The sequence below is a fragment of the Trichechus manatus genome, unplaced genomic scaffold (genome assembly GCF_000243295.1).
Source record: "Trichechus manatus latirostris isolate Lorelei unplaced genomic scaffold, TriManLat1.0 scaffold00069, whole genome shotgun sequence".
NCBI lineage: Eukaryota > Metazoa > Chordata > Mammalia > Sirenia > Trichechidae > Trichechus > Trichechus manatus.
In genome coordinates, this window is record NW_004444005.1 from 4,869,969 (window position 1) to 4,940,821 (window position 70,853).

Sequence of the window (70,853 nt, forward strand, 5' to 3'; positions counted from 1 at the left end):
TTTTGGTGAGCAGCCTGAGCTCTTAACCACTGTACCACCAGGGCTCTGGATACGTCTGTCTGTTACTAAGTGGAAAAGCCCTTTTTTAGGAGATTCAGGGTTACAATGTTTCCATTTGTACCAAAACAGAGTGTCAGCCATGAAACAGATACATAAAGTGACCGTTTAGAAACTTTGAACAAAATCTAACAATTCTCCGCCCTCAGGCAGCCCAAACTATTAAAAAATAACACCCCTGAGCATTTTGTAAGGTTATATCTGAAAGTACTTTCTAAAACTGTGATGAAAATGTAAACTCTTGGGAAAACTTCCTTGAGACCCTGCCATTCAGAAGGATGAGGAGGTACTGGGCACCAACAGTGAGTCCATTCTGAATCGCAAGTCTTATCTTACCCTTTTCAAGCTCCTGGATCAGATAAACGGAAAAGCATCCTGTGATTGTAAAACAAGACTTAAAAAAAAAAGTCCTTATATGCAACTACTTCTCTTTGATCTGCACTTCCTTGATACAAAGTAAAATTAGATGCTGAGGCGAATATTTAAAAACAGCAGCGTCAAAATTTGCATTCTTCAGAAAAGTGACATTGCTCTCACTGGTTCACTTTATAGCAAATAAGTGTTATAAACTTGAACTTATAAATTTACACCAATAAAATACTGATATTGATTACATGTAAGATTCCATCCCCCAAACATCTGTCAGTTTGTCGTACTGTGGTGGCTTGCGTGTTGCTCTGATGCTGGAAGCTATGCCACCAGTATTGTAAATACCAGGAGAGTCACCCATGGTGGACAGGTTTCAGTGGAGCTTCCAGACTAAGACAGACTAGGAAGAAAGACCTGGCGATCTACTTCTGAAAAAATTAGCCAGTGAAAACCTTATGAATAGCAGTGGAACATTGTCTGATAAAAGTGCCAGAAGATGAGCTCCTCAGGTTGGAAGACACTCAGACTATGACTGCGGAAGAGCTGCCTCCTTAAAGTAGAGTTGACCTTAATGATGTGGATGGAGTCAAGCTTTCGGGACCTTCGTTTGCCGATATGGCAAGACTCAAAATGAGAAGAAACAGCTGCAAATGTCCATTAATAATAGGAACGTGGGATGTATGAAATATAAATCTAAGAAAACTGGACGTTGTCAAAAATGAAATGGAATGTATAAACATCAACACCCTAGGTATTAGTGAGCTGAAATGGCCATTTTTAATCAGACAATCATATGGTATACTAAGTCAGGAACGACCAATTGAAGAGGAATGGCATTGCATTCATCTTCAAAAAGAACATTTCAAGATCTAACCTGAAGTCTGAAGAATTGATGCCTTTGAATTGTGGTCTTGGCGAAGAATACTGTATGTACCAAGGACTGCCAAAAGAACAAACAAATCTGTCTTGGAAGAAGTACAACCAGAATGCTCCTTAGAAGCAAGGATGGCAAGACTATGTCTCACGTACTTTGCACATGTTATCAGGAGGGATCAGTTCCTGGAGAAGGACAACATGCTTGGTAAAGTAGAGGGTCAGTGAAAAAGAGGAAGACACTCAACGAGATGGATTGACACAGTGGCTGCTATAATGGGCTCAATCATAGTAACGATTGTGAGGACGGTGCAGGACCGGGCAGTGTTTCGTTCTGTTATACACAGGGTCACGAAGAGTGGGAACCAACTTGACAACACCTAACAACAACAAGACCCTGAAGTGCAGTGCTGTCAGTGATAGGATAGTATTCATAAGCCTACAAGGAAGACCAGTTAATACTACTACTGTTCAGATTTACACACCAACCACTGAGGCCAAAGATGAGGAAAATGAAGATTTTTACCAACCTTTGCATTCTGAAATAGATCAAACATGCAATCAAGATGCATTGATAATTACTAGTGACTGGAATGTGAAAGTTGGAAACGAAAAAGGATTGGTAGTTGGAAAATATGGCCTTGGTGATAGAAACGATGCCAGAGATCATGATAGAATTTTGCAAGACCAATGACTTCTTCATTGCAAATACCTTTTTCAACAACATAAACGGTGACTGTACACGTGGAACTCATCAGACTTAATACACAAGAATCAAATTGACTACGTGTGGAAAGAGATGACGGGAAAGCTCAATATCATCAGTCAGAACAAGGCCAGGGGCCAACTGTAGAAAAGACTGCGGGTTGTTCATATGCAAGTTTAAGTTGAAGCTGAAGAAAATTAGAACAAGTCCACGAGAGCCAAAGTATGACCTTGACTACATTCCACCTGAATTTGGAGATCATCTCAAGAATAGATTTGACTCATTAAACACGAATGACCAAAGACCAAACAAGTTGTGGAATGACATCAAGGACATCATACATGAAGAAAGCAAGAGGTCATTAAAAAGATAGGAAAGAAAAAAAAAGACCCATATGGATGTCAGAAGAGACTCTGAAACTTGCTCTTGAATGTAGAGCAGCTAAAGTGAACAGAAGAAATGATGAAGTAAAAGAGCTGAAAAGAAGATTTCAAAGGGTGGCTCGGCATTTCTCAAGCTGAAAGAACTGAAGAGAAAATTCAAGCCTCAAGTTGCAACACTGAAGGATTCTAAAGGGAAAATATTAAATGACACCAGAAGCATCAAAAGAAGATGGAAGGAATACAGAGTCACTGTATCAAAAAGAATTGGTTGACGTTCAGCCATTTCAGGAGGTAGCATATGACCAAGAACCTATGGTACTGAAGGAAGAAGTCCAAGCTGCACTGAAGGCATTGGTGAAAAACAAGGCTCCAGGAATCTCCAACTGAGATGTTTCGACAAACAGATGCAGTACTGGAAGTGCTCATTAGTCTATGCAAAGAAATTTGCAAGACAGCTACCTGGCCAACTGACTGGAAGAGATCCATATTTGTGGATCCAAGAGAATGCGGAAATTATTGAACAGTATCATTACTATCACACACAAGTAAAATTTTGTGGAAAATCACTCAAAAGCAGTTGCAGCAGTACATCAACAGAAAACAGGCAGAAGTTCAAGCCGGATTAAGAAGAGGGTGTAGAATGACAGACATCATTGCTGATGTCAGATGGATCTTAGGTGAAAGCAGAGAATACCAGAAAGACGTTTACCTGTGTCTCATTGAGTAGGCAAAGGCATTCAACTGTGTGGATAACATTACGAAGAATGGGAATTCCAGAACACTTAATTGTGCTCTTGAGGAACCTGTACATAGACCAAGAGGCAGTTGTTCAAATAGAACAAGGGGATACTGCTGGTTTAAAGTCAGGAAAGGTGTGCTTCGGGGCTGTATCCTTTCATAATACTTATTCAATCTATATGCTGAGCAAATACTCCGAGAGGCTAGACAGTATGAAGAAGAACACCGCATCAGCTACTATGTCAATGCATCTCATTGAAGGTCTCTCTGGAGTGACTGGTCCCTCTTGATGACATGTCCAAAGTAAGCAAGACAAAGTCTCGCCATCCTCGCTTTTTTTTTTAAATTTTTTAAAACTGTACTTTAGATGAAGGTTTATAGAACAAACAAGTTTCTCAAACCATTAAACAATTGATATACATATTGTTTTGTGACATGAGTTTCCAGTCCCACGACATGTCAACGCTCTCCCCTTCTCGACCTTGGGTTTCTCTATTACCGGCTTTCCTGTCCCCTCCTGCCTTCTAGTCCTTGCCCCCGGGCTGTTGTGCCCCATTAGTCTCATTTTGTTTTATGGGGCTGTCTAATCTCTGGCTGAAGGGTGAACCTCAGGAGTGACTTCATTACTGAGCTAAAAGTGTGTCCGGGGGCCATACTCTCAGGGTTTCTCCAATCTCTGTCAGGCCAGTAAGTCTGGTCTTTTTGTATGAGTTAGAATTTTGTTCGACATTCCTCTCCAGCTCTGTCCAGAACCCTCTGTTGCGATCCCGGTCAGAGCAGTCAGTGGTGGTAGCTGGGCACCATCTAGTTGTGCTGAACTCAGTCTGGTGGAGGCCATGGTGGTTGTGGTCCGTTAGTCCTTCGGACTAATCTTTCCCTTGTGTCATTGGTTTTCTTCATTCTCCCTTGTTCCAGACAGAGTTGAGACCAGTGTAGGACCTTCGATGGCCGCTCACCATCCTCGCTTCTAAATAACATTCTGGCTGTGCTTCTTCCAAGACAGATTTGTTTGTTCTTCTGGAAGTCCACAGTATACTCAGTACCCTTCACCAACACCACAATTCGAATGTGTCAACTCTTCCGTCTTCCTTTTTCATTGTTCAGCTTTCCCATGCATATGAGGCGACTGAAAATACCACGGCTTGGGTCAAGCACATCTTAAATCATCAAAGTAACGTATCTGCCTTTTAACACTTTAAAGAGATTTATTTGCAGCAGATTTTCCCAATGCAATACGTAGTTTTATTTCTTGACTGCTGCTTCCATGGGCATTGATTGTTGATCCAAGAAGAATGAAATCCTTGAAAATTTTAATTTCTTCACCATTTATGTTGTTTATTGGTCCAGTTGTAAGGATTTCTGTTTTCTTTATATTGAGGTTCAATCCGTACTGCAAGGCTGTCGTCTTTTACTTCCATCAGAAAGTGCTTCAAGTCTTCAATTTTGGCAAGCAAGGGTGTGTCATCTCAGGTTGTTAATTAGCCTTCCTCTAATCCCGATGCGGCATTCTTCTCCATATAGTCCAGCTTCTCGGATTATTTGCTCAGCATACAGATTGCTCCCAGATTGAATAAGTAAGCGAACAGAATACAACCCTGCCCAGCAGAGAAGTAGAGAGTGCTATGGGAGGGATGGTTGGTGTCAGAATTAGTAAAGATGGCGGAGAAAGGAGGCATGTCTGACCTCTGCCTCATAGGAATCAGACTGGGGCTATTGATCTTGATTCTCCTTCCCCCTTGTGAAGTTAGAGGAGGTCAGGCAGTGCCTCCACGCCATTTTTACACCTCTCCTTCCAGGCCTGACACAAAGCTGAATAATTTGAATCCCCTCCACGTATGCCCGGTATAAGCCACATGGCTTTGGGCAAGTTACTTCACTTCTCAGCCTCAATATCCTCATCTGGACAAGGGAACAATGGCCTGTCCTGACTTCACAGGTGGCTGTTAATGAATTAAATGCAGTAATGTATGGAAAGGCACCGTGGGAGAAAGGACCTGGAGATCTGCTTTCATACTGTTGTTGTTGGGTGCCGCTGAGTCGGTTCCGACTCATAGCGACGCTATGTACAACGGAACAGAACACTGACCAGTCCTACGCCATCCTTATAATCGTTACTATGCTTGAGCCCATTGTCGCAGCCACTGTGTCAGTCTATCTCGTTGAGGGTCTTCCTCTTTTTCGCTGCCCCTTCTCCTTACCAAGCATGATGTCCTTCTCCAGGGACTGATCCCTCCTGACAACATGTCCAAAGTATGTGAGACATAGTCTCGCCATCCTTGCTTCTAAGGAGCATTCCAGTTGCACTTCTTCCAAGATAGATTTGTTCGTAAAGATTTCCGCCAAAACACCCTATGGAGCAGTTTTACTCTGCAACATGTGGAGTCAACATGAGTCAGAATCAACTAAAGGCAATGGGTTGTTTTTTTATTTTGTTTTTAATTTAAGAAGTTGTTGTTATGAGGGACAGAGTAGCGGGGTAGATGTCTGAGGACCATGCTTTCAGGGGACATCTAGGTCAATTGGCATAATGAAGCTTGTTAAGCAAATGTTCTGCATCCTACTTTGGTGAGTGGCGTCTGGGGTCTTAAAAGCTAGCAAGCGGCCATCTAAGATGCATCAATTGGTCCCAACCACCTGGAATAAAGGAGAATGAAGAACACCAAAGTCACAAGGAAAGTATTAGCCCAAGAGACAGAAAGGGCCACATAAACCAGAGACTTCATCAGCCTGAGACCAGAAGAACTACACGGTGCCCAGCTACCACCAATGACCGCCCTGACAGGGAACACAACAGAGAGTCCCTGATGGAGCAGGAGAAAGGTGGGGTGCAGAGCTCAAATTCTAGTAAGAAGACCAGACTTCATGATCTGAGACTGGAGGATCCCTGGAAAGCATGGCCCCTGGATTCTCTATCAGCCCAGAACTAAAACAATTTCCAAGGCCAATTCTTCAGACAGGGATTGGACTGGACTGTGGGACATAAAGTGATACTCGTGAGGAGTGTGCCTCTTGGCTCAAGTAGATACAAGAGAATAAACAGGCAGTTTCTGTCTGGAGGTGAGATGGGAAGGCAGAGAGGGTTAGGAGCTGGCTGAATGGACATAGGAAATCAGGGGTGGAACGGAGGAGTGTGCTGTCACAGTATGGGAAGAGCAATTAGGGTCACATCACAACGTATGTATAAATTTTTGTATGGGAGACTAACTTGAACTGTAAACTTCATTTAAACTACAACAATAAAAAAATGAAAAAAAAAAGAAGAAGAAGAAGTTGTTAGGTGCTGTGGAGTTGATTTTGACTCAGAGTAAAACTGCCCCATAGGGTTTCCTAGGCTATAATCTCTAGGAGCCCTGGTGGTGAAATTGGTTAAGCACTCAGTAGATGATCGAAAGGTCATCAGTTTGAACCTACCAACCGCTCTGTGGAAGAAAGATGTGGCAGTCTGTTTCTGTAAAGATTACAGGCTTGGAAACCCCATGGGGCAGTTCTGCTCTGTCCTATAGTGTCTCTATGAGTCAGAATTGACTTGATGACAGTGGTTTTGGTTTCTCTGGGTTTTAATCTTTATGGGAGCCAATCACCAGGTCTTTCTTCTGCAGAGCTGTTGGGTGGGTTCGAACCGCCAACCTGTTGGTTAGCAGCTGCACACTTAACCATTGCGCCACCAAGGCTCCTTTTTTTTTTAAATGTCTGGAAAACACCTAGCTCCATGCCCAGCACACAGTAGGCGCTTACTAGACAAACACTGATTGTAGGCAGGTAGCATCATGCAGCTGCTCACCGGAGACACCTCCTGGTCTGTGGGAGGAGTTAAGGGGGGAGGAGCAGGTACGGTGGCCGGCAGCCCCCAGCTCAGCTGATCCTGGCTCCTGCCTCCCTCGCCCTCACCCGCATTCCCAGACCAGACAGGAACCACCCCGAGGAGCTCTGCCTCCCAGAGCGGACCTGTTTCAGGGAGTTGGACTTTTGGCTCAGCTGAGCGCTAGCTCCCTGGTGTTACCACCCATAGAGGAATGCGGGGCCATCTCATCCTGCAAGTCCCACTCTGCTGCCCTGTTCCCTCTCCCACAGCCCTCTGCCCCTCTCAGGCTCCATCCCTGCCCCTACCTCATCTCCCTATCCCCCTTCTCCCTCTGCGGGTGCCTCCAACCAAGTCTGAGGCCCAGGGGCTGATTAACCAGTAAGCAAGGTACGCACGGGCTTAATTGTGTTTATTGACTAATGTGCAGTGCATTATTTCATGTGGGTTTCACCACGTCTCATCGAGTTCAGCCTGCCACGGTCACCTGCTTTCTCCTCTTGCTGGGTCCTGGGCAGCAGATGGCAGTCCCGGCCGAGGCTGTCAGCAGGGACGGCTAATGGCTGTGAATCGTCTGACTGGAGCTGTGTGCACCACCTGGCCCAGGCTCACAAGTGTGTGATAAAGGAGAGTTCCTTTCCTTCTTCAGGTGCATCAGTGAGGAGACTGGGCCGGGATGGGTGGTCAGAACATTAATATCTAGCATCAAAGTGCAGCCATTTGGCAGGAAGCGGGGGTGGGAGGGGAAATGGCAAGAGGAGGCTGTGTTGAGCATTTGGGACCACAGGACATCAGAGCCAAAGACTCCGAAGGGTGACCAGGCAAGTCCCACCCTCCTTCTGAAGGTGAGGACACCGAGGCCAGTGAAGTCCAGTGAGCTGCGTGCAGAGGTCTCCCAGCCAACATGGGAGATGAGTCTCAAACTCGGCCCCAAGGCTCCTTCTCTAGCACTTTCCTTGCAGCAGGGACCCACCCTCACTCTCCCTCGAATCCAATTCAGCAGACACAAGATTCCAGTAATACAGTTCCCTGCCTTCCAGGGACCCCTGCCAGGAGGGGGCCAAGGAGGCCAGCTGGGAACAGGGCTCAGAGAAGGGCCTAGCAGTGCGCTACGTGGTCCTGGGGGCTTCTGGAAGAGCCAGAGTTTGAGAAGGACCTCGCAGGTGAGAAGGACTTGGAAGGACAGGTGTGAGGGGCAGGCAGCGGGAGCAAAGGCCTGAAGTGGCTCACAGCCAGGTTCCTGAAGTCCACTTTGAACCAGTTCTGTCAGTTAACAACCCTGCTGAGAATTTACATTTCTAACAAGTTCCCAGGCAATGTTAATATTGCTGGTTAGGGGCCACTTCTGAGAACCACTAGTAGAAGCTGAAACCCAAACCCAAACCCGTTGCCATCGAGTCAATTTCGACCATAGTGACCCTGTATAACTGCCCCATAGGGTTTCCAATGAGCGGCTGGTGGATTTGAACTGCCGACTTTTGGTTAGCAGCTGAACTCTTAACCACTGTGCCACCAGGGCTCCACTAGTAGAACAGTGGTTCTCAAAATTTATTATATGTAAGAATCACCTGGGGATCTTGTTAAAATGCAGATTCTGATTCAGTATATCTGGGGTGAAAACACAGATTCTCAGCAAGGGCTCAAACTGGAACGAACTGGGTTTGAAGCCCTGGGGCCATGACAGGCCAAGGTCAGGGGCACCCATCCCCCCCCCTCAGGAAAGACATCCAGGTGACCCCCAAGGCTGAATCCAGCCTGGAGAAGGGCGCCCTTTTGTTGACCATCCTCTGGCCATCTGGTTCTGGCAGCTCCCAGTTGCCTGGGGTGCAGGGGACAGCAGGGCTGAGCGTGCCCTTCCTGTTGTGACAAATTAATTCTCTGTGCAACTGGTTCCAGCCGTGGCTGGGGTTTCAGATTGTGGCACGTGCTCTCATTAAGGCTGATGGAAGTATCATCTGGGCACCAAGAGCCCGCCCACCTGCCAAGCTGGCCTGGGTTAATGACATGTCAGGGCATTCCTTAGCTGTGCAGGAGGGAGAGCGGCCACCCAGAGCCAGGCCCTCCCCGAGACCAGGCTAGCCAGAGAGCCACCCACTCACTCGCTCACCCTGTTGATCAGTCAGCTGGGCACCAGGGGAGAGTCCAAGAGGATGAACTGGCCCTGGCTTGTGCCCCCCAATACACCAAACCTGTTGCCGTTGAGTCAATTCTGACTCATGCAACCCCATGTGTTACAGAATAGAGCTGCTCCATGGGGTTTTCTGGGTTGTAATCTTTACGGGAGCAGATTGCCAGGCTTTTCTTCCATGGCACCACTGGGTGGGTTTGAACCACCAGCCTTTAGGTTAGTAGACGAGCACAAACCGTTTGCACCACCCAGGGACCCCTGGCTTCTCCCAGCCCCCCACAGTAATCCTGGCTGCCACCTGACTGACCCCTTCTATGGCACCAGGTGGCATGCCCAGTGCTCTGTTCTCATGTGTCCTCACACCAAACCCTTCTTTGCACTTGAGGAAACTGAGGCTTGGAGAGGTCAAGTGACTTGCCCAAGGTCATACAGCTATTGTTTGGCTCCAAAGCCATGCTGTTTGGTCTACCCCACACCTTATAGAGGGAGACGGGTCTGGGGAGCACAGAGGTCTCGGCATGGGCCAGTCCCGCCAGGTGCAGGGGTCGCCCTGAGCACTGGCCTTGGAGCCAGGCCAATGGCGGAGGCTCCATTCCAGGCACTTGCTAATGCAGGTCCCCCCTGACCTGCCACTGTATCCTCCCAGCCCAGTGGTGCTCCTTCGAGACCCTCTCTCTTTCCAGAGGTCCTCTCAGACCGCCCCCTACCTCTCTGGAAATGCTTTCTCTAAAAAGCTCTCTCCTGTAACTGCTGCATTTTTTTTTTTTTAATGTACATGTGCCTCCCTTCCCAAGCAGATGACAAGGGGCCAGAGGGCAGGTGAGGGGCACATAGCTGGGCTACTGTTCCCAGGTTCCCTGCAGTGCCAGGCACTGGAACTTTTTGCAGATTTAATCCTTCCAACAACAGTGAGGGAGGATCACCCTCCTGGTTTACTCAGGAGAAAAGTGAGCTTCCCACAAGTGAATGCCATGCTCAAGGGGGTGAGGGGTGATGCTAGGATCTCAATCCAGCCCACTCCGACCTGGTCTTGGTGGCGCAAGGACCCCCACCCCATCTTAGGCCTGAGCAGTTCCCCACCCCTGCCACTCCCACCCACACCGGGCTGGAGGCTGTTTGCAGACTGAGTAACCGACTGGCAAGCTCTTTTGCAGCAGACACCATGCAAACATCACCAGCTCGCTCCAGCACCTTCATAATGTGAAAGCCACGCACACTTTCTGGGCATCTCCTGTATCTGCAGCCTTTGGGGTGGAAGAGGACGGTAGGCAGAGTGGGGACGTCCCCACATGGAAGAACACAGAGACAAGAGGGACAGAGCTCTAGACAGAAAAGTGGTCACTTCTTTGTGTATACTCCTTTTGCTTTCTTTCTTTCCTTTCACGGTTTTATTGTGGTAAAAATATATATAACAAACATTTGCCAATGCAACGTATTTTACATGTTCAATTCAGTGACTACATACATCACATTGCACAATCATCACGAGTATTCATTTGCAAATTATTCTGCAGCAATTAACAGAAATTTTGTCCCTAAGACTCCCCCTTCCCCTCCCTGCTGCCCTGGTAACCACCAATAAACTTTGGTCTCTATATGTTTGCCTTTTCTTGTCTTTTTATGTAAGTGAGATCATACAATATTTGTCCTCCCGTGATTATTTCATTTAGCGTAATGTCTTCAAGCTCCAACCATACTGTAGCATGTATCAAGACTTCACTTCTCTTACTGGCTGAATAGTATTCCATTGTCTGTACACACCACATTTTGTTTATCCATTCATCTGCTGATGGGTTGATGGGCATTTAGGTTGTTTCCACCTTTTGGCTATTGTGAATCGTGCTGCAGTGAACACTGGTGTCCAAGTCTCTGAGTCTCTGCTTTCAAGTCTTTTGGGTGTATACTTACGAGTGGAATTGCTGGGTCGTATGGTAGTTCTATTTTTAGTTTTGGAGTAACTGCCATACTATTTTCCACAATGACTGTACCATTTTGCATTCCTACCAGCAATGGATAAGTGTTCTGATTTCTCCCACATCCTTGCTAACATTTGTTATTTTCTGTTTTGTTATTGTTGTGTTTTTATCTTAAACTAGTGGGAGTGAAATGGTATCTCACTGTGGTTTTGATTTGCATCTCTCTGATGGCTAATGACACTGCGTTTGGTGACCTCTTTGGTGAAATGTCTGTTCATGTCTTTTGCCCATTTTATGATTGGATTGTCTTTTTGTTGTTGTCAAAGTTCATATATTTTGGTTATTAGATTCTAAGCAGATACATGGTTTCCAAAGATATTCTCCCAATAGGTAGCTTGTCTTTTCACTTTTTTGGTAAAGTCTTTTGATGAACAAAAGTTTTTAATTTTTATGAGGTCCCATTTATTTTGTCTCTAGCTGTTTGTGCTTTTGTTATTATATTAGATAATCCATTGTTTAAAGCTATGCCTGACACCGTTACCCCTGCTTGTTCTTTTAACAATTTTATCGTTTTAGTTTGCACATTTAGGTCCTTAATCCATTTAAAATTAGTTTTTGTGTATGGTGTGAGGCATGGATCCTGTTTCATTTTCCTGTACGTGGAAATCCAATTTTCCCAACATCATTTATTGAAGACACTCTTCTTTCCCCATTGAATGGACTTAGCATCCTTGTCAAAAATCAGTTAACCATAGATGTGTCGGGTGTATTTCTAGACTCTCAATTCTATTCCATTGGTCTATGTGCCCATTGTTATACTAGTACGAGGCTGTTTTGATGACTGCAGCTGTATTTAAAAAAAAAAAAAAAAACCAAACCCATTGCCATTGAGTCAATTCTGACTCACAGTGACCCTAAAATCAGGTAGTGTGAGTCCTCCTACTTTGTTCTTCTCTTTCAACACTGCTTTGGCTATTTGGAGCCTCTTGCCATTCCATATAAAGCTGAGGATTGGTTTTTCCATTTCTGTAAAGAAGGCTGTTGAAATTTTGATCAAGACTGCACTGAATCTGAAGATCGCTTTGGGTACTATTGATACCTTAATAATATTAAGTCTTCCAATCCATGAACATGGAATATCTTTCCATTTATTTATTTATTTAATGTAATTTATTGAACTGTTGGTGTTAGGTGCCATTGAGTCAATCTCATAAGTTTCTGTAATTTAATTTTTATAGAGTTTATTTTTTAGAGCAATTTCAGGTTTACAGAAAAATCATGCAGAAAGTACAGAGTTCCTGAATGCCCCGGCTCCCCTCTGCACAGTTTCTCTGATTATTAACATCTTGCATTTCTGAGGTACATTTGTTACAACTGATGAACCAATAAAAACCCGACCTGTTGCCGTTGAGTTGATTCTGACTCATAGTGACCCTACAGGACAGAGCAGAACTGCCTCATAGAGTTTCCAAGGAGTGCCTGGTGGATTCAGACTACTAACCTTTTGGTTAGCAGCCATAGCACTTAACCAGTACACCACCAGGGTTTCTGATGAACCAATACTGCTAAGTTATTATTAACTAAAATCCATCCTTTACATTAAGGTTCACCCTTTTGTGTTCTAGAGTCCTATGGGTTTTGACAAATGTATGTCACGTGTCCACCATTACAATATCATGCAGAATAATTTCACTGCCTGTAAAATGTCCTGTCCTCCACCTGTGATATCTTTTTAAACGAACGATCAGTTTTGTGTTCACATACTCTTGTGGCACAGAACTGTAAGAATAGGAGCACTTGTAAGAAATTTGGGTAAATATGGGTGGAGTTCTGTGAAGACTCTGTGGTCACCGGAACCATCAAATAACTATTCAAGCTGGTTAAAGTACATGTATATATATATGGCTCTAAGATATCCTTCTGACCTGGAACTGAAGCCATTCCCAGAAACCACCTTCCAGCCAAACAATGCACAAGCCCATAAAATCAACAATAATATCCAAGAGGAATGTGCTCCTTGGAACAATCAATTATATGAGATCAAAAGGGTAATATTTGCCCAAAGGCAAAGATGAGAAGGCAGGAAGGAGCAGAAAACCAGAATGAAAGGAAATGGGGAACCCAGAGCGGAAATGGGGAGAGTGCTGACACATTGTGGGGAATGAAATCAAGGCCATGAAACACTTTATGTACAAACTATCAAATGTGAATCTAATTTGCTCTGTAAACTTTCACCTAATGCACAATTAAGAAAAAAAAAAAAAAAGAACAACAAAAAGGAGGGGGTGAAGGATGGATGATGTAGTGGGAGAAACGAGAGGTGAACGTAAGTACGTGTGGAACACAAACCCATGTGTCCAGTGCTACCTCCGCCATCTGAAGTGCCAAGGGCTTCGGGGAAAGCTGTGATTTTACTAGGTCTTAGGAATGGGCAAGGGTTCACTGGTGGGGGTGAGAGGGGAAGAGCATTCCAGGTTATGGGAACAGCATGAGCCATGGTTCTGAGGCAGGACAGCGAGGGGCAGTTGTGGCGGTCACAGGATGGCTGGGCAGGGAAGTGCCTGATGGTTCACGTTTCAACTAGATCTTAGATCTGCACCTGGGAAAGTGAAGCCAGGCCAAGCCACAGGGCAGGCCAGGTACACGCCAGGGCCGATGCTCCGAAGATGTTCCCAAGCCTGGGGATGCCTGTTGTTGTTTGGTGCTGTCGAGTCAGTTCTGACTCGTTGCGACCCTACGTGCAACAGAATGAAACACTGCCGGGTCCTGCGCCATCCTCACAATTGTTGTTATGCTTGAGCCCACTGTTGCAGCCACTCTGTCAATCCATCTCGATGAGGGTCTTCCTCTTTTTCGCTGACCCTCTACTTTACCAAGCATGATGTCTTTCTCCAGGGACTGGTCCCTCCTGATAACATGTCCAAAGTATGTGCGACAAAGTCTCGCCATTCTTGCTTCTAAGGAGCACTCTGGCTGTTCTTCTTCCAAGACAGATTTGTTCGTTCTTCTGGCAGTCCCTGGTATATTCAATACTCTTCCCCAACACTGTAATTCAAAGGCATCAATTCTTCTTCCGTCTTCCTTATTCATTGTCTTTCACATACAGGGATGCCTAGGCAGCTGTAATCTGAAAATCTCCATTCATCTTCCCGTTTCCTTAATTTCTCAAAGCCTGTTTGTGTTCGGCTCATTTCCCTGTAAGGCACGAGACGCAAGCACCCTCTGGGCCGGAAGTGGGCGTCACATCACGGGGACACACACCCCAGTTTTTATGGCTGTGACTCAGCCTTCGCCCTGCCTCGGCACCCAGCTCCACCGGCACTACTCTTCTCTGCAGCCCAGCAGATGTCATCTGGAAGCTGCCTGCCCAGGGGACAGTGGGAATGGAGGAGGCGGGACTGAATTCAGGTATGTGTTCATCACTGCTGGTAACAGTGGGAGAGCTAGCAGGGCTGGGTCCAAGCCCATGCAAGCTTATCCACTACCTTCAAGTCACCACCCATACTCAGGAGACAAGGAAATATGTTCAGAGAGGGAAAGGGGCTGACCCGACATCACACAGCCAGGAAGTGGGCAGGGCTTCCTGCCAGGCACTCAATTCTAGAGCCTGGGCTCTGAAATCAGATGTTCACTGAGCATCTGCTATGCGCTGGACACTGCTCTGGGAACCAGGGAGGCAGTGAGGAGTGAGATGAACAACTCCCTGCCTTCAAGGGTAAATGAAGACTAAATCAATCAGCAGGTGAGCAGAAAATTCACTCCCAAGGCCATGGTCCTTGGCCCTGTCCCCTCCCTGCCAGCTGGTGCTTAGGGTGGTGCATGCAAGAGGCTCTCTTCCTCCCCAACCCTGATGCTCCAAGGATACAAATATCAGAAATGCCTCTCTCTCCTTTTCGAAAAGCACCAGACTAAACATCTAGGTCTCACCTTGTTATGGACTGAATGGTATCCTCCCAAAAGATACGCTGCAGTCCCAACCCCTGTGAACATGACCTTGTTTGGAAATAGTCTTTGAAGATGCTATTAGTTAACATGAGGTCATACCGGAATAGGGTGGGTCCTGCTCCTATGCAATTGGTATCCTTACAAAATAGACACAGAGATGAGGGAAGACAGCCTGTGAAGATGGAGGCAGAGACTGGCATGGTGCATCTACAAACCAAGGAAAACCAAGGATTACCAGGAACCACCAGAAGCTAGAAGAGGCAAGAAAGGATCTTTCCTACAATTGGTCTCTATTCACCTGGAGCAACAGAGGAAGAAGGAGAGTCAGGAATAGGAGGAGGATATGGAACGTGTGGCTGATTGCTTCCATGAACAACTGCCTCCTTTGCCATGAGACCAGAACTAGATGGTGCCCGGCTACCATTACCGAACATTTTCATCAAAGATTCCATAGAAGAATCCTGATCAAAGGGGGAAAATGCAGAAAAGAATTTCAAATTCTCATGGACTCCAGACTTTCTGGAGCCATGGAGGCTGGATGAACTTCTGAAACTACTGCCCTGAGATAATCTTTAAACTGTAAACCAAAAATATCCCTGAAGTCTTCTTTAAACCAAACAATAGCTTTAGTTTAACTAGTAAAGAATGTCTGCCTTGAGCACTATGTTTTTTTAAGATCTATCTATATGGGATCAAATTGACAACAGCAGCTCAAAAGACTGGATAGGAAACTTAGGGGCAGTGAGTTTATGTTAATGGGGGAGGAACAATTTGGAAAAAGAGGGTGAGAATGGTTGCACAACATGAAGACTGTCATCAATATCACTGAATTGTACATGTAGAAATTGTTAATCAGTGTATGTTCCGCTGTGTATATTCTCATCAACAACAAATATAAAAAATTTTAAAAAAAAGGAAAGACCTTCCCTGGAGCCTTCAGAGATAGCATGGTCCCACTGACGCGCTGAGTTCAGATTTACAGCCTCCAGACTGAGAGAATCCATTTCTGTTGTTTCAAGTAACCCACTTTATGGTACTTTGTTCCAGCAGCCCTAGGGAACGAAGACACCCCGGAAATCAGGACACTGCAGGACATGCCACCCAAACACTGGAACCAAGAGGTATGGGGGACCCCGGCAGGGAGCACCAGCATGTCAGCGTGCACCAGCTGCAGGCTCACTTCACCTTGATGGTCACTGCCAAGCACAGGAGCCACCCACAGCCCACAGCAGCAATTATCGTTACGGATGGCAATCATATTACTAAAAGGCCTCAGAAAACTCGGCTTTCTCTAGGGGACAGTGAGTTGAAGATAATGGTGATGGAATAATTTGGAAAAGGATAGTGAGAATAGCAGCACAACTGGAAGACTGTAATCCACGTCACTGAAATGTACATGTAGAAATTTTTGAAATGGTGTATCTTTGGCCATGTATATTTTCACCAAAAAAAATGGCCCACCAAGGTCGAGAACGGAGAGTGTTGACATGTCATGGGGGTGTTCACCAATGTCATAAAACAGTATGTGTACTGACTGTTTAATGAGAAACTATTTGTTCTGTAAACCTTCATCTAAAGTACAATAAAAATAAAAAAAAAAAAAAAAGGAAAACTCGGCTTTCTCCAAAGCATCTAACTTGGCAGGACACTTGGGTGAGAGAGCACCTAAAGAACTGAGGACACCCTGGGTCAGGTCCCGGAGCTGCAGAAGCTTCCAGAGCATGGCTGGGCAGGCTGAGGCATGGGTCTCCGGCATCATGCAGGGCCACCAGTCAAGGCCATGGAGACTGACTTTCTGGAGAGCTCTCTCTTCTCCTCGACCACCAAGGGGTCTCAGATACTGCTGTCCCTTGAGGCTGAGGTTCCGAAGATGATGCAGGGATGGGTCCAGTGGCAGTGAGCCACATTCAAAGCACCCACTGCCACCGTGGACTATGCAACCTTGCTGATCTGAGGGTCAAGTACACCAAGGAAGGAGCTGCTGCCATCCACGGGGCTACCACCTGGGGTCATGCTCCCAATGTCCCTGCAGCAGGGCTACTGGGAACAAGGCTGGCAGGCCCATTGGGCCCTGATGATGTGGCTGGGAACTGACACCCTGGTGCCCCCCAGAATACTGGCATCTCAGGCCCCTGTGCCCAGGAAGCTGCTGCTGATAGAGGGCACTGGGGTCTGGGACCTTGGCCAGGGGCTGCACAGCCACCAGGCAACTCAGCCAAGGCCACCTTCGATGCCACATCCACGCTACAGCCTTCTCACCCAACCTCTGGAAGAAGACTTTGTTCGCCAAATGTCCTTGCCAGGAGTTCACTGACTGTCCTGTAAAGACCCTCCCCGAGGCTCCGTGCCCCGACTAGGGCTGCCACACAGCATTTTCATCTAAGAACAGCAAAGTGAACTAGGAATCTCTGGGGGGTGCACATGGTTAATGTGCTCAGAGGTTCAAATTCACCCAGAGGCACCTCAGAAGAAAAGGCCCGGTGTTCTACTCCAGAAAAAGCAGCCACTGAAAACCCTACGGACCCTGAGGTCACCTTAAAACCTAACAATAGTTAGCTATTAGTATATTAGTAGCTGTTAGTAAAGAATGTCTGCTTTGAGCATTGAGCTCTTTAAGGACTGTTATTTATACGGGATCAAACTGACAACAGCAACTCAAAAGATGAGATGGGAACCTTCGGGGGCAGTGAGTTTATGTTAGTGGGGGAGAAACAACTCAGAAAAGGAGGGTGAGACTGGTTGTACAACTCGGAGAATGTCATCAGTGTCACTGAACCGTACATGGAGAAACTGCTGAATTGGTGTCTGTTTTGCTGTATATACTCTCAAGAATGACAACAACAAAAAACCCCACGGACCACAATTCTACTCTGACACACCTGGGGTTGTCATGAGTTGGAGTCAGCTTGACTGCAACTGGTAACAGTGAGCTAAACATGAAAAACAAACAATACTTGGACCAGGCGGTAGGCAGGGGCGGCCTGAGGCTCCACAGGGGACACGCAGTCCTCAGGGTTGTGTCCTGGCTGAGAGACACCAGGTAGCCGTGGGAGGAATAAGTGTGAGCTGGACAGCGTGGACGCACCATCGCCCGAGGAGCACACCAAGTGCCCTGGGAACAACATATGACGACGCTATTTATAACTTGAAAAGCATGTTAGGTACAATATGGTTCCAGCCAGGACAAGTCAGAAAAGACATAAAAACGTACTGTCTTCCTAAATGAGACACAGGCAACATAACTAGACGGCCCTCCTGTTGCCTCCAGGCAGGTCCCCAAAGGTGCTCCATTTCAGCACAGTCCATGTGAAATGACACAATAATCACCCCGTGGGTCTCGTCATTGAGCAGCCCCAAGCACCGAGCCCAGGGATGAGCCAGCCAGGGTCCCTAGAGCGGACACTCACCTCCTGGACCACAGTGGGCTGGTGACCTGATGGGCTGGTGCTGGGGAGACGAGGGCAGGGGGTTGGGAGAGAAAACGGAATCGGAAGTGGGGCCTGAGGGGGTGGGTTTGCCAGTCTCCTGGGGAGGGAGGGCCCCGGCAGAGACAGTCAGGTGAGCTGGGGGCTGGTGGACACAGTGCGTACGGAGCAGGGGAAGTGGAGGGAACTGGCGAGCGAGGCAGGCTGGAGTCCTGGACCAGAGGGCCTCCGGAACCCTCCCAAGGACCCGAGGCGAGTGCAGTGAGTGAAGAACCACAGTGTGTAGGGGTGATGTGCCCACAGGTGAGAAAACTCCTGTTGGCCGAGGGTGGCGCCCTGATTGGGTGGGATGAGGCTACAGGCTGAGACTGGTCAGGGGTTCCAGCAACATCCAGGAAGGAGATGGGGGGCCTCGCCAAGGTCTGAGGGCTGGTCTGGAGAACATGAGACGGAGTGAGGAGACAGAATCACCAGGCTTGGGGACCACTTCGGGGAGCAGGCATCTAGGAAGATGTCCTCAGTTCTCACTTGCGCGCCTCACACCAAGGAGGAGCAGCCGGTGGGAGCAGGCAGATACCGGGAAAACCAACCAAACATCATCATGAATTGGGCGGCACTGAGCTCCTCTTGGAGCCCTTGTGGCTCAGTGGTTAAGAGCTTGGCTGTTAACCAAAAGGTCAGCAGTTCAAATTCACCAGCCACTCCTTGGAAACCCTATGGGGCAGTTCTACTCTGTCCTATACGGTGGCTATGAGTTGGAATCAACTCGATGGCCGTGGGTTTTGTTTTTATTGGAGCTCCTGTTAAGGGTGATGAAAAAATTGGGAACGAATAGTAGTGATGGTTGCACATGAAAAAAAAAAGTTGTGAAAATTATCCAGAGGTGCAACCCTGAGTCCCTGGGACCCAACCCATCAAGAGGAAAAAATCATGAGGCCTGAGGACAGCACAGAATTGTTAAAGCGGAGGGTTCCAGCCTCGGGGCCGCGTATGGCCACTGCTGCTCACAGCCAGCATCTCCCAGGCAGCTCCGAAGGCTGCGCGCGTCCTGCCCATGTGTGTTCTAGAAGTGTTGAGAGGAAACATCTGTCCCAGAACATGACATCACTCATGTAACAGTCAATATTTGACCAAAATCTATTTAGCAGAGACTCTCGCTCACCTAGCAACCCGGCTGCCAGCAAACTAACAAGTCTGCTTGTCCAACATGACTGGGTTTCCCTCAGTCCTCAGACAGAAGTCAACCTTCCGCGCCAGGGGCTCTACCCTTTCCCCAGACCTACGGAGAGGCAACCACACAGCACAGTGGAGAAGCTGGGCTGTAAGGACTGGTGAACCGGAAGGGTGGCAAAGGGTGGTCTTTCCCTACCAGGGGCTCAGGGAGACCGCAGATGGTGGCTGTGATGGCCGGTCCTCGGGTGAGGAGGGAGGGTGGAGCCACCAGCTCCACAGATTACGCCCCCTCCTGGGGCAGGAAGTCAGTCAGAATGGAACAAGAGTGAGCAGGGCAGGCAGGCTGTCCACTGTGGCACTTGTTGGTTCTCAGGCAAATACAGTGAATGCCCGTTTTATACATGAGGAAAACAAGGGTCTCAAGAGCCCACCTGTCAGCCTTGAGAACAGAGTTAATGGGTGGCCGAGGCGGGACTCAAGCCCAGCTAACCCTGAGACTCACGTGATTATTTAAGATTGTGGTTTTTGTTCTTTTTAATATTCAACCTAAACACCAAGGAATGTACATACAAATCCGTTCGTGCAGTTGAAACAACTTCAGGTTTAAAGTGAACACAACAGGCAAATCCCCCAAAACTGTAGTTTATTTGGATTCTGGCTAATTACATTTGTATTATGCTCCTCTCACTTGAAACTCTACCATATCTATATGAAAGGGCTTTTCCCCTGGCAGTGAAACCATTAAAAATACGTGGACGTGCATGGGCACACACACACACACGCACGACAGGTAACACGTACACAGGTAACACTGACACATGTTCATACGCAGGTATGGAGACAGCGGGACCCGACGATCAGGTAACGACCTCTGTATGAAGAACGTACTCAGCAAAGTACTGTGAGCACAAAATTCCGTTACTGACACCATAACAAAAGTCAGTGCGTTTTAAAGAGAAATTCAAAGCAGTGAACAAGTGTCAGATGTGAATGGCAGTGAAGGCCCTCAAGGCGGGCTGTTACTAACACTCCCATCCCAGGAATTACCGGATGCGCCAACCACTCTAACCTAGACTCGGATTCTGTTTTTCTGGGAGTCGCCAGTGTCCAGAAAGGCCCCATGTAAACACAGCGCATCCCGCAGTGTCTCCTCGCCGACGCCTGCCAACAGTGCTCACCTTCGAATCTGCAGTGAACCCGGATGCCTGCTGTCACCGTCAGCCTCACAGAGGAATCTGTGCTCATCTGTTTAAATCCGTGACAGACTTGTATATGAAGCACAGGTGACAGAAACAGGTATCTTCTGGAAGTCTTTGGGAAGACAGATTACTGAGGAAAATGTCTAGTTGCCTGTTTTCTTCAAAATCATAGTCAAGTACAAAAGGAATGAAACCAGGATAGCTGTCAGATTAAATACATTACTTTCTTGCACCAACATTGCTCTTGAAGATATTCAGAGGTTTTGTCTTTGCTTTTAATTTAGAGCAAATTTTAAAAAACATGAATACCTTATAATAAACTAAGTCGGATGCCAAAACTGTTACTTTCTCTTGAGCAGGTGAATTTCATCAGTTCCTATGTCTTCGCACCTTCAGCCCTGATGAGAGCTACTCCTTAGCCTTCCAAACAAGTGCCTTTACTCATTTACAGCGCTTAGGAAAGGAAAAAAGCTATAGAAAAAGGAAATTTTCAAAGTAAGGCTTCCTCCCGGCCCAGGGTAGGCAGCAACTTCTGACGGGCCCAGTCAGAGTCTGGCTGGTTCTCTCTCGGTGGCCGTTACTTCCAGGTTGTGAGGACGGTTCTCCCTGAATCCCTCGACCGGCTGCCTTTGGGCCCCAGTGACTGCCCTGGACGACTTCTCAGCTCCCGGTCAGCCCCATCCCCCTGGGCCAGCTCCTCATCGTACCTGGAAGCAAAGAAGCCGCCACAGGATCATCACGAGCACTCACGCTGTAGCAGCGGGGCCAGTGCTGCCACAGGTTGCCCCCTCACCCGGAGACCATCTGACCTGCCCCTGCCAACCTCCAGCCCACCAATCACCACCCTGAGGTCACAAAGCGCATGAGTGAAGAAAGAACCAGTTGCCGTTAAGTCGATTCTGACTCATGGCGACCCCAGGTGTGCAGAGTAGAAATGCGCTCCATGGGGTTTTCAATGGCTGTCCTTTTGGAAGTAGATTGCCAGGACTTTCTTCTGAGGTGCCTCTGGGTAGACTCAAACAGCCTTTTGGTTAGCAGCCAAGTGGCCCTGTTACATTGTTATTGTAGACAGTACTCCCCGCCCCACTTGTCAGCTGACATTTTATCCAGCCCCCAGATCCGATTTGGCAATGACTGCTAAAGAAGCATGAACGAGACACCCTGGACTCAGCCCAGGGTATAGGAGAGAGCGGCTATCTGCAAGTCTTTTACACACAGCCTCCGCGGCGTCGGCGCCACTGACCCCACCTCAGACAGGAAGCAGGGGATGTAAGTGACCTGCCGGGAGGAGGAGCAGGACAGTGGGTCTCTGAGGTACCACTCACCAGCAGCTAAGAAAGGGGGTCCCAGACCCCACCAGCTTTGACCTACACTGCCCCTCTCCACTCTTGTTACTGCCTGTTTGCCAGTGAACATTTAGTGTGGGAGCACTAATGAGGGCCAGGGTAGGAGAAGCAGGCTGGGCTTCTGCATCTGAAAGGTACCCGACTGGCATCTCAGCTGCCGGCTGGCGCCTGGGTAAGCCCCTGGCCTTTCCCATTGGATGGCTCACTGGGTGCCCCTGCCTAGTGCAGGCCTGATGCGGGCTGGGCCCCACTGGCCGACTTCAAATCACCCTCCCGACCCGGAATGGAGGGCCCTGTCATCTCCACTTCAGATCCGAGGAACTGGACTCAAAGGTTTGGTTCCCGTACTAAGTCACATAATAAGGTGGCAGAGACGGAATTCAAACCCAGGACTTCTGAGCGCAGACTCAGAACTCGTTACCCCGCAGAGCTGGAGTGTGAAAAGTATTTCTGTTCACTGTCAGGGTGCACTGGGGCTGGAGTCCTGGCCACAGCCCTGACTGAGGACCCTCAGTTATACACAGAAATTCACGTCAAACGCAAGAGACACTAAGAAGCTTGGTGATGCTGAGCTCTGCTGACTTCCAGAAAAGGCTGTGTTTCTATGACAACTTTATTCACCGAATCAGAATGTGTGGCTCGAATGGGGTGTGGGTTAGCAGCTTCCGGGGCTGAAGAACTTATTTTCTAAATGATCCTTCTGGTGGTAAACTGAGGGCTGAAAGGGAAGGGGAGGGAGGAAGAAAACCCAGATGCTAACTGCTTGTCGGCCGCCATTACAGGGCTCCTCTGCTTGGTGCGGGGGTGTCAGGACCCCCGGGCCCTCCCCTCTCCTGGCCTTGCTAAGGAGAGACAAGGCCACAAATCGCTATGAAATGAGGATGCGGGATCGAGGACCCCTAGGGACCCGGGGGGCTCTCTCTCTACAGGTTTCTCCCAGGAAGCCCCCCAGCCCCTCTCCCCAGGGTCAGACACCCTCCTCCTGGGGCTGCTAGAAGCCCCAGGCTCCCCGTTCTTGTTGGCTCTCACTCTGTTGCCTCTTCTGTGTCTGCGTCCCTAGTGCAGGGCTCGAGTGACCCCTGGCTGCCCCCGGCACCTCACTCATCAGGGGATGCAGTAAGAATCTGCTGAATGAATGGGGGAAGCACACGCAGTCACCAGGCTCACCGCAGCTTAAAAACACAACACAGACAAAACCGGGCCTTTGGCAAGCAGGCGGCCTCTGGGCTGGGCTGCTCTCCAGGATGGCCTGGCCACCTACTGGGCTAATGCAGAGAGGGTGTTCTTCCAAGGCCCCTCCCTATCCTAGGGGCTTTTCTCCACGGTTTTCGCCAGCAGAGTCCAGTCACTTGTAGGGCTCAGAACAGCATTTTTAAAGGCTGTAGAAGCACAGCCCGCGACTTCAGAACCAGGCCCTGGGCAGCAGATGGAGTGCAGGCCTGGTGGCTCCAAGGCCACTGCATCCCCGAGCTCCTTCACCCTTAAACTGTTTAAAAATCTTGGAAAGGGTGTTGTGAGAACTAATGGGAGGCCGAGTGCTGGCCTGGCACGCGCCCCTCCTCGCTATGGCTGGCTGCACGTAAGCATCAACATCACGTACAGCAGACGACTAGGCGTGGGCTCTGGGTCCAGGGCCTGTGTTCAAATCCCCATGCCAGTGGCGCCTACCAGCTCGGAGCCCCGAGACCCGTGTGTGTGTGTGCCTGTGTGTCACGAAATATCTCTTCCTTTCTTTTCTGAATTTTAAATTAAAAACACGTAATTACTTTTATACACATGTCAACGGGAACCTAACATGCACGTTCTTTCTGTCTTCAGTGCGGTCTATTTTCTCTGGCTCTGCCTTCACATCTCCTCCTGGCCCAGCAGGAATCCACGCTGACAACCTGACCCGTGGGTCTTGGTGTATTTTCCCCTGCTCATCCACTCGCACATACACAACCACACACGTACCACGTGCACGCACACGGTGGGGGGGAGTCTGTGGTCACTGCTTACAGGGATTATCCTGAAGTTTGTTTTTCTCACCCAACCTCCCAGGCCCTACAGGGTGGCTCTCCATCAGTCAAGGCCACCTAACATTCCCTGGTATGAGAGAGCTGTGATTTATCCTGCCACTGGCCTCCTGATGGGCACTCTCTTTGTTCCCACTCTTTGTCACTACCAATGCGCCATTTAACCTCTCGAAGCCTTTTTTTCCACATCTGTAAAATGGAGCTAATAATAATACTTACCTCACAAGGCTGCTGGGGAAATTACATGTAATAATGTGTGTGTGTGTAAAGCACTTGGCACAGTTCCTAGTACGTGATAAGCCCTCAAATGTTAGCTACTATTATCACTCCTTTTCTTCACAACTCTGGAAGAGAAATCTTATCTTCCTCGTTTGAAAGGTATACACACTGAGGCTCAAAGACTTGTGGTGTTCAACAGCTCTTAAGTGGTGGGCCCAGGACATGACCAGGCTTCATACTCAATGGGGACGGAGTGAGGAGGACAGGCCCTGTGTCTGTCGTGCTCCCAGCCATCCCCAGAGGCTAACACAATGCCCAGCACGTAGTCAGTACTTCATAAATACCTATCAAGCCCAAGAATAGACAGAGCTCTAGTTTAGCACCCAAGCAGCTTTTCTGTTACGACATGATCTGTCCCACAGTATCATTAATAAATGAAATACTCTGTCCACATAACCCAGAAAATCCAAACTGGACCTTTGAATATACCTCAATTTAAACACAGAAGGACAATCACAAAGTCCCACACAACTTACAGAATTTCATAATTGCCAAGGACTTCCTTTGGGGGTGACTTGTTCCATTTGCAGTCTGGAATTTCGCCATTAGGGACCGCAATATTGAGGGTGTCGTTAATCAAGTTGTACTTTAGGATTCGATCGTTGGCAGTGCTGGAGGTGAGAGACGGGGAGGCATTCACCTAGCAGAGGAAAAAGCCCACATTCTTCATTTGCATTACTTACTCCTTTGGAATGAAAACATGGAATGCAGAAGAAAAGGCTGGCCACCACACACTATAAATAAAGCTGTTATTCAATGCTGTTAATATTTAAAGCCTTTAGGGCACCTTGTCTAGGAAGCATTTTGTGATCTACTTTTATTAGCTGTACGATAAGATATAAATAATATTTAAGAACAGGATTAGGATAATGATCCACGGATCAGCCATCCCACAAATAAAAAATCTAAGTCAGTGTACATCACAAATGTAATCTCTACCTATGTGAACAGCTGTCTTCAGTACCCAAAGCCTCCCAAAGCTTTGCCAGAATCAGCAAACCAAGTAACCCTCATCAAGCAGTGTTGTGTGGTTTATGTAGAAGGTAATGGGGCCTGTTTTCTGCTAAGAGAGTAACGCCTCACTAATAAAGCAATGCTGTTGTTGCTATTGCTGTTGCTGGGTGCTGTCCAGCTGATTCCAACTCATAGTCACCCCATGTGACAGAGCAGAACTGCCCCATAGGGTTTTCTAGGCTGTAATCTTTATGGGCCCCACACGCCTGTCAATTTGCCACACTGTGGTAGCTTGCGTGTTGCTGTGATGCTGGAAGCTAAGCTATGCCACCAGTATTTCAAATATAAGCAGGGTCACCCATGATGGACAGGTTTCAGTGGAGCTTCCAGACTAAGACAGACTAGGAAGAGGGACCTGGTAGTCTACTTCTGAAAACACTGCCCAGTGAAAACCTTATGAATAGCAGCAGAACACTGCCTGATACAGTGCTGGAAGATGAGCCCCTCAGGTTGAAAGGCACTCAAAATACGACTGGGGAAGAGCTGCCTCCTTAAAGTACAGTTGACCTTAATGACGTGGATGGAGTCAAGCATTCAGGACCTTCATCTGCTGATGTGGCACAACTGAAAACAAGAAGAAACAGATGTAAACATCCATTAATAACTGGAACACGGAACATACAAAATATGAATCCAGGAAAACTAGAAGTGGTCAAAAATGAAATGGACCACATAAACATCGATATCCTAGGCATTAGTGAGCTGAAAGGAACTGGTACTGGCCATTGTGAATCGGACAGTCACACGGTCTACTATGCCAGGAATGACAAATCGAAGAGGAATGGCATTCCTTTCATTGTCTAAAAGAACATTTCAAGATCTATCCTGAGGTACAACACTGTCAGTGATAGGATAATATCCACACACCTCAAGGAAGACCAGTTAATATGACTACTATTCAAATTTATGCACCAACCATTAATGCCAAAGATGAGGAAATTGAAGATTTTTACCAACTTCTGCAGTCTGAAATTGATCAAACATGCATTGATAATTACTGGTGATTGGAATGCAAAAGTTGGAAAGAAAGAAGAAAGTTAAGTGGTTGGAAAATACAGCCTGGGTGATAGAAAGGACACTGGAGATCAAATGATAAAATTTTGCAAGACCAACGACTTCTTCATTATAAATACCTTTCTTCAACAACATAAACAGTGACTATACATATAGACCTCACCAGATGGAATACACAGGAATCAAATTGACTACATCTGTGGAAAGAGACGATGGAAAAACCTCAGTATCATCAGTCAGAACAAGGCCAGGGGCCAACTGTGGAACAGACCATCAACTGCTTATACGCAAGTCCAACTTGAAGCTGAGGAAATTAGAACAAGTCAACGAGAGCTAAAATACAACCTTGAGTATATCCCACCTGAATTTAGAGACCATCTCAAGAGCAGATGTGACGCGCTGAACACTAATGACCGAAAACCAGATGAGTTGTAGAATGACAAGGACATCATACCTGAAGAAAGCAAGAGGTCATTAAAAAGACAGGAAAGAAAGAAAAGACCAAAATAGATGTCAGAGAGACTCTGAAACTTGCTCTTGAATGCTGAATAGCTAAAGTGAAAGGATGAAATGATGAAGTAAAAGAGCTGAACAGAAGATTTGAAAGGATAGCTCGAGAAGACAAAGTATTATAAGAACGTGTGCAAAGACCTCAAGACAGAAAACCAAAAAGGAAGAACATGCTTAGCATTTCTCAAGCTGAAAGAGCTGAAGAAAAAATTCAAGCCTTGGATTACAATACTGAAGGATTCTACGGAGAAAACAGTAAATGACACAAGAAGCATCAAAAGAAGATGTAAGGAATACAAAGTCACTGTACCAAAAAGAATTGATTTGACGTTCAAACATTTCAGGAGGTAGCATCTGATCAAGAACCAGTGGTACTGAAGGAAGAGGTCCAAGCTGCACTGAAAGGACTGGTGAAGAACAAAGCTCCAGGAATTGACGGAATACCAAGTGAGATGTTTCAACAAACGGATGCCGTGCTGGAAGTGCTCACTCGTCTATGCCAAGAAATCTGGAAGACACATACCTGGCCAACCAACTGTAAGAGATCCATATCTGTAACCATTCCAAAGAAAGGTGATCCAACTGAATGCGGAAACTATCAAAAAGCATCATTAATATCACACACAAGTAAAATTTTGCTGAAGATCATTCGAGGGCGGTTGCAGCAGTACATTGACAGGGAACTGCTAGAAATTCAAGCTGGATTCAGAAGAGGATGTGGAACAAGGGGTATCACTGCTGGTATCAGATGGATCCTGGCTTAAAGTAGAGGATACCAGAGAGATATTTACCTATGTTTCACTGACTATGCAAAGACGTTCAACTGTGTGGATCATAACAAATTATGGATAACGTTGCGAAGAATGGAATTCCAGAACACTTAACTGTGCTTGTGAGGAACCTGTACTTAGACCAAGAGGCAGTGGTTCAAACAGAACAAGGGGATACTGCGGGTTTAAAGTCAGGAAAGGTGTGCATCAGGGTTGTATCCTTTCAATAATTCAATTTGTATGCTGAGCAAATGATCAGAGAAGCTAGATATATGAAGAACAACGGGGAATCAGGATTGGAGGAAGACTCATTAACAACCTGCGATATGCAGATGACACCACCTTGCTTGCTAAAAGTGAAGAGGACTTGAAGCACTTACTGATGAAGATCAAGGACCACAGCCTTCAGTATGGACTACACCTCAACATAAAGAAAACAAAAATCGTCACAACTGGACCAATAAGCAACATCATGATAAACGGAGAAAATGTTGAAGTTGTAAAGCATTTTATTTTACTTGGATCTACAACCAACACCCGCGGAAGCAGCAGTCAAGAAATCAAAAGATGCATTGCATTGGGCGAATCTCCTGCAAAAGACCTCTTTAAAGTACTGAAAAGCGAAGATGTCACTTTACAGACTAAGGTGTGCCTGACGCAAGCCACGTTGTTTTAAATTGCCTCATATGCATGTGAAAGCTGGACAATGAAGAAGGAAGACAGAAGAATTTACGCCTCTGAATCACAGTGTTGGTGAAGAATATTAAACATACCATGGACTGCCAGAAGAAGGAACAAATCTGGCTTAGAAGTACAGTCAGAATGCTCATTAGAAGCGAGGATGGAGAGACTTTGTCTTACATACTTTGGACATGTTATCAGGAAGGACCAGTCCCTGGAGAAGGACACTGTCTTCGTTATCTAGTATTACTATCAAAGAAATACTACAAGTGGATGGCTTTTACGAAGAGAAATTTATTCTTTCACAGTCTAGGAGGCTAGAAGTCCGAATTCTAGGCATTAGCTACAAGGGAAGGCTTTCTCTTTCTGCGGGCTCTGGAGGAAGGTCTTTGTCATCAATCTTCCCAGGTCTAGGAGCTTCTCTGTTCAGGAATCTCGGGTCTAAAGGACGTGCTCTGCTTCAGGCGTTGCTTTCTTGGTGGTAGGAGGCGCCCCTGTCTCTCTGCTCACTTCTCTCTTTACATTTCGAAAGAGATTGGCTCAAGACACAATCCAATCTTACAGATTGAGACCTGCCTCATTAACATAACTGCCATTAATCCCATCTCATCAACAACATAAGATAGGATTTACAACACATAGGGAAATCACATCAGATGACAAAATGGTGGACTATCACACAATACTGGGAATGATGGCCCAGCCAAGTTGATAGATGTTTTTCGGGGGCACAATTCAATTCATAACAGACATCATGCTTGGTAGAGCAGAGGGTCAACAAAAAAGAGGAAGACCATCAATCAGATGGAATGACACAGTGGCTGCAACAATGGGCTCAAGCATAAAAACTGTTGTGAGGATGGCACAGGACCAGGCAGTGTTTCGCGCTTTTGTTGGACATGGGGTGACTCTGAACTGGAACAGACTTGACGTCACCTAACAACAACACAGATGCGTGTGTGTGTGTGTGTGTGTGTGTGTGTGTGTGTGTGTGTAGTTACCAAAGCTTTGGCAGTATAACAAGTAAGTTATGTGGACAACAGCTCCCTCTAAAAACGGAGGCTCGGGAAGAGCAGCTGGATTTAGCGCTCAGCAGCTTCCTGCAGGGTTCCTGCTGACTTGTCCGCCAAGGGGTCACTCACCACAACTTGCTGATGGAAACAAGTTTCAGAGTGAAGTGTGCCTGAGGACAGGGTCTGAGCCGTCACCTCTAAATGAGCTGGATGAAAGGACACAGTGCTCGGGGCTGCATCCAGGGTGAGAAGCTGACAGACGGAAGGCCTCATTCTCATGCCATTCCAACCCCGTGTCCCCTCAGAGGCTGGAAGCTCCTCTCACTGGCTTCAGAGCAACCACAGGCGATTTGGGCAAAGTTGGTTGTAAACCTGGGCCTCAGACAGGAGCTCCAGTGCCCAACGCTACTGAGGAACACGCCCCAGGCTGGGCACCAGCAAGAAGGACTTTTGAACAATAAGGGTTCAGGGACCCGCCCTGACGTAACAGCCACCACAGCGTCCCCGATGCTACTTTAAATATACCGATGAACTCACTTGCGAACTAGGCCTTGATCCCAAGGAACAAGGCCCCCAGTGAGCACCAGAGGAACCCGGGGGACAGGGTATGGGACTGCCAAACCATGGGCGGGTCCAGGAGCTCTTGGACCCCGGGCACAGCAGCCACCAGGGTAGCCTCAAAGGCTCATCCAGAAGATGGCAGCTCCCCCTCCACGGTCTGTGCTCAGCCCCGATGAGATCTGCGAGTGCGCTCACATTTCAAGGGTCAGCAAACTGCTAAACGGGAACATCTGTCCCGTTCAGTCTGAGCCCTAACCTGGCCAGCCCCCCGCCCGGCCTGAGGACTGTTTGCCGGGAGGAGAGTGAGCCCGTTCCGGGCGGAGCGAGGGAGCCGTGCACAGGGGGCGAAGCCAGGTTGTGCCGCGCGCACTGACCTCAATCAGCCAGGGCTTCAGCCTGTCGTCGATGATGATGTCGTAGCCGTAACACTCGAAGCAGTGCTTGTCGTTGTTCATCACCGGCTGTGGAGAGTCGGCGGCGGGTTACCCGTGCGCCCGAGGGCGCAGTGATACCACCCTCACCGCACCGCCTCTGTTCAACCGGCCAGCCCTCCGCACCATTCTGGGCGGCCACAGCCCGCCTCCTACGGCAGGGGGGCCAACCTTTACCCCCTGAAGACCCCTTTCTTTCCCTCTTCCTCCCAGAGGCCTCAGAGACCCAACACTTCCCTCGGTCTCACAAACGGAATTTATCAAGTGATAACTGGCTTCTCCAGGCCTCACTCATCAGAGGTTCAGCTAACGGTGAACGTCTCCACCCGCACGACACTGTACACACAGTGACAGGATACCAGCCCCAAGCTCAGGAGCCTGAGCCGAGGCTGTGCAGCCAACCAAGCAACCAGAACTGTCACCAGGCTGTCACTTGCTCACAGGCTTGTAAGGACACGGTGCCAGGTTAGGAACCTCTCTTCTCATGGAAAACAGTAAATCTACTTACTTAAAAAATCTGAATTTTCTTTTTAATTCTCAATTCCATTTCACTTTAGGCAAACTGTTCTCCAAGTACGTTACACACACTACGTTACACACACACACACACACACACACACACACAGAAAAACACCAGGCTGCTTGCTTACTTGCTTACCATACAGATTCCTGGGGCCTACCCCGCTGCCTGAATTAACACCTCCAGGGAGAGACCCTGTGTGGTAAAATGAGTTCCTTTATGTGGCCTTTTGCCTCCGTTCTTTGAAAAACAGCTTGAAATTTTTCCCCTAAGCCCCGAGGCATTACCTTTGCCGGAGTTTTCTACCCTAGAGGGTTTGTTACTTTTGTCCAGATGGACTGACATCTCCTGGGAAAGCTGTAAACAACTTGGTTTGATACTTTTTGTCTGGTCCTGGTGGGAATGTCATGCCTTGAAATTGACAAGGAGTTTGTGTATATAAGCAGCCTGCCCCAGAGCAGTTTTTGAGACAGAAAGAAGCAGGAATTGAAGTAGCAGAAAGCAGCAGAGAGAGAGGAGGCAAGGAACCTCATAAAAGAGCTGTAACACGGGTCAAGGGTTCTAACAGTGAAGACAGGAAGAGGCCTGGGAGGGGCCCAGTGGCAGAGCTGGTGGCAACAGACAGCAGAGACAAGAGGAGCCTGTTCTGAGAAGGCCAAGAGGGGCCTGTCCTCAGGAGGCTGAGAAGAGGCCTGCATGGTTGAGAGGAGCCGAGAGAGCTGCCCCGTACTGAAGAAGGTAGACTTTGCCTACATGCTTCCTGATCCTGATCCTGATCCTGAGTTGCAGCCTATTGATCCTGATCCTGAGTTATACCCTTTTCTTTAATAAACCACTTAACTGTAAATATGGCCTGTGAGTTCTGTGGGGCCATTGCAAAAGGTTATCGAACCCAGAAGAGAGGTAAGGAGGGCCGTGGGAAGGGCAGCTGGTGTGAGAATTGGTAAAAAGGTTGGAGAGTGGACATGTCTGACCTCCACCTCACAGGAATCACTATCAGCACAAAGCATTATCCTCCACAAAGTCAGACAGGTTCTGACGCTACTACTGACCCTACCTAGTCCCACCATGCCACACCCAGCAGTAAGTATTTTCACACCCTCCCCTGGGGAGTCTTCCACGAGCCCCACAGACACTGCAGTAGGGCTTGTTTAGAAGCGAGGGCGTTCAAGTTAGACCTGGAAGCCCCTCAGGGAGAGGGGCTCAAGAGATAACTCGCCCACTTTCTCCTGAATTCAGGAGGAAAGCGAGGTGCCGGGGTTGTGTCATCATCTAATTTAGAGCCATTACATGTCCACTCGAAGCCTGGTGTCCTACCCCAGCCACTGTCCAGTAAGGCCTCTGCAGGACCAGCAGTTGCTCACCCTGTCACTCCCCAAGCCACGCTGTCTCCAACCCTCCGAGAATCCTGCCCTGGCTGTCACTCTCAACTTACCCGTCCCTTCTCAGTCTCAGGCCCATGTCACCTACTGCCCCAAGCTCTTCCTGCACTACTGCAGCGACCTGTTCCTGTATCTGCCTCACCCCCAGATCCTCTGACGGCAATATGCCTGGGAAAATTCAGGAAATATCTGCTAAGTGAATAAAAACTGAGTAAATAAATCCTTACCCCAAACACCCTCAGAGCCTGAGAAATCCAACAGATTGACAGCTCAGGAAGCTGAGGTCAGGAGGGACGGCCAGAGGCACTCGCCAGAGGTACCAGCCAGGAGTTCGGCAAGTTCTGGGGCCCGGACTCAGGTGTACTTGTTAAAAAGCCAACGATTTCTCAAAACTCAGTACAGAGAGAATAGAACGGGTTAGAGAGGGAGGCTAAGGGCTGGTTTAATCAGTGATGAAGAGTCACACAATCATACACGGTAACAGGCTAATGGCACTTAACCTAACTGCCCCCAATCATTTGGCTCACGTCTGCTGAGCGTTTTTCACAGAACAGCCCTGTGATATCCGTGTCACTGCCCATTTCACAGATGAGGCGTCTGAGGCTCAGAAAGGGTGGGCACTTGTCCAAAGTCACCAGCTGGGATGTGGTAGGGCCCAGCCTGAAGTCACATCTGAGCCTAGAACTCCACGCCTGTTTCCCACCCGTGACCCACCATCCAGGTTGCAAAGGTAAAAGAAGGCTTCAATGGAATAAGAGATGTGGAACTCTGCCCATACAATTAGCTAGATCCTGAGGGGTTGTTTCCTTTTAAATCCTCACTCTGAATCAGACAAAGAAAAAAGCGACATGCAGCACTTATGAAGTGCTTTGTAAAACTGGAAGAGCGTCCAACTCAAGACATGAGCCAGCAAAGGCTCCCACCTACCCCAGAAGTCAATGCTCTGTCAGTAACTTTGTTTACACAGTTGTTTTGAAGAAGCCTTTACATACGGTGAGGTTCAGTGTAAGTTGGCATGTTGAGAGAAAAATGGGAGAGGGCCTCAATTTTCCACCGAGGAGGTTTCGTATAAGTATTTTCACACACATCCACCGCTGCCAGAGCCATTATCGCACTTCCTCCCGAATAGCAACGTCACACACTTTCGACCGTGAAGTGAAGAGCCCTTTTCACAGCCCCTCAGCTCCGAGCGTGTGGGACATACCCGACCACCTGGCCTTGCTTTTGCATTCTGTGACCTGGCGGTGATTCTCTAAGTTTCTGAAGTTTTAGAAGCACCTTTATTAAAAGAACGGGACGTGCCCCACCACGCACACACACACTCCATGGTGACCGGTCACCAGCTCTCGGGGACCCAGGCCGTGCCCTCAGGTCCCGCACCTGAGTGGCCAGTCTGTTTGGAGGCCACCTCTGCAGGCACAACAGCAGACCACACCACCTCAGAGAGAAGACAGACCAGGGGAACAAGAGTCGAGTGACCTTGGCAGCGTGGGACAGTCATTCTCCTGCCACCACGCCACCCCGGGGGCCACGCCTGCTCTCCCTCTCTCGGCTCTCTGGGCCTAGGCCTCCGTCTGGCTGAGAAGTCACACAGGGTCATGAAGCCACTCAGAGATCCCATACATGACACACTGAAAATAGCGGTCGACGGGCTAGTGCGCAAACGCTCACTCCTTTCCTTCCCCTCGAAAATAGACACGCACCTGCTTTAAAGCCAGAAAACAAAACAAAAGCTGCAAACCAGCAAACCAATTTGGGGAGAGGTGGGACCTGTGGGCCTCTCAGCCCTAAAAAGCTATGAAATATCCAAGTCAAGAAGCCTAAACATAAGGAGGCTGCTGAAAACCCATCTCCAGGACATCAGCTTGTGCCAAAATAGTCATTATTGATCCAAGAGGCACAGCAGAGAGCCGATAATGACGTCAAGAGGGCCCTCACTTCCGACGCAAGGCCTGTGGCTACTTCCGGAGAAGCCTGGGCAGCACCTGGGGGATGCTGCACCCCCGCCCCCATTCCCGAAACCGCCTGGGCCTCTGGCAGACTCCGAGGAGGTGAGCCGTGAAAGAGCGTTTTAGCAGCAGGCCAGCGAGCCTTCCTGCCTTGCGGGAACAGCCCATGAGCTCCCTGGCTGTTCTCTCCTCGCTCTTGCTCGGTATCCTGGGCTCCCACCACCCAAGCGAGACCCTCGTGGCTGCTGTCCCTCCCAGTCTCCCTCCCCATGCACAGGGTACTCACCGCCACGGCCTTCAGGGACTGCACGATGATCCAGTGGATCTCGTCGAACAGCTTGCTGGTGACCTCCTTGCCACGGGTGCTCTCCAGGTAGAGTCGCAGGTTGCTCACGGTCCACTTGCCGCCGTGGATGTGGTTGTAGTCGTCCTGCACGGGAAGGGAGCACCCTCAGGCCATGCAACCAAGGGGGTCTGGGGCCTCTTCTCTCACCCCAACATTTCCTGAGTGCCTCCTCAGCATGGGCCGCCCCGGTGAGCTGGGCCAGTATGATCCCTGCCCCCACTCTGGAATATTCTTATAATTGATCATTTACACCTGGTAGTGCCTGCTGTGGCGTGCCCCGATCCCGTATCAAAACAAGGCACTCGTTCTTCCAGCGGAGACCCTCGCTGGTTGCTGCCCTTGGCTGAAGGGAGCTGCCTGGTCCAAGGTTATGCCCCTCCCTGGGGCCAGCCGGCATCCCAGGACTGGTAGATGCCAGAGTCCTGGCCCCCTGCCTCCATGAGGGACCATCTGCAGGGCTGTCCCAGCTCCAGAGCACATGCCCGTGGGGTCGGCTAAGGCCTGTCACAGCTGCACCACAACTGCCTCTCCCCTCCCCTGGCCCTGCCTCCCTCCCAGGCACTGCTCCAACACAGGTCCCCGCCTCAGAGGCTGCTTCCCGGGGAAGCCGACCCAAGACACACCTGTGCCCTGTACTGCGGTTCAGAAGCACCATACTTAACCTCTAACAACCTTGCAAAGTCGGCCATCATCATCCTGTTTCACAGGTAGAAAGACCAAGGCTCAGAGAGGCACACAGCTTGCCCGAGCTTTCCTCCCAGGGTACAGTGGACATGGGCCCGAGGCCAGGCCTGCTGATGCCAGTGTAGTGCTGTTTCTCCGCCCCTGAAACTTAATTCTCCACACACCGCTTTCCTCTGAAGGCAAAGAGCTAGGAAATACTGAAGTATAGTACAAAGCGGAGACACCAGGATTTCATTTTCAGTATAAAGTTGAGAAATGTGAACCAAAACAAAACCACTCTAGAAATGAGCAAAACCCACTGACCCAAAAGAAGACTTCATTTTACTATAAAAACAGGGAATGAACCATATTTAATTCAAAAAAAAAAAAAAAAAGAAACCTTTTCAGGGTCCGAGATAAACTCCTTTTACACACCAGTTTTTATTGAAATATCTCAAAAGATGAAGTGCCCCAGCTTGTTCACCTAACGAACTCTTCCAATAACTCACTGCTGGTGATCCTAGAAAGGGACTGTAAGGGAGGAAAATCGGACTCGCTGTCCACCAATACTTTTCTTTTTCTAGTCACAGATTCTCTTTACTAGCCAGAAAAGCTGATGTTCACTTAAAGTTCTAGAAGCATAAAATATGCATGGCAGAACAGTCTAACACGTGTCTAGATATAAAAAGCAAGTAAACACCTGCTTTTTTTGGCCTGTGGGAAATTATTCCATCAGAAATCTCTCAAAGCATTTTTTGATTCATTCATTTGCAAACATCTCCCGTTTCAGTTTGTACCTGATGTTCCCTTCCCCTTCTCTGCCAGCTGCCACCCCGCCCTCCACCCCGGCTCAGGGCGCTGGCTTGAGGGCAGGATGGTCCTTTCTCCTCGTGGGCTGCACTCCCACTCCGGCACCTCCAGACAGCACCGAGGTGTCTCTGCCCTTTGTCATCGTCACTTCTCTGCAGTGCTGCCTTCCCTGTGGGTCTCTGAGCTCCGAGGGCAGGAAGTACGGGGCAGACGGACCTCGCCAGGTCAAAGGGCTACTTTACAACGTGTCAGTGTTTAACACGATGTCCCTTCTTCATTCAGTTCTCAAATACACCCAAGGGAAGCTTCCGCACGCTGGAACTTCGGTTTCTTGGAGTAAGCTCTTTCTTAACTTACAAAGCGAGGCATTTACAACCAGGACCAACATGGCGAGTGCTGCTGCTTCTGGAGCTCTGTAAGGACACCTTGTGCACTCTCCTCCCATGGACTGAAATTGTTTCTTACTGATGGGATGAAGTGGCCCAGCTGACAGCACCTCCTGAGAACGCCCGTCTAACAGGATGCTCCCAATTTCCGCCTGGCAGCCCCAGACCCGGAGCTGGGCACTGGCAGGCCGAGACACTCTGCACTGTCCTCAGGGACACCAAGTGGCCTTGTGGTCCAGTCGTCATCCCACTCCCTCTGCTAAATGTGCTATTCGGCTATGAAGGGTCTCATGTCATTGCTCAGCCCTCCCGAAAGGGCTGACAGTTTCGGTCTATACCACCTGAAAGATCACTTTCTCCATTATTAACAAAGTCTTGGCCAGACCTCCTATTCCACCTAAACCTTGAACACCTGTGACAACAGTGCTCTCAATTTGCTTTTGAGAAAACCTGATGGACGAACAAGCCAACCCGGGTCAGCCTCACGGAAAGACCACTCCTGACCCTCAGTCAAAGGGAGCCACTGTCATTGACAGACCAGCAAGGTGACAACACAGCTCCCATTTGCAACGAGGAGACGAAGGTTCAGGGAGGCTCAGGTGACATGCTCCGTCTCACAGAGGCTAAGTGATGGCTGTGGGCTTGAACCCAGGCTGGTCAGACAAGCTCTTCGGTAGGTTATACAGAAAAGCTGGTTTTACATCAGTACACATTCTCTTCCTACTCAAATTATGAAAAAGACCAGGTACTCAAGGCTTCCACTCAAGCAAGATTCAAAGAGAAGACTCCTTCATAAGGAAATGAGACCGTCAAAGTTTTTTGTTAGGAAGCAGGACTAGATCAAAGCCCCAAGCCCTGGACAGACCCTACAAAATCCACTGTGTCCTGCCCTCGCTGCCTTGCCAAATGCCTCTCACTTGGCACACCCCGCCACTCCGGCCTCCTCACAGCTCTGCAGTGCTCCCTCTGCCATGGGACCCTGGCACACACTGCACCCTCTCTAGAATGCCTTCTCTCACCCCTCCTGTGTCAGCCTGCTCACACCGAATATCAAGCACCCCTTTTGTGGGGAAGCTTCTCCGACCACAGGACTAGGGCATTTCTCTGTTCCATGCTCTTCTAGATGCGGCTGGTCCCGGCCTTCAGAATGTCTCAGTTGTAATTATACATTCATCAGCGTGATCATTTGATGAATGTCTTCTCCCTAGAGGCTGCAGGCTCCACAAGAGGGGTATCTGGAGAATACCGATGGAATATTCCATCAGTGGAGCCCTGGTGGTGCAGTGCTTAAGAGCTCGGCTGCTAACCAAAAGGTTGGCGGTTCAAGTCCACTAGCCACTCCCTGGAAACCCTATGGGGCAGTTCTACTCTGTCCTATAGGGTCGCTATGAGTCGGAATCAACGCGACATCAACGGTTTTGGTTTCGGTATTCCATCAATGTTAGTTTGCCCATCACTGTATCCCCAGCACGCAGTGTAGGACCTGGCCCACAGAGGTGCTCAATGAGGAGTTGTTGAATTAATGAATGACTGAAGATGCAAGTCAACTCATGTAAACCTCTCAACAGCTCTATAACACTACTGTTATCTTCTTTAACAACTGGGGAAATTGGGCTCCGAGAGTTGAATTAACTGGCCCAAGATCACAGAGCTAGAAAGACAGTAATTGAACCCTGGGCCTTCTAGATCCTTCTATCCAACGACCCAACCACCTGGGCTGTCACTTGGAGCCTGCCTCTCACCCTCCCCATCAGTACCAGGGCTTGGATCATTATATACGTTGAGTATCACCCCTGTGCCCTACTCACCCTCTCTAAAAACAGAGAAACAAAACACAGCCACAAAATCAGTCCATTTCCTTAAGCTCAGAGGCAAAGAGGCACTCACTCCGTGTTTCTGAATGGCCACGTTGGTGAGGTGAACAAACATGTTATCCAGCTCACTGGTGCTCGGGGTGTACTTGACGGTGCAAAATCGACAAAATCCAAGTTTGTACCTAGATGGGAATTTACATTCGTTCAGTACTCTGAGGAGAGGCATAAATAAAATAAAATAGACCACTTAGCTCTTTATAAAAGAGCTGCTTTTTCATTTTTACGATTAACCGCAGCATGAAGGTTGATCACTTTATTTCACTCACGACCTATCATGTGCCAGGCACGGTACATGTATTACATCTCACTAAACCTCCGAGCAGCTCTCAGAAGTCAGCAGTCTGTGTTAAAGCACAATCTCAAGGATGGACTCTTACATGTAACAGCGCAGGGGCCGGTACGTGGACACCAGGACATACAAGCGCAGGTCAAACTTCCTCCCGCCAATTAGCAGCGGGTTGTTGATATAGAGAGAGATCACGTAGGCTTCCTTACTCGACTGAGACACAAACCTAAAAACGTCAGAGAAAGTCAAAACGAGACGGTGAAGACCAAAGGTGTGCTCAGTCGGTTAAGTCCCCCACATCCCACAAAGCAAGCCGCCTGCACATCGGGGGAAAAGGCAGGGTGAGGGGCGTCCACAGAGGACTGCCTCTGCTGCCCCACCTACAGGCGACAGTGCCAGGAGCTGCACGACAGCCCGAGACCCCGCTCACGGAAGAGCCCCTTGGGCCCAACCCATCTGGGGCCAGCAAACTGCAGTCAAATTTAAATGTCCTACACAAGGAAAAACAAGTCCTGCTGCCGTAGCGGTTAAGTACCCGGCTGCTAACCGAAGGGCCAGCAGTTTGAACCCACTAGCCGCTTTGTGGGAGAAAGATGTGGCAGTCTGCTCCCATAAAGATTACAGCCTTGGAAACCCTATGGGGCAGCTCTACACTGTCCTCCAGGGTGGCTAAAACCAAAAAAAAAAAAAACAAACAAATCCATTGCCATTGAGTTGATTCCGACTCATAGTGACCCTAAAGGACAAAGTAGAACTGTCTCACAAGGTTTCTAAGGAGCAGCTGGTGGATTTGAACTGCTGACCTTTTGGTTAGCAACGAAGCTGTTAACCATTGCACCATCAGGGCTCCTAGAGTGGGAACTGACTCGACGGCAGTGGGTTTAGTGGGTTTTACAAAATGAAGATGGATCCCTGTCACTCCTGAGAACTCCTGTCACTGAGCTCCCCACCCCACCGTGACCAGCAACAATGGTCCATGCTGCACACCGACACTTTGCTTTAATGACACTGGGCATTTCTGAGCAGGTGAGGACACCAAAGAGCCAAGTGAGCTGGCAGGAGTCCCCGACTAAACCCCCTGGCCCAACACCCTCAGTTCAGAGGAGCAGCAGTCCCAGGCAGGAGACCTGACAGCCCAGGCCACTTCTAAGACCACAAAGGCCCCCACTTCCACATGCTTCACCTGCAGTAACTCACCCCACCCACCACACCTATGAGGTCGGCACAATTATTACCCCACTTTACTCAGATGAGGAATCTGAGGCACTCAGAGTCTGAAACACACAATTCTCTCAGCCAGTGTCAGACTGGAATTCAAATCCAGGGACTCTGGGGCCCCCAGCCCAGCTCTCAAGCAGAAGCTACCCAGCCTCAGAAACGCAGTGACTGAACAAGTCTCACAACCAACCTGTAGGACAGAGGGCCAGTATGACTCCCTGCTCTGGGACCTTGAGCTGCTTCATGTACCTTTTCCTTGTAATTTACCTCAGGTGAGAGTCTGTGATTAACTACGCCACAGGAGCCACAGAGACTTGCTGTAACTCCACGTGACAAACGATGCCACAGCTGTAGAAGCCAGCCAGGCCACCCACAGGCCTAGCCCCTTTGCCCCGCAGGGATTCGACAGCTAAGACTGAAGAAAGATACGAGGCTGCTATCTGGGCGGCACGGGGACAGTGGGGTCCCCCACTTACGAGGACGTCTTGCTGTCCCGGGACCACTTTTTGATCTGTGAGAGCTTGTTGATGAGGAAGATACCCTTTCCCTGGGCTTTGCCACAAGGCTTCATGATCCAGGTGCTGGAGGGGCTTTTCCTGAACTCCTCGACAAACAGGTTGTAGTCTGCTGGTAGCATGTAGGTGACCGGAACGAAGTCTGCAAGGTCGAGACACCCCGTGCTGGTAAGCCGAGGGGACAACGGTACACCCTGCCCAACAGTGGCCATGGATAGCAAAGTCCTGCCACTGCCTTTCAGGGGCCTGCGTCAGTACCACCCTCCCCACCCACCGCCAAACCCAGCGCCTAACAGAACGAGGACTTCTGCCGTTCACTTCCTGTACAATGATAACAAGGTAACTTTATCAAGCTCTGTGTGCTGAGCGCTTTAGAATCTATAGTGTTTAGCCCCACATCCCCCTGTGAGGGGGGTACTGTCATCATTCCCACTTATCAGATGAGGAAACCAAGGCCCAAAGAGATCGGTCGTATGATTTCGCCCAGGCATGTAAAGGGATGTTGAAACTCTCCAACAGTCCAGCCTTTATTGCCAGACGGGACAGGGGCACCATCCTCCCGGGTACCACCACATGCAGTAATGACCCCAGAGGGCACTGAGGATATTCCCTCACGTAAGCACACGCAGCATAAACTAAAAAGAAAAACCCATTGCCATGGAGTCGATTCTGACTCATAGCGACCCTATAAGACAGAGTAGAGCTGCCTCATGAGGTTTCCAAGGAGCAGCTGGTAGATTTGAACCGCCAACCTTCTGGTTAGCAGCCATAGCTCTTAATCACTGCGCCACCAGGGTTTCACATGCAGCATAGCCACAGGCAATTCCCAAGGTGCTCACAGAAACCAAAATTCCAAACTGGAGTGCTCCATCCCCCACTCCTGAGGTGTGGAGACGACCTGCACAAATGCGTTCACCTGTCAAAGCCACCAATCATGATTCAGCACCCCGCGCCACTGAAGTAAAATCTCAACAACTTATTTACACGAGGCCGGTGAAAAAGGCACGAACCCAGGTAAAGGTATTTCCCATTTTCATCTTTTTCGGCCAGAGGGCTCCCTTCCTTCTCCAGCTCTTTTCTGTATCTTTTGATATTCTTCACCATCAGATCCTTCCGGGTCAGCTCATAGTGGTTTGGAAAATGGTTGACTATTTGGTCGTCTGAAAGCCGATATCCAGTTTCGACACTAAAAACATTTCGGATTGTCTGCACACTCATCCTGAAAGAGAAGCGCAGGGGAGACGGGCGTGAAGATGGAAGCTGAGCGTCTGTGTGCACGTGGCATAGTTCCCACTAAAGCCATGGCGAGTGCCGCCTGGAAGAGTGCCCCTCCCAAGCCCTCACCCCTCCCCGCCCTTACCATGCACCCCTCCCACCTCTGCACCCGATGACCCGTAAAACTGGCTGTGACCTGGACCGAGGCAGGGGCTGTTTTGACTCTGTATCCTCAAACGTGCGCTCTCTAGCACGGAGTAGGTGCTTAATCAACGTTGATGAACAAACTAATGACCGAAGGACCCCTTCTAGACTCTGATGCCGAACGCTCATTTACATAATGTTTACACCCAGATTCAGGAGGGCCAGGGACCCTCTGAAACCACAGGGGTTATTTAAGGGCCCAGTACCAGCACCTCATATTCCTGGAGAGATTTCTGGCAGGGCAACTAAAGTGGGGGTTGCCCTACTGAAATGGGGTAGGGGAGCAGCAGAGTTGAAAGAGAACTGGATTCCTTCTAACCTCTAAGAAAGCCACTGTTTCGCTGCTACGCCCCTGTCCCCACCAGCCCCAGAGAGGACAGGGAAGTGTGGGAAGGAAGGGCTGGCACTCTGAGGGTGTCTGGGGCACAAAGCAAAGCGAGCTGTCCCAGGACCCCACTCTGTGGTCCCTGCACACCCACACCCAAGCCACCAATCTTAAAACGACATCTAGAGTAGCAAAGGGGTTTCTTTTGACTGCCTGATCGTTAGGATAAAGGAACTTTTTTTTTTTTCACTTTTTATTATGGAAAACTTACCCATATACAAAAGTAGAGAGAAAAGTGTAATGAACCCCCATTATCCAGACCCAATAATTATCAACATGTAGTCAGTCTTGTTTCATCTATATCCCTACCCATACCTTACATCATCAACTCCCAATTCCCCCAAAACATTTCTGTAAGAACCTCTAAAAGTTAAGAAATACTCCTTTTTATATTATATGATATCTATTGTATATCATTCTTGCAACAAAAAAGAAGTAACAGTAATTCCTGAATATCATCAGTGTTCAAATGTCACCCCTTGCCTGGTAAACACTGTTTAGTTTGTGCAAACAAGGCCAGACCTCTGACTGGTTGTTCTGTCTCTTCTTGTTGTTAGGTGCCATTGAGTCGGTCCCGACTCATAGCAACCCGACGTACAACAGAACGAAACGCTGCTCGGACCTGTGTCTCTTACGCCCTTTTCAGTCCATGCAGCCTTTCTGGAGCAACTGATTTGTTGAAGATACTGGGTCTTTTGCCCTGGAGGGGTTTCCCCAGGTTTCTCGTCTAACATGTTCCTCTGGCCTTTTTATTTCCTATGAATTCGTAGTCAGACTAGCGGTCTGAGGAGACTGTTGGAATTTCTGACACAGCTCCATGTGGCACGCAGTGCTGGGTGTCGCTCTTCTTGGGGGGTCAGTGATTGATGATCGCTGTCCAACAGAAATGTAACGCAAGCCCCAAATGAGAGCAAATGACATATGGAATTGTACATTTTCTAGTAGCTACGTTAAAAAAAAAAAAAAGGTAAAGGAAACAGGTAAAATAATTGATATATTTTATTTAGCCTAATATATCCTAAATATTATTATTTTAACACATTGTTGCTGTTAGTTGGTGTCAAGTTGATTCTGATTCATGGAGACCCCATGCGTTGTTACAGAGGAGAAGTGCTCCGTAGGGTTTTCTTGGCTGTAGTCTTTTTATTTTACTGTTGCACTTTAAGTGAAAGTTTCCAATTGAAGTTAGTCTCTTATACAGAAATTTATACATAGTTATGTGACCCTGATTGCTCTCTCTATACTGTGACAGCACACTCCTCCTTTCCACACCTGATTTCCCGTGTCCATTCGACCAGCTCCTGACCCTCTCTATCTTCTCATCTCACCTCTGGACAGGGGATGCCCATTTAGTCTCATGTATCTACCCGGGCTGAGAAAGACACTCTTCACAAGCATCATTTTACATCCCACAGTCCAGTCTAATCTTGTCTGAAGAGTTGGCCTCAGGAATGGTTTTAGTTCTGGGTTGACAGAGAGCCCAGGGGCCATGCTTTCTGGGGTTCCTCTAGTCTCAACCAGACCATTAAGTCTGGTCTTTTTACTAGAATTTGAGTTCTGCATCCCACTCTTCTCCTGCTCCATCAGGGACTCTCTGTTGTGTTCCCTGTCAGGGAGGTCATTGGTGGTAGCCGGGTACCATCTAGTTCTTCTAGTCTCAGGCTGATGCGGTCTCTGGTTTATGTGGCCCTTTCTGTCTCTTGGGCTAATACCTTCCTTGTGACTTTGGTGTTCTTCATTCTCCTTTACTCTAGGTGGGCTGGGACCAATTGCTGCATCTTAGATGGCCACTCGCTAGTTTTTAAGACCCCAGACGCCACTCACCAAAGTAGGATGCAGAACATTTTCTTAATAAACTTTGTTATGCCAATTGACCTAGAAGTCCTCTGAAACCATAGTCCCCAGACCCCTGCCCCTGCTACTCTGTTCCTTGAAGTGTTTGATTGTACTCAGGAAACTTCTTAGCTTTGGTTTAGTCCAGTTGTGCTGTCTTTCCCTGCAGTGCGTGCTGTCCTTCCGTTCACCTAATTCTTGTCTACTATCTAGTTAGTGAATAACCCTCTCCCTCCCTCCCCACCCTTGTAACCATCAAAGAATGTTTTCTTCTGTGTTTAAACATTTTCCTGAGTTCTTATAATAGTGGTCTTATACAATATTTGTCCTTTTGTGACTAAATTCACTCAGCATAATGGCTTCCAGTTTCCTCCATATTATGTTTCACAGATTCATCGTTGTTCTTTATTATTGCGTAGGATTCTATTGTGTGGATATACCATAATTTGTTTATCCATTCGTCCGTTGATGGGCACCTAGGTTGTTTCCATCCTTCTGCTATTGTGAACAGTGCTGCAGTGAACATGGGTGTGCATACATCCGTTTGTGTGACGGCTCTTATTTCTCTAGGATATATTCCAAGGAGTGGGATTGCTGGATCGTATGGTACTTCTATTTCTAGCTTCTTAAGGAAGCAGCTTGGCTGTAATCTTAACAGCAACAATCTTAATGGAAGCAGATCACCAGGCTTGTCTTCCAAACTGCCAACCTTTAGGTTAGTAGTTGAACGCAAGCTGTGCTACCTAGGGGCCTTTTGCTCATATGCAAGTTCAAGTTGAAGCTGAAGAAAATTAAAACAAGTCAACTCAGCCCAGCCAAACCAATAGACTCACTCAGGCCAACCCATAAACTCATGAGCAATAAAAACGGATGTTGTGTTAAGCCCTTAAGTTTTGTGGTGCTTGTTACACAGCCCTGATGTGGACGGCTAATTGACAGGCTCACCATAACACAGTCAACGACTGTGAGGATGGCGCGGGACCAAGCAGTGTTTCATTCTGTTGTACACAGGGTTGCTATGAGTCAGAGCCGACTCGTTGGCACCTAACAACAACAACGTAGTCACTGTTTTCATGTTCCACGTTCTTTTTAGTTCCCGCCCATAGGCAAGCCATTTTTGCATAGTTCTCATTAGAATACAATTTCATAATACGCTTTTTCTACTACAAATACGGTATGTTGTCCAATTTTACAAATTGCTCTATAATCTTCATCATTATTTTAATGATGGGATCACATTCTACTCAGTTAGTTGCTTCCGATATTTTACTCTAATTTTTTAAGACTTGGTGCTAAAAACAGGAACTCTCAAAATATCAAATATCCAAAGCTACTATACGGTTCAGCTTTTCTCCTCTCTCTCTTTTTGTTAAGAATAGCTCCAAAATGCTTATTTGGCATAAGGGAGGCACTCACCCTCTCCCCAGGCACTGATCACCTACTAACGGTCCGCCAAAGCCATCTCTGAGAGCCTGCAAAGCCGTGGTAGGGGGCTAGGGGACACAAAGGCCGGAAGCAGAAGACACTGTCTCACCTGGCCTTTTCTTTCAGAGCTCTTAGAAAACAGGGCCCCCGATAAACGGCTCCATTCCACCTCTGAAAAGAATACACGCTAGATGCATAGCCATGCACCAGTGCTGAGGTACACACAGTGCTCACCCTGTCTGCAGTCCGCGCTCCTGGAGAGAAACGAGGCTGTGCCTTCAAGCACAGGCAACTTCAACAGCTGCTAGATGCAAAGCAAAGCTCCTTCCTCCACTCTCTCCCGTGACAGAAATGGGTGCCAGTTGCTCTGTGCCCAGCCTGCCCTGGGGACGCTGAGATAAGCCAGGCAAGGTCTTCACCCCAGGAGTTCGCAGTAACGTGTGAAGGGGGGACAGAGGGGAACCGCCATGTCACAGCACACCCAGCGTCTGCCAGGGCACCTGGGCAAAGTCAGCTGGGGCCTGCAGGAGTCCAAGGGGGCTTCCCAGAGCAGGCAGCACGTGTGCTGGTGTGGATGGAGTGTGTCGGCATGCCAGGCACTGCTCCCAGCTCTGTGTACTAGGAACTCACGGAACCTCAGACAACCAGCCAGATGTGCAAGAGGCCGGGTCCTTTGCTAATGGCCACACAGCCAGCCAGCAGAGGAGGCGGGAGGTGAACCCAGGTGTGAGGGTGGCTCCAGGACTGGGCTCTTAAACCCGCGGGGACAGGCCGGGTTCACCATGTGCGTGCATGTGTGTGCGCGTGTGTTGGGAGGGGGTGGGCAGAAAGAACAGCAGGTGTGAGGTGTAGACACGTGAATTTCTCACGAGGGAAACAGCGGAAAGCGAGCAGAAGCCAGGGACCCTCTCCCACGGTGGTGGCAGGGCAAGCGAGTCTGGTCAGAGGGATGTGCGGGTGAAAAAGCCCCGGGGACTCTGATGTGCTCCCCACTCTCCCTGACCCCCAGCACCTCAAAGAATCGCTACAGCGCTCCAGACCCGGGGCTGCAGAGGGCTGTGGAGGTTCCTGCCAGGTGGGACGGCCCGAGGCAGGGAGCCCAGCGCAGAGGCTGCTACTGCCAACCCTGAGGAAGAGAGACAGGCAGGCATGGGTGAGGCCGAGGGAGGAGGAAGGAGCGGGAGGCTGAGGACACAGGCCCTCAGCTGATGAAGGGGGGGCGTGTTCTAAATGACGTCCCGGTTTCTTGCTGGGTGGAGTGTACCCAGAAGTCAACGTCAAAATACTGCTTTTCCTTTCCTAGTCTCACTTGCTTTTTGTGTGTGTTTGTTTTTTTTTAAAATCAGTGCAACCAGCACCCTCAACAAAAGGAAGCCCCAGACCCTCTTCCTGCCTTCTCCTCCCCTCCGCAAGGAAAATCCATAGGGGAATCCAACTTCTCGGACTCCTGGGGCTTCCCTGCGGCTCTAGGCAATCGGCCCCGACTGGACGAAATCTCATTGGAAAGGGAGATGAGGCTCGAGGTTTCTCACCTAGATTTCCCGCGGAATTAACTCCACTTGATATGGGGAACCGTCCTTGGACTTCACATCCCAGGCCGATAGGCAGCGAGGGCGGAATGCCCCACAGCGCGTGCGCACACGTGGCTTCATCTCCACGTGCTCAGAAACTGCTCGGGTGGAAAACGAGGCCGAGAGAGTACTCTGGATGCCAAGACACCCTCTGAAAACGGAATGCTTCACAGGCTGCAGTCTGTGTTCCTGGCAGGACAACCCAACCCTGCTTTTTACACTCACCAGTAAAAATTCCAATCCTCGTTTTCTGTCACTTGAATCCATCCTCTCTTTTCGAAGTTATTTATCAACACCGACTTCTCGATATCGGTGACCCACTTTACTTTTCCTGCCATGATCCTGAAAGAGATCAGGTTATTAGAACTACAAAACGTCAACCCACTGACTTCCCCTCCAACCAAAGGGACCCTTTCAACACCACACAAAACAAGCTCGGACCCGCCACCCCAAGCTCCAGCTTGCCCAGCAGTGGTTCTTAACCAGGGCTGTGTCCCCCAGGGGACACTGGGCAATGTCCAGAGACATTATGGTTGTGACAACAGGTGGGAAGGGTGCCACGGGCACCTAGTGGGTAGAGGCCAGGGATGCTGCGGAACACCCTACAATGCACAGAAGAGCCTCCACAGAACAAAATGATCTGGCCCCAAATAGCACTAGTGCTACTTTTGAGAACCCTGGTCTAGCCCGAGAAAGACAGCTATTAACTAATTACCAACTAATTTTCTATCACAACTGTGGCAAGGACCACGAAGGCAGGGCACACGGGGCTCTGAGAAGGGGGTAGGAGCTTGGGATGCGGTCAGGGTGGCCGGGGAAGGCTGCCCTGAGGAGGTGACCCTTGGGATGGCGTCTGGTGGGTGGCAGTCAGTATGCCTGTCCTAATCGGAGCACCACCATCCACCTGTCCTCGAGTGCTGCCTACTTTCTTGCCCCCTCTCCCCCTACTCCAATTCACTCTCCACACCTGTGGAGGAGCTTTGTGTCCACCTGAACATGTTCCTCCCCTGCTCAATAGGCCCCACGGCTCCCTAGTGCTGTTAAAAAAAGCAGCTTTGTGAGGACCTCTTCTCCAGGTGTAGCTGCTGCCACCTTCTCCCCTTCACACCATTATTCACACCTGGGCTTCTCGCCCACCCCAGGGCCTTGGCACATGCTGGCCACCTCTCCACCTGCAGCACCCTCCCCTGGCTCTGCCTGGCTAGGCTCCCTTCTCCCATCTGCAGCATAAATGCCTCTTCCTCCATGAAGCCCCCCCCCCAAATGGCGGCTCTGTATTTAATATCTGCCACCCCTGCTAGCGGTCGGGGAGCTGGCTTTATCATTAGCTGCTTCCACCCAGGGCCTGGCACCGTGACTGGCACGTGGTGGGCACTCAGCACAGACTGACTGGCTATGCCCCTCGCCCGTCGGCAGCGCTGTGTGACTCAGTGGCGTCTTCACCATGCTAGCCCTCAGTTTCCTCCTTTGAAAAGTCTGGTTTTATGGGATCAAGTTGACAACAGCGACCTGAAAGGTTATACAGGAAACTTGGGGGGCAGTGAGTTTATGTTAATGGGAGGAACAACTCAGAAAAGGAGGGTGAGAACGGTTGTGCAACTCAAAGAATGTAATCGATGTCACTGAATTGTAGGTAGAAACTGCTGAATTGGTGTATTTTGTTGTGTATGTTCTCAACAAAAACAACAAAATAAAAATATATATTAAAAAAAAAGAAGGATTAGAATGGTTGCACAATGTAATCAATATCACTGAATTGTACACATACACGTTTTGCTGTATATACTCTCAACAAAGTAAATAAAAATTTAAAAAAAAAAAAAAAAGAAAAGGCTGGTTTTCAGGTCGTGCTCTGGGCAGCCCCACGAGCTGCAGGCTGGGGCAGGATTCCAGGCTCCCCTCTGTCCCACCTCGGGCAACCGGAGGCTGGGCTGGTTCACAGCTCCGTGTACCATCTCATCTGGGGAAGAGGCTCTGCAGCGGCACCAGGCCAGACGCCAAGGGCCTCGGCGGGCTCTGAGGGCCTTTTAGAGCGGATGCGTCTCCTCTGTGGACTTGCAGTAGCTTCACTTTGGGGACAATTGATGAGACACAAAAAGCACAGGAAGTGGAGATGGGGACCCGCTACACCTGGCCTCAGGAGAGGGAGGTGAGGTGGGCAAACGAGGGTGCCCTGTAACAGCACTGCCAGCACTCAAGGGGCTCCCACACTTGTGATCTGCCCCCACAACCCCCCGGCAAGGGTGGAGCATCACTGAGGTCTGACCGTGATAAAGAGCACAGGCTCCAGAGCCTGGGTTTAAGGCCCAGCTCCACCACTCACTAGCTGTGTGACTGTGGCAAGTTACTTAACCTCTCTGAACCTCCATTTCCTCATTTGTCAAATAGGAATAAAACCAGTTGCCATTAAGTCAATTCTGACTAATGGCAACCCCATGTGTGTCAGAACTGTGCTCCACAGGGTTTTCAATGGCTCAATGTTTGGAAGTAGGTTACCAGGCCTTTCTCCCAAGGCAACCCTAAGTGGACTCAAACTGCCAACCCTTCAGTTAGCAGCCAAGTGCATTAACCATTTGTACCACCCAAGGACTCCAAAATATGGACAGTGAGGATTAAACGTAAAGCACAGAGAGCAACCTGGCACGTAGAAAGCACTTAAGAGTACTGGCTATTATTATCGTCCTCATCCCCATTTTGTGGATGAAGAAGTTGAGGCTCAGAGGTTAAGAGCTTGTGTATAAACCAGACTCAAGGAAGGCATGGCATCCTGATTCAAATCCAGGATAATCCGACTCCAAAGTGCCCCCTCTTCCACACAGCCCATTGCTTTTCATCTGCAAACCTGGCCTTCAACAGGATGGTGACAATACATGGCTCACAGGGTCAATGCCAGGAACGGATGAAACTGCTCTCTGCAAACTCCTAAGGTGCCATATAAACACCTGTGGTTGTCAGATGATCAGCTGTGATGCACGTGGAGAAGAAAGTCCGCAGACACTGCACCAAATGGTGGCAAAAGGCACCGTGGTGGCAGGACCCTCACGTGCTGGGAACTCACATCCCAGAATACCAGTAAATCCTGGATGTGCACACACACTCACACACAGCATCACGTCAAAGCCAGCTGCTGAGGGAGTGTGACTTTTTCACCATTTGCTTTCAGCCTCCGCAGCCCCAAATCCCTGACAATCCTGTTTGCGTCCTGCCCCCTAGAGTCCAACTGCAGAATCAGGCTTTCAGGTGAGACTCATCCTCCTCAGCCAGGCAGCGCCCACACCACGACCCTCCCCGGCTGCCTGCTTCACACCACACTTAAAGCATCCATCTTACTGGTGACCTTGGACCACTCACCTATGTCCACCTAGAGATGACAGCAAAGAATACAGTAAACCTTTAACATAATAAAGACAGTACATCATATTTATGCAGGGCTCGACAATAATAAACTGCTTCTGTGCATAGGTGCATATGATCCCCAAACCCAGTAAGGCAGATTGGCAGATTTGCTCATCTTTTTTTTTTTTAGCAATGTTGCTGTTGGCTGCCGCTGCACTGGCCATGATGTTGTTGCGTTGGCGGCCCCACGTATTTGTTAGAGTAGAACTGCTCCACAGGATTTTCTGGGCTGTAATCTTTACGGAAACAGATTGGCAGGCCTATCTTCCACAGAGTCGCTGGGTGGGTTCCAACCTCCAACCTTTACATCAGCGCCACCCAGGCTCCTTCTCATCCACATTTCACTGAGCAGGAAACTGAGCCAAAACCAAACCCGCTGCCATCAAGTTGATTCTGACTCATAGCGACCCTACGGGACAGAGTAGAACGGCCCCATAGGGTTTCCAAGGAACACCTGGTGGATTCAAACTGCTGACCTTTGGTTAGCAGCCGTAGCTCTTAACCACTGCACCACCAGGGTTTCCGAAATGGAGCCTCAGAGAAGGTAAACGGCTGAGCCAAGACTATGAGGTTTGTTGTTTGTACGCACAGTACTCTACTCCAAAACCATCCTTACGAGACCAGAAGGCCCACGTTCACTCCAAAGCAAAGATGAGAAGATAAGGCGGCGAGGAAATGAGTACTGGAAATGGAACAACCAGAACATCCGCAATTAAAGAGGATGTTGACACACTCTGAAAAACGTAACTAATGTCTCTGAACAACTGGTATAGAAACGGTCAAATGGGAACCTAATTTACTATGTCAACTTTCACCAAAAACAATAAAATATTATTAAAAAAAAAAAAAAAAGGACCGTAGGTTTTCTTCCTGATGCTCTCCCCCCAGTACACTGTCGTGTGGTAAACCGTCACTGACGGGTAACGCTTCGGGCTCTACCTACCATCAGTACTTATGGAGCCAAGAGGAACGTCCAATTTCTCTTCAGCTTCACTGACTCTTGCCTCCGTTTCTTACCTAAAATGAAATGAATACCCAGATGAAGTGTACATAGCACAGAATCCAAAGACACTGACAATTTCACGAACGCAGCAAAACCGTAAGAGTAACCAGAATGTTCCGCGGATGCCGTCTTCTGTTTAACAAGTGCACACCAGAAAACTCGTAGAACATTCTCTTGTTGTGACAAAGAGCTCTGAGTTACATGACTTATTGGCTCCAGCCACCATCTCACCCCTTCATTTCACGTCCCCTACCTGCAGCTCCACGCACAGCACACACTGACCCTTTCCTGCCCCTGAGCCTTGGCTCCTCTTCTCTCCACCTGGAGCCGCCTTTCTCGTTCCTTCTCGCCATCCTGTCAATCACACAGGCTCAGTTCATTAGCACTCCTCCATAGAGTTCTGCTAACTGCCTTTGGCTGAATCGACTATGCCCTTCTGCGAAGCCCTCTGCCTACTGCCCCACCATCATCTCTGCTGGCATTCAGAACCTCCGACCTTGCATGGGCTCTTTTTTTGTTTTTTTAATTTTCTGTTGTTGAAAATATACACAAGCAGAACACACACCAATTCAACAATTCCTACATGGACAATTAAGTAACACGGATTACATTCTATGAGTTGTACAACCATTCTCACCCTCCTTTTCTGAGTTGTTCCTCTGCCATTAACATGAACTCTCTGCCCCCTAAGGTTCCTATCTAATCTTTCAAGTTGTTATTGTCTCTTTGATCCCCTGTAGATACTTCTTAAAAGAGGATAATGCTCAAGGCAGACATTTTTTATCTACTTAAGCTAAACTACTGTTTGGTTTATAAGAAGACTTCAGGGAATATTTTTGGATTAAGTTTTAAAGATTATCTCAGGGCAATAGTTTCAGGAGTTCATCCAGCCCCCTTGGCTCCAGAAAGTCTGGAGTCTATGACAATTTGAAATCCTCTACTGCTCTTCCCCCCTTTTGATCAGGATTCTTCTACAGAATCTTTGAGCAAAATGTTCAGTAACGGTAGCCAGGCACCATCCAGTTCTTCTGGTCTCGTGACAAAGGAGGCAGTTGTTCATGGAGTCAATTAGCCACATATTCCAATTCTTCCTCCTATTCCTGACTCTCCTTCCTCCGCTGTTGCTCCACATGAATAGAGACCAATTGTCATGCCTTGGATGGCCAGCTACAAGCTTTTAAGACCCCAGGCACTACACAATAAACGGGGAGGTAAAACAGAAGCACTGAACATGTTGTTAGGCCAATTAAGTGGGATGTCCCATGAAACCATGACCCTAAACCTCCAAACCAAGGAACCAAATCCCATGAGGTTTCTGGTTGTCCATAAGCAGCCTCAGCAGCTGCTCTTGTTTGTCGTTGTTGTAAATACTTGCATGAGTTCTTTATGTGCAAACACTCCTTCTATAAAATGTATGAGGATGAGGACTCTCATCCCATCAGTTTCCCTCTCGTTCCAGTGATTTGTTCTAGCTGTAAGTGGGGCATCTACATCAAAGCTCAAGTCCACCTCACCCAGCCCATCCTCCCCAGCACTTGGTCCGTGGCATGACAGTCACACCATGGGCATTCACTGGACAAGGGTGGGATGGACAAGTCACAAGGTCAGACCTGGGAACCCAACTCTTCACCTTCAGCAGTCACTCCCGAGATGTTACAAAGGCTTCCCAGAGGGTAAATGCAGGGGGAAGAAGAACGAGAAATGCATTCCCACGAAGACTTTTAAATACATATATGGGAGACAGGGCACATGTAAAATGCTGAGTGAAAAGACAGGTAGCTATTTCTGGTTTAAAAAAAAGGAAGGAAGAAATACACTAAGGCTGCCTCCCACAGCTACAGAAATGAGTCAAGCCAGTGTGGGAACCGCCCTCCAGAACCAATGACAAGGTGGCCTTGAGCAGAGCTCCGTCCACACCTGAAGCATGAAGACCTGGATCACTTGCAGCACTGACATGTCTAAGCCATGGTCGCTGGAAAATTTTCTCAGTGTCTCAGCAGCCCCCATTAAACAAAAACAGGGAGGAAGCATCAGCTCCCTCACAGAGCTGCTGGGCTATAGTGCAGGGATGCAGGGCCTGGCACACAGTGGGTACTCTGAAAAGCTAACTGGTTTTCAAACAAGCACATCAGGCAGAAAGAGCTTTGTTGCAGACTTCTCTGATTCAACTCCACACACTCCTCCCATCCCAGCCCTACTTACAACTGACACAGCCAGTCCTCGCGGAGTAATTACACACTGATTTTATCACTAAAGGGAGAAAGATGTGGCAGTCTGCGTCTGTAAAGATTACAGCCTTGGAAACCCTGTGGGGGAGTTCTACTCTGTCCAACAGGGTCGCTATGAGTCGGAATCGACTTGACGGCAACGGGTTTAGTGTGGTTTTGGATTTATCGCTAACAGCAATAACGAACACACGGGTCGCTATGAGTTGGAATCGACTTGATGGGCACACAACCAGCACCGCCAACACGCACTAAGCACTAGCAAGTGTCAGGCGCTGGGGTGGGCAGTTCATGCGTTTCATTCTCAAAAGCTCCCACGATGTCATGGGCAGGAAGTCTCCCCATTTTACAGATGAGGAAAGTGGGGCTCAGTGACAGCCGGAGTAGAGACTGCAACCTATTGACAATGTACCCTGCCTCCCTCCCACAGAGTGACACTGTCAGTATACACGTGTGTCACACGTCACAGGGGAGTGGGGTGACTGACCTCTGTACCCCAGCACCCAGCCAGGGCCAGGAACGGCAAAGGGGCTTGGAAATCGTCTGTAAAATAGATGAACATACCGTGGCCAATCCCACAGTACAGAAGACTGGACTGACCCTTCCCAGCCCTACTTTATGGATGAGGAAATACCATGCCCTTTTTCGAAGTAACTAAATAAATACCTGATACTAGACTGCCTTATTGTCACTTCCTCCTAAATCAGAAGGAAAAAAAGTGAGGTCAAGGGTACTGCGTAATGAACGTGACATGTTACATCTCTACTGGCTCACGTGAACGCATGCATCTGAATAGTGAGCCACCTTCACGACCCAGCATCATAAAAACCTAACCTGGAAAAACAGTGACGCGGTCAGCATCATGCTCAGCACAGCTGGAGATGGTCACTGGGGCTGTCCTCAGCTGAGGTTTGTCAGCCACAGAAAGCCATCCTGAAACCGGACAGTTGTTATTGTCAGAACACAACCTGAGTCCCACTCCTGGGCAAGTAGGTTAAAAAAAAAAACAACAAAGCAGTTGCTGTCAAGTCAACACCAATTCACGGCGACCCCATGTCTGTCAAAGTAGAACTGTGCTCCATAGGGTTTCCAGTGGCTGATATTTCAAAGCAGCTCACCAGGCCTTTCTTCCAAGGCACATTTGGGAGGATTCAAACCCCTAACCTTTCCATTAGTAGCTGAGCACTTTTATAAGCCTGAGAACAACTTTTCACATGGGTGGCCTAGGCATCTGGGCCCTTGGCATTCTAGCTTTTCACCCACTCACTCATCACCCGACAGCCACCCCTCTGTGAGAGGCCCACACAAGAAGACACAGAGCTGACACAGAGGAAGACAAGGTCCTCCACAGGACGGCCCAGACCAACGTGAGGGAAAAGACACCTTCAGCTTCAGCAAGCTAAAGCCTCGGTGACAAAGTGCTCTCACAACAGAACAAACGCCAACCGTGGCCCTGAGGAAGAAGTGACTATTAATTCAATCCAGCAGCAAATCCAGAAGATTCCAAAGCCATCCATGTCTCTCCAAGCTTTCCAGCTACCACCTCATCCAGCGCCCCTTCCCGCTCTCCTAGATGACGCAGCTGTCCCAACTGGCTTCCCTGCTGCCTCCTCGTCCCACGGCAACCCACCCTCCCCAGGACCATACTCATCTTTTTAAACACAAAAATCAAATCATGTCACTCAGCTCAAAACTCTCTGGTAGCTTTCCACCGCACTCAGGAAAACACCAGCAGTCTATCCATAATCTACAAGGCCCGCCCTGTGTGATCTGGCCCCCACACCTCTCGGGCCTTGTCGCCCACCACCTTCTCCACCCGCCACCCCTCTCCAGCCTTGGCCGGCTCCTCACACCCACCAGCCATGTCCTGTCAGGCTCTGCTCCTCCCCCAGACTTGCCCCTGCTCAGCACGCAGGTCCCAGTCCAAAAGTCCCCTCCTCAGAATGGCTTTCCCTGACCACCCACTCTCAATCGCTCCCCACTCGCCCACACCGTCACTCTACTTTCTCTGTGGCCCTCCTGCTGGATACAATATACTGGCACTGCTGAAAGTATGGCCATGGACCAGAAGCCCTGGCACCTCTGGAGCTTGTTAGAAACACAAATTCCAGAACCTTTCCCCAATACCCTGAATCAGATGCTCTGGGAGTGGGGCCCAGGACTCTGAGTTTGACCACGCTCTCCAGTGGTTCCTGAGGTATGCTCGGGTTTGAGACTGGTCTAGTTCCTCTCTTTGGTCTCTTGGTGATGGCACAGACATGTAAGCTCCATCAGAGGAATGTTGTGCTGTTGTTGGGTGCCGTTGAGTCGATTCCAACTCATAGCAACCCCATATGACAGAGTAGAAATGCCCCATAGGGTTGTAATCTTTACCGGAACAGACTTCCAGGTCTTTCTCCTGTGGAGCCGCTGGGTGGGTTTGAACTGCCAACCTTTCAGTTAGCAGCTGAGCAGTTAACCATTACGCCACCAGGGCTCCTTCAGAGAGGAATATCCCACCTTATCTCTGGTGACTCCCACACCTAGAATAGTGTCTATCGATAGCAGGCACTCTAATAAACAGTTCATGAACGAACAAAAATAAATGAACTCCCTCCACGCACGCTCAAGTAAGTGTCGTGTGTGCCACTGAATTAGGCACAGCCCACGGCCGACAGGAGCTGCCAGGGCTGCAGGGAGAGATGCAAACAACCAACCATGAAGACTTCCACAGCTTTCCCAGGCATGAAGCACGAGCCTGGGGGTCCAGCTGATTTCCATGGAGTGTGGCGGCATCACCAGGAATATTTGTTGCCTGTCGGAACAGACGCCTGCCAAGACGCCTTTCCCTTCCTGTGTCTCTTACTACTCTCACACAACAGCCAGGCCAGCCTTTTGGGAGAAACACAAGCAGGGAGAGGAACTTACATTCATAAGAATCATTTTTGCTCTCCTGGGTCCAGCCACCAGGAAGCAGGGACCCGTTTCTGCCCTCCCCCCGCCCAATCCCCGCGACACCAGACACTTTGATCACTAATGAAGTTTCAAGCTAGGTCTAGGGCACCTGGATTCTCGTCCAGCTAGTTTTCTTTGAACAAAAAAAGGGGAGCCATCTTTAAAGATAAGAATAAATAATAACGTAAACGACGATGTCACCTTGGAGTTTGTTTGCAGGCGACATTGACTGTCCATCTCCACACCCCACTAGGTGACAGTGCCAGGCTCCAGGGCTGCTGACCAGTGTCTGTAACTTCTGGCAGGCAGAGCAGGACCGGTCTTCTTGGCACTGCCACAAGCCAGCACTGTAAACGTGCTCAGTAAATGTCTCCCGAACAAAGCAGTCACTTTGCAAACCCACACAAAGTTTACAATGATAAGATACTTTCAGGTCTAGCGTTAATCCCCTGCAATGCCCAGCTACTCTACAGAGTGAATGACAACCACGACCACCACCATCACACTGTGATTAACCGATGAGGACACCAGTTACCAGTTAACTGTCTCATCAATTCTGACTCATGGCGACCCTGTGTGTGTCCGAGTAGAACTGTGCTCCACAGGGTTTTCAATGGCTGATTTATGGGAAGTAGATCTCCAGGCCTTTCTTCCGAGGCGCCTCAGGTGGACTCCAGCCTCCAACCTCTCTCTCTGTTAGCAGTCAAGCGTGTGAATCGTTCGCACTACCCAGGGACTTGGAGGGGAAAACAGAGAGGAGAAAATGCCTTGGTCACAGACGCCCAGAAGGAAGCAGAGAATTACAAGGAGCAAGCAGAGCGGGGATCACAAGTCTCCACTCTCCTGCCCAGAGCTCTCGCCACAGGTGCACTGCGCCCTGAAAAAGACACCGAGAGAAACAATACAAACTGTAAACGAACGGGCAAAGTCCAGCACAATGAAATTCTGAGAAAACCGAAAATAATAGTAATAACGATAATGCAATTACAATAATCGGGCAGCACAAGGTAAGTTATGGGAACGTGAAAGAGGAACAGGAGACAATGGTCAGCGCAGGCTTCCGGGAAGGCGCCGATCGCCCAGCAGCCCCTAAACTACACGGTCGCGGCCGCATAGACACAACGCCTCCATCGCTCACGCATGCGCACTCGCGCGCTCACCGCCCTCAGGCACGGCCACACCCTCGATTACTGGGAGGCGGCGGCCTCGGACGCGGCGGCCTCACCTGTGGCTCCGAGCGCGGAGGGAAGTCGAGGAGGGTGAAGGAGCGCCACCCGCACCTCGTCCCGGCGCTCACCTGGAGACTATGCCGCTCCCTGGCGGACCGGCCCGCCAAGCGCGCTTTCTACTTCCGGGGCGGCACCATAGCAACCGAAGCCGCGGCCGCCGGCGCCGCTACTGCTTCCAGGGTCAGCTTTTCTGGGCACGTCTCTTCGCCCCCGAGGCTGGACCTCGGCTCTTCCGGGATATACGTCCTTGGGATTGCTGCACGGTTCGCCCTCCAGCCTGGCAAGCATCAGAGCCTAGAAAGTAGGCTGAGAAGGGTTTGGGATGCAGGATAAGTGGCAGTCAGCGCGGTGGGATATAAGGGCCCTGGGTCCAGTAGGCTGTTAACCCTCTGTGCCCCGCGACTGCTCGGTTTCCTCATCTATAAAATTGGGGCTGGTCACAGCGCCTACCTCGGAGAGTTGTGAGGATAACCTTATATGATGCGCTTCGCATGTAGTAATAAATAAATAGACCACTGAAAGGTCAACTCTTTTGTGAAGTGTGTCCTGACTCTGGGGAAGGACTATTTCCTAAAAATATACGTCGGAAATCCCTTCTGTTATGAAGAGGCAGCCTGGCCCAGTGAGGAACTTAAAACTGAAATCTATCCTAAGTCTAATCCCAGCTCCAAAATTGACCATCAAGTCACTTCACTTCTTAGAGCCTCGGTTTCCTTGCCTGTAAATTGGGGATTACAACACTGACGGAAGGCTTGTTGGGAAGATTGATGCAAATATATGTATGGTGCTTGACATAGTACATAACCCGTTGCCACCGAGTCAATTTTAACTCATGGCAACCACCTGTTACGGAGCAGAACGTAACGATTAATCTTTAGGGAAGCAGATCACCAGGCCTTTCTTCTGCAGCACCTATAGGTGGGTTTGAACCACCAATCTTTCAGTTAGTAGTCGAGAGCAAACCATTTGTGCCACGCAGGGACCTTAACTTAGCACATAGTAGTTGTTCAGATGCTTGCTGAATAAAAAAGCATGTAATCCACACATCTCCTGGCTATCAAAGTGCACTTCAGAGGCAGCATGAAAGAGGAGAAAGGACAGCATTGAATCCCTGCTCTGCTACGTTCTAGCTGTCTGGGCTTGGGCAAATCTCAGCCTCTTTATTATAATTTCTTCATCTGTGAAACAGGACTAAGGCTCTCCATCTCTCAGGGGAGTGAAAAGATTTTTTTAAAGTACTGATGAGTAGCACCTGGGAAGTGTTTAATGTGTTTTTACCACTACCTTCTCCCCTCCAGGCAACATGCACAACCATTCCACAGACTGTTACCACCAGCACCCAAAATACGAGAAGGTACTGATACAGACCGTGGAAGGAGTCAGCTTCACAAACTTGAAAACCAAACTCGTTGCTGTCGAGTCGACCCTATAGGACAGAGTAAAACTGCCCCATAGGGTTTCCAAGGAGTGGCTGGTGGATTTGAACTGCCCACCTTTTGGTTAGCAGCCAGTGATTAACCACTGTGCCACCAGGGCTATGTGGTCTGCTCCAACATCGTAAGGAAGAACAAATAGTAGGAAAAGCTGTGGCCAGTGTGAAGAATTAACTGGGAGCTAGGTAGTTCCAACAGGAAAAAACAGGACACTAACAGACTGACTCTCATTACAAGTATAATCTTGTAGATCTTCTAGTGAAAAAAAAAAGAAACAAAAACAAGTCTTCAATGGCTCCCCATGGCCATGAAGATAACATCCAGATTCCTTAATGTGTTTTTAGTTTTAATGTAGTTAAATCTGTTAACCTTTTCCGGCATAGCCTCTCAGTTCTTTCATGCCTAGAAAGACCTATCTTCATCACAGGATATAAAAATATAACTTATGAAGGGCCAAAAATATATGAATATATATGAAAATATATGAAGGCCAAAAAATGATAAACCAAAAGTATTAGCATCCTATATGACAAAGCATTGTCGTTAGGGGGTTGTTGTTGGGAGGGTTGTTGTTGGGGGTGTGGTTGCTGAGGGCTGTTGTTATTCTTGGGGGTTGGGGGGTTGTTGTTTGCCACTGAGTCAATTCCAATTCCTAGTGACCCCATGTGACAGTAGAACTGCTCCATAGGGTTTTCTTGGCTGTAAGCAGATTGCCAGGTCTTTTTCCTGCAGAGCCACTAGGTGGGTTCAAACTGCTAAACTTTTGGTTAGCAGGCGAGCACTTAACAGTGTCAAAAAACAATAGCCACCATATACAAAGCACTCCCATAGATCAATAAGAAAACAAAGCAACTCAACACAAAAACTGGCAGAAGATACGGAAAGACAAATTCCAGAAGAAGAATAAAAAGGTAAACAAGTGGAAAGATTCTTGAATCACTGATAATGAGATTTAAAAGATTTTAATGAGGGATTTTTCACTGATTTCATTGGTAAAAAATTAAAAGATAATTATATCTAATGTTAACTATCTTTTCATTTTTTACCAATAAAATCAGCGGAAGAATCCCTCATTAATTTTTTAAATTTCAATAATTATCAGTGATTTGGGAGCCCTAGTGGTGCAGTGATTAAGAACTATGGGTGCTAACCAAAAGGTAGGCAGTTTGAATCCACCAGCCACTTCTTGGAAACTCTATGGGGCAGTTCTACTCTGTCCTATTAGGTCACTATGAGTGGAATCGACTCAACAGCACTGAGAGTTTTATATCCAATGTTAAACAGGATGTGGGAAAAAAGGCGCTCACATGCACTGTTGATAGGAATGAATATTAGTATAGCTTTTAGAAGGCTGGCGGTTTTGACTAGTTTCTTGTTTAAAATGTTTAAAGCATCTGAGGAGACTGGCAAGTTCTAGATGGTTAGTGATTTAAAAAAACCCATTGCTGTCAAGTCAATTCCAACTCATAGTGACCTTATAGGACAGAGTGGAACTGCCCCATAGGATTCCCAAGGAGCAGCTGGTGGATTTGAACTGTCGACCTTTTGGTTAGCAGCCGTTCTCTTAACCACTGTCCAGGGCTCCAACTAACGGTGGATTAGGGACAGACATCTCGCCTTCCATGCAGGAGACCCAAGTTTGATCCCCCGCCAGTGCACCTCAGGCACAGCCACCACCCTTCTGTCAGTGGAGGCTTGCGTCTTGCTATGATGCTGAAGTTTTAGTGGAGCTTTCAGACTAAGATGGACTAGGAAGAAAGGCCTGGTGATCTAGTTCCAAAAAAAAAAAAATCCTATGATCACAATGTACATGGGGTTGGCATGAGTCAAGGGTTGTAAAAATGGTTGAATAGTAGTATTGTCAGAACCTAACTTCATGGGGGATAATGAGAATCACCATCAGCACAAAGCTGATTCCTATGAGGTGGAGGTCAGACATGTCTCCATTCTCCAACTTTTTTACCTATTCTGACCACGGTTGGAACTGGAACAAACCGGTCCATTTCAGTTCAAACCCCTGCTGAGAATTTACATTTCCACCCCAGATACTGAATCAGAACCTACAGTTTAACAAGATTCCCAGGTGATTTTTATGTATAATAAATTTTGAAAACCACTGCTCTACTAGTGGTTTTCAGAATTGGTCCCTAACCAGCAGCATTAGCATCACCTGGGAGCTTGTTAGAAATGCAAATTCTCAGCAGGGGTTCAAACCAGAACAAAGTGGTTTGAAGCCTTGATTTTGACAGGAGCCGCCTTTCACACAGCACTCTCTACTTCTCTGCTGGGTTTGATGATCTATTGCAATGGCCACACAGAAGTCACAGATCAAACTTACAGTTAAGTGGTTTATTAAGGAAGTAACAGTGTACTACTCGGGATGAGGGTCAATAGGCTACAACTCAGGATTGAGATCAGGAAGCATGTAGGCAAACTCTCCCTTAAGTGCAGGACAAGCTCCTCTCAGCCCTGCTGTCTGTCACCACTGACTCTGCCGCTGGGCCCCTTCTGGGCCTCTTGCTGCCTTCAATGTTACAGCCCTTGACCCATGTTACAACTCTTTTAGGAAGTTCCTCACTGCTTCTCTTTCTCCGCTTCTTTTCTTTTCCCTCTTCTCTCTGCCTTCTGCTTCTTCCTGCTTCTTTCTGTCTGAAATCTCTCTAGAGTTAGCTGCTTTTATCTACAACTCCTTGTCCATTTCAAGGCATGGGCTCTCGACCAGGGCCACAAACTGACCAATCCCCTCTTGGTAGGCTGTAGACACTTCATTTGCCTGGGTCTCTTGACCAATCCCTGTAAGATGCATACCATCACAGGGCGAGCTGCAGCCCAGGGCCAGACAAAAAGTCAAGTTGTTTACAGTTTACCCAGGAAATGTCAATCAACCTAGACAAAAGTAACAAACCCTCTGGGGTAGAAATTAGGGGCAAAGGTAACTCCTCAAGGTTTAGGGGAAAAAAATCTCTCAAGCTGTTTTTTCCAAAGAACCAAGGCAAAAGGCCACATAAAAGAACTCATTTCATCGCAAAGGTTGGCTGGGAAGTAGCTAACAACAGGAGCTAATACAGATTGTGGAAAGGAAAATTCACTCATTCTAGAAACAAACATCTCTTGAGGGTCTACCACTTAAGGTGCAGGGGAGCGGAAGTGTGCATGGGCCCTAAGTGCACATACGCCCTCTCAGGGTTTATAGACCAGCAGGGAACCCAGGCTAGAAGAGGGCCTTGCAGGGTGCCCTGAGAACAGAGGTGTGGACAGCAGTGGCCGCTGACTCCATGGCCACCCAGTCCTTGTCAAGTGGGGCCGCATGACCTGCAACTACTGCTATTAGTGTTTCGAAAAAATCTGTTATCATGCTGATAAGCTCAGCCGTCAGACGGGATGTTATTTCTGGGTGAAGAGAGATTCTGCAGGACTGGGGCTCTTTCCTGCCTGAATCCACGTGGCCTGGTCCCTCCCGCCAGGCCTGACTTGAGCGATAACTTGGGGCCTTGTTATCCTGGCAGGGGACCACGGTGGCCATTGCTGCAGGCTGTCCCCTGCGCGCTGCGCCAACGCCTCCACAAACTTCACGACCTGATAGCGCCTCCTCTCCGACCCGGGATTCCTGGAATTGTCCCGTGGAGCAGAGGTCTGTTCTCCATCTCCCTGACAGGCCACACCAAATTAGGTTATTTCTGTCACACGTGCCGTTTGGTTTTTTGGCCCAAGTGCACGTCTGTTAGATTGCTGTAGCTCTCAGCTGAGCAGTCCGCTGGCTAAGCTTCTCTAATCTGCTTTGAAATCCGCTGGTCCTGTTTTCAATTATAGTATTATCTTTGTCACCAGTGAGGCTGCCCTCTCCAGGCCCACCATGGGCTCGGCCTGCCAAGTACCCTGGCAGCCGTAAATCTGGGTCTTTATTAAAATCCCCACTGTTGGCCGGATCGCATCTGATCCATTGTGCTTTGTTTTATTTGATTCTTATTTTTTAGCATTGAGTTTTAATTGCCATAGCAAAAAGGGCACAATCTTAAATGTTCAGCTCAGTGCGTGTTTGCATATGTATGCACCCCTGCGATCACATCTATATCGCCCCAAAAAGCTCCCTTGTGCCCCTTCGCGGCCAGTACCCACCCCCACCCCAGAGACGTAGCCACCACCTGACCTCTATTCCCAGAAATTAGTTTTGCCCGTTCTTGAACTTCGTATAGATGGAATCATACAGTATGTCCTCTCTCCTGTCTGGCCTCTCTCACTCAACATCATGTCTGTAAGAGTGAAAAAGTTATTTCCTGGAGCAGAAACACAGAGCTTGTTCATTGCAAAAAATGCAAATAATGTACCAGAAAAAGAAATCACCACTTACTAAGACCCACCCTGTTAACCACTAAGGAGGTACAATGGTTAAGTGCTGGGCTGCTAACCAAAAGGTCAGAGGTTTGAACCCACCAGCCACTCCCTGGGAGAAAGATGTTGCAGGTTGCTTCTGTAAAGGTTACAGCCTTGGAAACTCTATGCGGCAGTTCTGTTCTGTTCTGTCCTGTGGGGTCGCTATGAGTAGCAATCAACTTGATGGCAATGGGTTTTTTTGATTTTTCTGTTAACCACTATTGACCTTCTAATGTGTACCTTACAGAATTTCCAAGGCAAGTAATTTTTTTTCAACTTAAACTCATTTTATAGTTCTTATCCCATAACCTTTTTTCTCACCTAACATAGCACAAGTAAAGATGTCTTACTATGTTAGCATATCGACTGAGCCCCGATTTTCACTGACTGCAGGCCGTAGCATTGTTTATCCTCTGCTGATGGACATTCGGTTGTTTCCGTGTTTGATTTTACCATTTACTCAGCTCTCTTGTTCCCTTGACAGTCTGCTTCATGAAAGCAGAAAGCTTGTCTGTCCAACCACTCTGTCTTCCAGCAATTAGTAGGTGCTCAATAAATGTTGTGGAATGAGTGGACAAGTTGCAGTGGACACCCTTGTACACACATTTGTGCAAACTGGTTTAATTATATTCACAAGACAATTCCTAAATGTGAGATTGTTGGCTCCAAAGAAATGCACAATTTTTAGTTTTTTATTATAAATTGACAAAATACCTTCTGGAAAGATTCATTGTTCAGGTGCTCATTCTACCAATATTTATTGAACACCTACTCTGTGCTGGGGTCCTTTGTGGTTCCCTGGTAGAATTCTTGCCTTCTGTGCAGGAGACCCAGGTTCGATGCCTGGCCAATGCGCCTCATGCACAGACACCACCCGTCTGTCAGTGGAGGCCTGTGTGTTGCTATGATGCTGAATAGGTTTCAGCAGTTTCCAGACTGAGACAGACTAGGAAGAAAGGCCTGGCAATCTCCTTCTGAAAATCAGCCAGTGAAAACCTTTGGATCACAATGGTCTGACCCCATTGTGTATGGGGTCACCATGAATTGGGAACAACTCGACAGCAGCTAACAACAACAATAACTGTGTGCCAGGGCACTGCCCCCAATGCTGGGGGTACAGTAGTGGTCACATGTGGCCTGTTGCCTTGTGGGAAGGCCCAAGGCCCACTTCGTCACTTCCTGCCCTGACTCAGTTACCTTGAGCATTTGAAACTCTCCCCATTGGGTGAAAAAGTACATCCAAATTTTCTGGGTTTTTTTTTTTTTTTTTTCTTTCCAGGTCAGTAGAACTGCCCCATAGGGTTTCCAAAGAGCAGTTGGTGGATTCCAACTGCTGACATTTTGCTTAGCAGCTGAGCTCTTAACCACTGCACCGCCAGGGCTCCAGGACATCCATATTTTCAATCGCATTTCTGTAATTACCCCTGAAGGTAAGGATCTTTTTATTCCTTTTCCAGCCATTTGTATTTTATTACTTTCTTCATGGTATGTTTTGAGTGCCTGCTATGTGTCAGGCATTATTGTAGGCTCTGGGGATACAGCAGTGAAAAAGGGAAAAAAAAAACCCAGACAAATATCATTGCTCTCCTGCAGCTTACCTTCCAGTTAGGAGAGACAAACAATGAATTACATTGCGTGCGTGTGTGTGTGTGTGTGTGTGTGTGTGTGTGTGTGTGTGTGTAGGTGATACATACAGGGAAGAGTGATAATGAACTTCAAGGAGCCAGGGGTTGCTGTTTTAAGTGGGGTTGTCAGAAAAAGCCTTGCTGAGAAGGTGACATTTGAGCCAAGTTGTGCTGTGTGCCATCGAGTCGATTCTGACTCAAAGTGACCCTATAGGACAGAGTAGAACTGCCCCATAGTGTTTCCTAGGCTGATATCTTTATGGGAAAAGATCACCAGGTCTTTTCTCCTGTGGAGCAGCTGGGTGAGTTCGAACCACTGACCTTTCAGTCAGCAGCTGAGAGCTTAACAATTTGAGCCAAGAGTACATACTTACAGAGGTGAGAGGACAAACTAGCAGGTATTTGCAAAGCAGAGAAAATAGCAGGTGCAAAGGTCCTGAGGCATCAGAGAGCCTGGGTTTGAGGAACAGCAAGGAGGCCAGTGTGGCTGAGATGAAATGAGTAAGGAAGAGAATGGTAGAATGAGGTCAAAAAGGTAAAATCGGCCCAACTGTGCAGGGCCTTGAGGACTTTGGCTTTTATTTTGAGTAAGCATGGAGTTTGAAGGATACCAAGGGTTTGAGCAAGGGAAGGGAACAGTATGACTTATAATTTAACATTATCACTTGGTATTGAATACAAATTGTAGAGGGGCAGGCAGGAAAGCAGGAAGACCAGTGAGGAGACATGGCAGTGATCCACGTGAGGGATGACCCGGGAGTGGTCAGATTCTGGACAGGAGAGCAGAGAGTCTGGAAGTGCTGCAGGCCTCGGATCCTGCTGTTCTGGTTGTTTGCAACAGGGGGAGGATTCTAGGAGGCCAAAGGGGCAAAAGGGAGCCCTGGTGTCCCAGTGATTAAGCCCTGGACTCCCAACTAAAATGTCAGTGGTTCGAACTTACCCGCTCCTTGGGAGAAAGATGTGGCAGTCTGCTTCCATAAAGATTTACAGCCTTGGAAACCCTATGGGGTCTGGAGTCCCTGTATGGTGCAAATGGTTAAGCATTTGGCAGCTAGCCAAAAGGTTGGAGGTTCAAATCCACCTGATTCAAATCCTCGGAAGAAAGGCCTGGAGATCTACTTTTGAAAAATCATAGCCATTGAAACCCCCATGGAGCACAGTTCTGCTCTGACATACATGAAGTCACCATGAGTCAGAGTTGACTCAATGACAACTAGTTTGGGTTTTTTTAAATTTTGGCTTAGAGTCTAGTGGGGGTGGAGAGTCAGATAATAAACAGGTAAACACATGTGAGAGAGCAGAAGGTGCTGTGGAGAATAAAGCAAGAAAGGGAAGGAGGGAAAGCAGGAGCCCCCCACCAACTGCTGAGTGAGTGACCTCAATGATAATGTCATCCTCATAACAACCTTGTGAATAGGGCTTTGCTATCCTCATTTCTCAGAAAGGAGGGGAAACTGAGGCTCTGATGTGTTAAGGCGACTTTCAAGCTCATGCACTAGGAAGGAAGCCCCCACAGCTCTCTGCCCAGTTTCCACGCCTCTCTACCTGCCACTCAAGTGAACTCTCAGCCTCCGTCTCCTCCCCTGTAAAATGGAGGTGTAATAAAGTTCCCAGACCCCCATGTGTAACATTCCTGTCCACAAAGGGCCTCACTAACTGTCGACGTCAGCTGCTGGCCAGATGTGCAGGGCATAAAGCAAAGGAGCCGCCCTGGCCAGCTTCAGAGGGGTGGCTGCCAGGGCACTCCTGCTGGGTGGTGGAGGTTGGGATGCCCGGTTCAGGAGGCCTGGGCCATGTCAGAGACTAAGGGCATTGTTTCCTCTCCAATCCCCCTCCACATGGCTACCGGGTTCCTCTTCCTGAAGACGGCTGAGACACAGTCCCTCCCCTGCTCAGAGATCCTCCATGGTTCCCCAGATTCCCCAGGACAATCTGGTCAAATCTACCTTCCCATCCAATCTCTCACTACTCCCTTTCTCTCACCAACAGAAAGGCTCCGAACCAAAAAACCAAACCCGTTGCTGTCAAGTTGATTCCGACTCATAGCGACCCTATAGGACGGAGTAGAACTGCCCCATAGGGTTTCCAAGGCTGGAATCTCTATGGAAGCAGACTGCCACATCATTCTCCCACAGAGCGGCTGGTGGGTTCCAACTGCCAACCTTTCAGTTAGCAACCAAGAGCTTAACCACTGCACCAGCACCACCAGGGCTCATTTAGAAATGCTCCCAGCTCCCCAAATTCATGTAACACTTCCTTTGCTCCTGCTGTTCTCCTGACCTGAAATGCCCTTCTTCCCTATATCAGTTGGTGGAAACCCAGCCCTGTCTTCAGGGTCTCCTAAAATTCTTTTTCCTCCAGGAAGACTTCCCTGATATGCCTGCACCTTCTCCGGGAGTCCGGCTCTTAGTTTTCTCTCTCCTGCGGTCTCAGTCACTTTCTGTCTCGATCCTGCTATGCATTTTGTCTTGGCTTTGTCTGACTTGAAACTAAGCATTTGCCATTGTCTCTGGCTGAGCTCGGGCCTGAGACGAGACCCCCCCCCCCAAAAAAAAAAAAAAAAGATGTTTTCTGATTACTAAGTTAATACTTTGTACAGAAAATCTGGAAAATACAGAAAAACACAAGGCAGAAAATTCAACCCTCTGTAAAGTAAACGTCATGCCCAGAGAGTACCACTCCCCTCATTTTGGGGTGCTGTATTTCTTTCCAGACTTTTTATACGAGGACTGAAAAAATGTGCCTTTATACCCAACACACTGATTTGTTAAATGTGTGATTTCATTTAATAGACCGCATTTCTCCAAGATACAGTCTCTATAGTGGCTGTGTGAAACTCTTCACCAGTTCTACAATAACATTTACTGAGCACTGCTCTGCATTTACTGAGCACCTACTGTGTGCCAGGCCCCATGCTGAGGTCTTTATCTGCTTTAATCCTTAGAACAGCCCTGTGAGTGGGAAATCATTTTCCCTATTTTATAGATGAGGGAGCTGAGGCTCAGAGAGGCCCAGGCACTTGCCCAAGGTCACACATGTTCTAGGTGGCAGAGTCAGAGTTACAGGTGCCAAGTGACCACAGAGTCCTGGCCCTCATCCACCAGGCTGCAGATTCTCTCCTCAGAAAAGGCTGATGTGACAACTACAATTTCACTTCACTTTTGGGGATTCACAGACTTCCAGAAGCCCAGTTACAGTTAAGTCAGATGGAAAAGAAAACCCTGGGTTCAAACCGCAGCCCTTCACTTCTTGGTTGTATGCCCTTGGACAGGTTAGACCCCTCTCTGAGCCTCAGCTTCTTTATCTGTGCAATGGGGAGAATCAGTCCTACCCTGCAGGGAGGCCGTGAGGGGCACAAGAAATCACCCAGGCAATATGCCCAACCCACTGGGCTCTCAATGGCCTCTCACACCACAAAAGGGTCCCCACAAGGCATCCACCAGGCTGGTGCAGGTGAAATGCCACCATGAGGTGCCAGCCCGCTGGGGCCTCAGGCCCTACTTAGTTGAGAACGGCAAAGCCCTTTGATGAGTCCCGTCCTCCTGATTTTACAAAGCCTCCTCAAAGCTGGGGAGCAGGAGGATTTTCCAGATAAGGTGTCACCTCATGGAGGGCTTGCTTGTGTCAGGCCCCACTCCCCTCACTGCGGGTACCCCATGTTTCTGTCCCCCACTTGTATGTGCCGTCTCCAGAGTCCCATCACCCACCACCCTGTCTGGCACATAGTAGAGGTCAATCAATATTTGTGCAATGAATGAACAAATAAAGTCACATCAAGGACAAAACTCAACCTGTAGTGGGTGTCAGAGGGCCTACTGGGCAGGGGTCCCTGAACAACTGAGACAAGTTGTCGGGGCCACAGGCTTGGCTGGGGCTGGCAGGATCCAGAGGCCCCCCAAGGTAGCTCCTCTGGACCAAGGCTGTCAGCGTGTTTGCTGAACACCTACTGTGTGCCTGGTACCAAGCCTCTGATCTCTCTGGAAGTACTCTCACACACATTGAGGCTTCTTGACCGAGAAGACCCTGTGTCACTGCTTTCCCTCTCTGAGTCTCAATTTCTTCATCTGCAAAACGGGTGTAGAGAGAAGTTACTGTTTTGTAGGGCTTCTCATTCCTGCCTCTCAGGTGCCCTGTGGTTATGCTCCAGATACTCAAAGGGTCAAGGCCATCCAGGAAGACCCTCCTTACAAAAACCAATCAACCAACCCGTTACGTTACCATCAAGTAGATTCCAACTCATAGTGACCCTATAGGACAGAGTAGAACTGCCCCATAGGGTCCCCAATGAGAGGCTGGTGGATTTGAACTGCTGAGCTTTTGGTTAGCAGCCCAGCTCTTAACCACTGCACCACCAGGGCTCTCCTTACAAGAAAACAAACCCATTGCCATCAAGTGGATTCCAACTCATAATGGCCCTATAAGACAGGGCAGAACTGCCCCATAAGTTTCCCAAAGAGCAGGGCAGGTGGATTCGAACTGCCAACCTTTTGGTTAGCAGCCGAGCTCTTAACCACTGCACCATTAGGGCTCCCTTCCTTACAAAAAGGTCCACAAAATTACACACAATAGGTTGGGCTTGGGACGGAGTGTGAAAAGCCAGAGCGAGCGAGGGTCCCTGACCTTTAAACTCCCCCCCGGTTTGCTAAACATTCGCTGGTTATTTCCTCTGATTCTCCCAACAGGCCTGCGGGGGCAGCTCCTGTCCCATTTCTCAGATGAGGACCCTGAGGGAGAAGGAGGTATCAGTGTAAGGAGGTATCAGTGTCCTCACTCTAGAAGTGACAAGAATGAGGCCCCAACAGGTAGCTAATACAGAACCAGCAAGAGGAGAGCCCCCTGAGGACCCCCTGGCTTCTGCGGTAAACAAGCTTGTTGTTGTGTTCCTGGGACAACGGTTACTTTGTTATCCCGCCGCCAGCTCTTCCTAAGCTCCCCTGCAGGGCTCCTGGCCTGGGGGCTTCGGCACCCTCCCCGCTCCAGGGCCGGTCCGGCCTGGTACTTTCTTGATTTTTCCTTCCTCTGGGGGCTGCTCCGCTGCCTCACCTTGCTCCACTCGTGGGCCGCCCTGTGCCTATCCGCTCCCCATTTTCCCGCTGTCCAGAGCCTTAGGGCGGAAGAGGAGCTGCCAAATGAAGCCTGCACAGGGGCGGGAAGGAGGCGGGCAGGGGCGGAGGGAAGCCCCCGGGCTTCGGTTTGGAGCGCTTGATCCTGGTTCTAACCAAGCCTCAGTTTCCACATCTGTTAAATAGGCTTAAAAAGTCCCAACTCCGGAAGGTGCCTGCACAAAGACCACGACGTTTTGAGCGCTGAATTCGCATCACCATGAAGCCAGTCAGTTTATTCTTTGGTAAAATAAACAGGAAAAAAGCCCTGATCCCTTAGGAACCGTTTTGAGGACGAAGCGAGGCGATCCATGGCATAAGCCTGTATTATATACATAGACCCAGATGCAGCCGCTAGGGCCCTCCGTAAATACTCATTCCTCTGGGCCTGCTGGGTGCACGGGGCCCCATGCTGGGCGCAGGGAAAGGAGTAGCGCAAGAGACAAAACCAATCTGCAGATTAGCGGGAGGCAGAGACGGTAAACAGACCACACTTGTAGCCCCTCTGTTGCCATTCCAGCCTCAGTCTTGCCATCGGAGCAACGGGGCGAGGGAGGCCCCCCGCCTGGGGCTGGGGGAAGGGAGGGTCAGGCCGGGCCTGGGGTCCT

At 48.7% G+C, this 70,853-nt stretch overlaps 1 protein-coding gene across 5 annotated transcripts; it reads right to left on the reverse strand.

The window, feature by feature from the left end:
* Positions 1–20,144: 20,144 nt before the first annotated feature.
* TTLL1 (TTL family tubulin polyglutamylase complex subunit L1) lies at positions 20,145–57,820 on the reverse strand. Of its 5 annotated transcripts, none has more exons than XM_023734599.1 (11): positions 57,711–57,820; positions 51,267–51,340; positions 47,153–47,269; positions 41,305–41,513; positions 40,256–40,436; positions 38,653–38,787; positions 38,289–38,397; positions 34,483–34,626; positions 30,289–30,375; positions 24,828–24,991; positions 20,145–21,418 (listed from the first exon to the last, which is right to left on the reverse strand). In XM_023734599.1, exons 3-11 carry the CDS (start codon positions 47,263–47,265, stop codon positions 21,289–21,291), a joined length of 1,272 nt encoding a protein of 423 aa, XP_023590367.1. In that variant the 5' UTR covers positions 47,266–47,269; positions 51,267–51,340; positions 57,711–57,820; the 3' UTR covers positions 20,145–21,288. The 5 variants fall into 5 exon arrangements, with proteins under 5 accessions (XP_023590367.1, XP_023590366.1, XP_023590368.1 ...); XM_023734598.1 differs by lacking the exon at positions 57,711–57,820 and adding an exon at positions 56,687–57,382; XM_023734600.1 differs by lacking the exons at positions 30,289–30,375; positions 57,711–57,820 and adding an exon at positions 56,687–57,382.
* Positions 57,821–70,853: the final 13,033 nt, after the last annotated feature.

What these genes read in the sequence shown, in the direction of transcription:
- TTLL1 (XM_023734599.1), bottom strand. Translation starts at nt 47,265, where the DNA reads ATGGCAGGAAAAGTAAAGTGGGTCACCGATATCGAGAAGTCGGTGTTG. An exon ending in TGGGAAATACCTTTACCTGG is followed by an intron (nt 40,437 to 41,304) that starts GTTCGTGCCTTT and finishes TCGACCTTGCAG; the next exon opens with ACTTCGTTCCGGTCACCTAC. An exon ending in CTTGGCAATTATGAAATTCT is followed by an intron (nt 21,419 to 24,827) that starts GTAAGTTGTGTG and finishes CTTTGCTTCCAG; the next exon opens with GTACGATGAGGAGCTGGCCC.